This window comes from Drosophila yakuba, chromosome X (genome assembly GCF_016746365.2).
Source record: "Drosophila yakuba strain Tai18E2 chromosome X, Prin_Dyak_Tai18E2_2.1, whole genome shotgun sequence".
NCBI lineage: Eukaryota > Metazoa > Arthropoda > Insecta > Diptera > Drosophilidae > Drosophila > Drosophila yakuba.
Genome location: NC_052526.2, coordinates 14109268 through 14177805, shown reverse-complemented (window position 1 = coordinate 14177805; position 68538 = coordinate 14109268). Strand labels below are relative to the sequence as shown.

Below are 68538 nucleotides of genomic sequence, written 5' to 3'. Positions count from 1 at the left end.
AGCCAACTGGCTTGGTTTCCATTTTGGCATAGCCATAGGTTGCTATGGCTTTATTGGTCAGCTCCAGCGGCTTCTCTGGAACCAATTGTTGCTGATGTTGCTGCTGCAGTTGCTGCTGATGTTGCTGCTGCTGTTGCTGCTGCTGCTGTTGCTGCTGATGTTGCTGTTGCTGCTTCTCCTCGGCATCGCGTCGCTCCCGCAATTGCTCGTAGTATGGACGATGCGACCAGGAGCGTTTTCTTGGCCGCCGCACCAAGGCAGCCTGATGTTGCTGCTGCTGCTGCTGCTGTTGTTGCTGCTGCGCCTGCTGCTGTTGCTGCTGCTGCAGCTGCAAGACACGCGCCGTCTCATTATTACGCGCTTGCACCAGGGAACGCAGCATGTCGCTGAAAAAGAAATTATTTGGTCCCACGGGCGCGGAATACAAGTACGGCGGTGTGGCTGCCATTAGACGACTGACGTAGTCCTGATTTCTCAGCTCATGGATGTTGCTCTTGCTGCGTTGCTGCGGATTTTGTGAATGCGTTGCGGTTGGGTCTGCAGCAGATGCTGCCGCCGCTGCTGCTGTTGTGGGCGTACTGGGCGCACTGGGCGTGGCAGTGCTGGTGGTTACACCCACTGAAGCTACTGCTCCACCCGTGGAGCATGGCATCCCTGCTGCGTTGCTCGACGAGATGTTGCTGCTGCTGCTGTTGCTGCTGTCCTTCATTGCTGCGGTTGCTGCTGTTGTTGCTGTTGCTGCTGTTGCTGCTGTTGCTGTTGCTGTTGCTGTTGCTGCTGTTGCTGTTGCTGCTGTTGCTGTTGCTGCTGTTGCTTCAGCTGCTGTAGAAAAAAAGTGAAGAACACACAAAAGACGTTTGGCTAAGTTCTGTGGCTGAAGTCGCTTGAGATTTATATTTGTATAGGGATATAATACATATACATTTGCATTGTCTTGGACTGGCACTCCACCGCCTTTTCCATGCTACCCCCATTACCCATTACCCACGGGACAATTAAATCGGAATTTTCTGTTTGCTCCAAGTGAATCTGTCTTCTGTGTCGTCTCAGTGTGTGTGAGTTCTCTTGGTTTTCAAGGAAGTCTATGTTAAATAATGGCTGCAGGACCTGTTTGTAGAACTTAAAAGCTACCTAAGAGTGTCTGAAAAGCTAAGAAATCAGCAAATGGAATATAAACGTTAAAGGATAAAGAATAAGCAGCAAACCAACGACCTCCACTTGCATAATTGTAGTAGCCCAACTGGCATGTGCAACAACTCCATGCTGCCACATCTGCCGTCAGCTAAGCTACCTTTATTATAACTTTATTAAGCCAACAGCTGTGTGTGAAATTTGCATAGAAAAACAGGCAATGAAGTTTTCCCCACACTCTTTGTTATACCCTAAAAAATTCCTATGATCCAACCTCCCCCTACCGCGAATCCAACAAAAGCTGTTAATAAGCTTACACACATTGCGCCAAATTCCAGTAAATTAAATGTTTCAACAGCAGTGACACCCACACCCACACCCACACCCACCCGATTGCCGCCTCCATTTCCGCGAACGTTGGAGGACAAACTCAATTGTTGTGTTGCCAAACTGTTGAGGCACTTGACGCCGTGTCCTGGCTGCTTGTATCCTGCTCCTGCCGCCTGTCAATTCTAACCGGGTACCGTGCAGAGGCGCTCATTGGAGAGCACCACAGCCCCCTTTCATTGCCACAACTCCATTGCCTTGTTGCTCTTTCATTTTCGCATTTAAAAACTTTTTAACAAGCCGCAGACACGACGCCTGCCACCGCATACCCTGTAATAAAGCGAGGGTAGCATCAACTACTACACCAATTGAACTATTTTCTTGAAACTTGAATATGTCCCTCATGATTTCAACGCATTTCTAGATTTTTTAGAAACCCAATTGAAATGAAAACCCATTATTGAAATGAATATATAGCATTTTTAGGTATCCTCATCTTCTATATTATTTTTTTGTAAAGCTTTCATTGGCATTTCTTGTGTTTTTTTCTGGAATTCCGTGTTGGATTTGTGGAATTTTGTACTTTTATTGTTTTTTCATTTCGCTGTAAAAATATATAAAGTTTTCCAGCCGTCGCAAAAGGAATATATGATATGATTTCGTTGCAGGAGTTTTTCAAAAGGCACCGCTGTTGATTTGCATTTTTTGGCAGTGGGAAAAAATGTTGGTTGGGGCGACATTTTTGCGACAAAGTTAAAATTAGATTATGCTAATTAAGGCGCGGTGGATGTGGGCGGTGGGTGGATGGGCGTGGCTATCCTGCCATCTGCTGCTCGGTGGAAATGTTGAAATTGCGTTGATTTTCCTGCGGCACTGATTGATGCTGGGCAGAGCTTTAATTGCCAGTTTCTCTTCGTTGGCTGTGGAGCAACTGGCAGCATTTTAATATTCAATCAGCAGCTGTCGGCCAACTTTCTTTTATGGCCCATGCCCAAGTTTGTGCATAAGTTTTTGCATTTTTGCAGCTGAGCATAAGTCCGGGAAGTAAAAATATGGAGCTGAGATTAATGCGCAAAGTGCATCCGACTTTTGTTTGTCTTTCGTCTGCGGATAAGCTGAGTAGTAACTTTAGCGTAGTTCTTGATTTTTCTCTTCCCAAACAGCGTGGCAATTAAAACCGGAGTGAAAAGTAATCCCTCACTGGGTTTCCCCTTGGCTGGTGATCCCACCGAACTTAAGGCTGCCCAGCTGATTGATGTCGCATCAGCGAAGCTAAAATTCAACCCACCACCGGTGGAAAATAGAAGAGAAGAACTGGGATTGCGGGCAACCCCTGTATGCATACACTTAACTGGCACTTGGGCTGGGCAACCTTATAACATAATTACAGCATATCAAACAGCGATAAGTTGCCCACGCCACGCTACTTCCCACCCATGGAGTTGGGCTGATGGAGTTAGCAACCCTCCTCACCAGGCTCACCTGGTTTCGGTTGTGCAACCCCGACTGAAGTCTAGCTTCGCATTTCGTGGCATTCAGGCGCGGTTGTAATTCTTGCAAAGCCCGATGTATCATGTAATTGGCGCCCAATGTGGGGCTTTATAAGCAGGGCAATGAAATCATCATGTTTAAATGTTTCAAATGGTAAAGGTAATTGCAAATGGAAATGCAATGTACAAAAGTTACTGGCATTACTGATCGCTTATGATTATTCGCATGAAATGATTTATGAGCAAAACTAGATCGCTCAGTGGAGAAATAAATAACATTTTTAACCCTTGCTCGTTAAGTGTCCTGTTCCTGCCCTGTAGTTAAGCCAACACGCTCATGTGCACGCACATATGGGGACAAATGAACTTGTTCGTTTTTGTTGGTGACATGGCGTTGTGGTGTTAACGTTACAGCGTTTGACTGCGAATTAAAATAATGTGCCACTTGTGGCTTTCCGTCCATGTGTGTCGGCTACATCAGACATTTACCCCCTGCCCCGCACCGCCCCGCCACGCATCCGGAACTCTGTACGTTGTCCGTTGTCCGCTGTCCGTATACATGTCCGTTTGGGTTGCCTGAAAATTTGACAAAATTTCATTTGCAACTTTGCCCGCTGCCAGAGATACGCAAATCGAATTTGAGTTGAACCCTTTCTGACAGGTTCCTCGTGTGGCTGTGGATTGATCTGGCGTTTTGGAAGGGTTGCGATGGGTGTGAGTAAAGTGCAACCCTTGGATGCGTATGAATTATGGGTAAATAATTCTACCAACGACACTTTGAAGTATAGCTTGAATTGTTTGGGGTAATAGATTGATGTAAGTGCACATGGTATTTTCGCTTTTGTTCTAATCATTTGTTACAGAGCAAAGTTTTTGTATTTGTAATCGAACTTTAGATAAAAGGGCTATTACAACTGGTTTATATTTTGATTACCTGTTAGTTTATATTCTTATTAAAAGTATTTTTTTTTTGGCTAAAGATTTGCTTTTATAAATCATAAAATATTTGCAAATCATGCAAAAGATCAGGTTTAATTATAAAAAACTTCAACATTGTATTTAATCAAAAAAATGTTTTGAAAATGAAAAATAAAACTTAAAAATTGTATTTAAGCAAAAAATGGTTTTCAAATTGAAAAATAAAACTTCAAAATTGTATTTAATCAAAAAAATGTTTTCAAATTGCAAAATAAAACTTCAAAATTGTATTTAATCACAAAAATGTTTTTAAATTGAAAAATAAAACTTCAAAATTGTATTTAATCAAAAAAATGTTTTCAAATTGCGAAATAACCGTTGATTGCAGTTTCACAGGAATATTTTTTTAACACGCATTGTTTTAACACAATTTAATTCCAATATCAGATAGCAGATCAAATTGCTCACCTTTGTTAACAAAATTGATAATTATATTTTTGTATAACTCGTTTCACTTAAAAAAATATTTAAAATAATGTAAGCACAGCTTGGGTAACGCGTTGCCAGCGGTCGTAACTGCCGTCGATGGCAGTTAAAAATCAAATGAAATGACTGCCAGCAGCGGCGGCAGCAGGAAAGCAGCGCAGCATCCAACGAGTCCTGATTCCGAGACAGGAGCAGAAAAACAGAGACCGAGAACCAGTAGCAGTAGCAGTAGCAGTGGCAGTGGCAGTAGCAGAACGAGGCGAGTTCGGTGCGATTTTAAAATTATGAATTGTTGTAAATGAAACGAGGCGTAAGCAGAGCGGCAGTGGCAGCAACAGCGGCAGAGCCACTAGGTGGGTGGTTGTGCGCCACAGTCGCTGTGGCATTGGTGGTGCGCATCAGCAGCAGCAGCAGCAGCAGCAACATCTGTAGCAGTGGCAGTGGCAACATCACCAGCGGCAACAGTGCCAAAGTGTTAATGCAAACCACCCTCGAAGAAAGGTAAAAACTTTTCAAATGGAGCACCAAAACTAGAGCGAGACGTAAGCTTATTGGTCTATGGTTTGATCGCTTGCGGTTGGTGTGCACGCTAAAGATCGACTGGAAATGTGGCGCCCAACGTGGGGCAGGTGTGCTTGGGGAAACTAACTTGGTTGCTGTTCATTACTGTAAATCAATTTACAAGGATTTAAGATGCGAGTAACTTAAATTATGAGATGTGTATTACTGTAATGGTTGTGAGGAATTTTTTGCATGTCGAGCAACGTTGCCCGGTTTCAATTACCATTCTCTGGCGGATGTTGCCATTGGAACAATGGATGCAGTCCTTGGCTATGGGCAACGTGTTGCTAAAACGACAGCTCAACTGGGGAAGTGGGTGGGTGGTAATGGTTGGCGATGGGTGGGTGATGGGCTGGCTGGAGCTGGATAAGCTTATAATTTCTATTACAATGAAGGCATGCGGATGCGGTTGGATATGTAGAGCGTTGCGTTGCGTTGCGTTGCTTTCTTTGCTTAATTTTTTGCTGGCAGCGACTGTTTGCGACTTCATTAGCGACACCTCCCCACAAGCTGTTGCCAAGCAATTGCATCGTGTGTCTGTGTAGGAAGAGCACTGAAAAAAATACCTTACATGTTCTATAATTCTATGTAGTTACCGGTTTTGGAGGACATTTGGCTTTGGAGGACATGTTGCTTAAGAGTTTTTCCCGTGCATTTTCGCAACTTGCCATCGGCAATGAAATCTGAATCCGAATCCGCAGCAATAGCTTTGGAAAACTCGTGTTGCTTTTTTTTGCTTGTTTGAAATAAATACCGCATGTTTTGACTCGTCCTTTTTTTGCAGTAGCTGTTAGCTGTTGGCACACGTTGCTTGCGTGTTTGCCGCCCACTCGCAGTATTTAAAAGGAGAAAAAAAAAAAAAGAAATCACTGAGCTTCCATGGCTGCACATCAAACGTCAGCACGGAAGGAAGCTGTTGCTGTCCAGGGAGTTTGGTTGTGGGTTTGGTTGTGGATGCGGGCGTTTGGCATTCGGCATTGTCTAGCATTCCCCGCAAGCACCCAGCAAAAAGGCACAGCAAACCCACAGCCATTTCCCTCACCCAACGGAGGCTGTGAATGTTTACACTTTGGATTTGGTTCTGGTCGTCGCATTTCCCTTCCAACTTTTTACTTTTTTTTTTTTTTGTTTTTTTTTTTTGGTTTAATTTTTGGTTGGACCGAGAGTCCAACTCTGCTCGAGATTTTAAATACATCTCGGTGGTCGGTTGTTATGGCAATCCGTGCGGGAAAAAGGGACCTGGTTTTACGGCGTGTAACAGCGGCTGTTGCAGTGGGGAATCCCCTCGCAAAACTTGCAACTTTGGGCGGCCAGAAGAAAGCATTCAGCATTTTAGAACATAGAAACACTGATCTTGGTTAGCAAATGAATTTAGGCACTGAAGCCTTGTAACAGATGTATAATTGTATTAGTAGAAAAATCATAATATGTTCTCATGTCGATGAATAAATAAATTCTAGAATTATATTTTGACATAGTAGTGATCCATCGAAGTTTGAAAGCAGTTTGAAAGTAAATTTATAGTTGTAGTTGCGTGCTTTTTAACAATTTAAAGACGAGCAAGATACTCGTACACCGCTTGCAACGTCTCACACACATGCCACAATGCCACACAATTTGTGCCACTTTTGTGATGCGCATCCATTTCCGCTTGGGCGGCGGCACCACTTCCTCCGCACCACCCACTCACCCACCACCCAGCCGCCAAACCACTCGCTTGCCATATTATCCTTGCTTTTATTATGATTTTTTTTTAACATTTCACTCGAGCGTTGATTGAAATGTTGAGCGAACATGCACCCATACACATGCACATACACATACAGACGGTGAGACAGACAGAAGGTTTGAGGTGGTTTGGTGGTTGGGTGGTTGGGGTGGTTGGGTGGTTGGGGTGGTGAATGCAAACAAAGCGGTGCGAAAGGGAAGGCCATACGTTGAGTGGTGGTGGGTGGTTGACTGGGCTGGCTGGGCTTATTTGTTTGTTTGCATGTAAATTGCAATATACCACCGTTCTTAGACCCCCCCCCCCTCTTCCCCTCCCCTTTAGCCCGTTTCAATTTCAATTTTTTTTTTTAGATTTTAAACTTTGTTTCTTGTCGTTTTGCTAAATGTTTGCCGCTCCCTTCGCCGATTGTCATTTGCTTTTAGCGCCGCATTGCCACCCTCCACTCTCCACTCTCCATTCACCACTCTGCATTATGAGTGGTGTTCCTGCGGTTGGTGGAACGTCCATCATCCATCCATTTCATCCATCCATCAAGGACAATCAAGGCAAACGCGCGCGAGCTTTTTGTTGTTGGTTTGATTTTGGGCTCAGGCCCAGAAAAGATTTCCTTTTTCTTTCCCTTTTATTTTTTTTGGGCCAAAAACCGGAATAAAAATCTGCGGCTAATGAATTAGTGGGCGGGATATTTGAAACTTTTCTTTCGCTGGACTTTTGCATTAATTAAATTAAAAATGTATTTTCTGTTTGGGTGTTGGTGCTTTTATTGCAAAATGTTTTAGAATTTATGCATGTGGCTGTCATTCATAAAAATTATCCTGTAAAGTAAATAATTTATTTAATATATTTTAGATTTTGTATGCTTTTGTTGAATTTATCTGCATTTTCTCTGGCCTGCGTGAAAACCCAGCCTGCAATCCCGACAATGCGAACAATCTTGAGCAGCTTAAGTGCCGCTGGCGTCGGATTTGGCAAATATCCGTCAGATACACACAGTGTATCACAAAAGATATCCATGGACTAGGAATCCCAGGAGCAGGATCCATTGCCACACACCCATTTCCACATCCACATCCATTTCCACATCCACATCCATTTCCACATCCACATCCATTTCCATGTCCCTGCACTCACGCAGACTGTAATCGCTTTACGTGCGCTTTGTTGACAATTGTCAAGTGGCATTCCAGCAATGGGGTGGGAAAAATCGGTGGGAAAACTCAGTGAAAGGGGAAGGGGACCGTTAGAGGGACATCATTGGCGCCACATGTTGCCGGCGACAGATGCGTTGGATTGCAAATTGTCCCAGGTAAAGTGATTTCGCTTTTCACTTTATTGAGACAGTTTGGATTGCCAGTCAATTGGCGGCTTGAGATTTGCATTGTATGAATTGAATACACCCCTCCCCAAACTGACAAGGCAAACAAACAATTGGGCAAACAACATATTTTGAATGACAATTGCCACGCATGCAAATTAAGCAAATGAGTGAACATTTTGCAAAAGCAATTTCGCAGCTAAATCGCTGGATAAACTTGGCGTTCGTCTTCTCAAAATATTAGTCTTGTTTTGATTCATTTGCTGCCCACCAGCTCAACACCCCCATTCCATTTTCCCCAGCCACGCCCACGAAACAGAAGGAGACCAATGGCAGTCGAGCGCTTAGGAAAACTTTCGGCATTATTGCCGTTGTTCGTTTCCTTTCGTTAGTTTCACTCCACCCACCGAGTTATGAAAAAAATAAACTAGAAAAAGTGGGTCCTATAGCGTGCGAGGTGCCTTAAAAAGGAGGAGCTATAATTTAAATATAAAAAATGATAACTTTTACAAGGTCTGAACAAAGAAATGCTGCCAATGTTTGATATTTGTAATTTAGGCACAAGAATTTATAACAAATGGCGGTCTTTTCTAATAAGCATGATGCAGAATTGAAATTGCATAAATTGAAACAACATATGTGTTGTTTTTAGAGAACTAACATTTCTTAGTGACATGCAAAGTACTTAAAACTGCAAGCCATAAATATACCATTTCAATATATTTGAAAATTTCCCGCCCTTTTCAGTGTGACCATTTGATGACCAGCACGTTATCGAAACAAATAGCTCGGCAACGATAACAGTGCCTCTCGATGCCGATAAGTTTGAAGTGACGGGTATCGGTATCGATACCGATATAGCGGTAGTTTATCAACAATTTTAGTCATAAAATAAACTTAACTTCATCTCAACTTTATTGCACTCTAAAGCTAACATTTAGAAGTAAATCGTAAATGCGGCTCCTTAAGCCGGCTTGGGTGCATCACGATGGTAAGTGCGCTAAATGCGGCAAAACCGTAAAAGCCGGCTTTTCCAATTGGTGAGTTCAGATTTAATCCAACCCCATGTTTTGACCGGCAGACAAACAGATATTCTCGGTGGATATCCATCAGGATTGCACGAAATTCGCCACTGGCGGCCAGGGCAGCGATTGCGGACGAGTGGTCATCTGGAATCTGCTGCCGGTGCTCTCCGACAAGGCGGAATGCGATGCGGACGTACCGAAGATGTTGTGCCAAATGGACCAGCATTTGGCCTGTGTCAACTGCGTGCGCTGGTCGCAGAATGGTCAGAATCTGGCCTCGGGATCCGACGATAAGCTCATCATGATCTGGCGCAAGTCTGCCGGTTCGAGTGGTGTTTTCGGCACCGGCGGCATGCAAAAGAATCACGAATCGTGGAAATGCTTCTACACACTGCGCGGTCATGATGGCGATGTTCTCGATTTGGCCTGGTCACCCAACGATGTCTATTTGGCCAGCTGCAGCATTGACAACACGGTGATCATCTGGGATGCCCAGGCATTTCCACATTCGGTGGCCACCCTAAAAGGACACACGGGTCTGGTGAAGGGCGTCTCCTGGGATCCGTTGGGTCGCTTTTTGGCCTCACAATCGGATGATCGGAGCATCAAGATCTGGAACACCATGGACTGGAATCTGTCGCACACGATAACCGAACCGTTCGAGGAGTGCGGCGGTACAACGCATATCTTGAGACTGTCCTGGTCACCGGATGGCCAGTATTTGGTGTCCGCACATGCGATGAATGGCGGCGGACCCACCGCGCAGATTATTGAGCGTGAGGGCTGGAAGTGCGATAAGGATTTCGTGGGTCATCGCAAGGCGGTTACGTGCGTTAGGTTTCACAATTCGATACTGAGGCGGCAGGATAACGATGGCAGTCCCAGCAAACCCTTGCAATACTGCTGCCTGGCTGTGGGCTCGCGCGATCGTTCGCTATCCGTTTGGATGACCGCCCTGCAGCGACCCATGATTGTCATCCATGAGCTGTTCAACGATAGCATACTCGATTTGTCGTGGGGCCCCAAGGAATGCCTGCTGATGGCCTGCAGTGGAGATGGCAGCATAGCCTGCCTAAAGTTCACCGAAGAGGAACTTGGCAAGGCCATTTCCGAGGATGAAAAGAATGCCATTATACGCAAGATGTATGGCCAGAACTATGTCAATGGTCTGGGCAAGCATGCACCGCTCTTGGAGCATCCGCAGAGATTGCTGCTGCCTCAGGGCGACAAGCCCACTAAATTCCCGCTCAATAACAACAGCGAGGCCAACCAGCGACCCATAAGCAAGCAAACGGAAACGAGGACAAAGGATGGCAAACGCAGAATCACTCCCATGTTTATACCTCTCCACGAAGATGGACCCACATCGCTGAGCATGAACATAGTGTCTAGCAGTGGATCGGCCGCAACAGCTTTAACTTCTTGCTCGGCAGCAGCCGGAGCGGTCTCGTCTGCTGCTCCAACGGAGAGCGCTGCCACGCCGTTGATGCCACTGGAGCCATTGGTTAGTAAATCGGATCTGGGTCGCTTGGATTCCAGATTGAAAACCCAACCTGCCAGCCAGCGCCGTCAATCACTGCCCTTTGATCCCGGCCAGACCAATGAGTTGCCACGCTCTCCACGGCTTGAGGAGCACCAAAGTAGCACCAGTGGTCCCAGCAATCTCAATGTAACGGCCACCGGAAAGAGTGAGTTCGTTAAGGCCGCTCTGGACTATCGTCTGCATGTCTCGAATGGCCATCTAAAGACACAACACGGTATGCTGGCCAAGGTGACTGCATCGGATTCGAAGGAAATGCTTTGGGAATTCTACGTTGGATCTCCGCTGGTCAATCTGAATCTGTGTGGAAAGTACGCCATGCTGTGCTCTCTGGATGGGAGCATGCGACTAATTTCCATGGAGACAGGCTGTCCAGTCTTTCCCGCCATCTCGCTGACCAGTTCGGCAGTGCATTGCGCCTTTGTGAGTCTGGATAACTAGCATTTTTATAAAGCAGCCTATATATCACGACTTGATTGTTGACTTGAGAAAGCCACACAATCCAGTCGCAATAATTGGAATCTTAAGCTACTTTTACTAACTGCCATTCATTCCAGAGTCCGGACAACAGTTTGGTGGGTGTGCTGACCGAGTGCGGATTGCTGCGGATATGGGATATCGCCAAGAAGGTCATCAGCCTGGCGGCCGGCTGCCTGGAGCTGCTAAACAAGCATGGCACGGCCGTGCAGTTCTCGGTTACGAATCAGGGAATGCCCTTGATTGGTTTTCCCAGTGGCAACTCGTATTCGTACTCAACGAGCCTGCAATCGTGGCTGGTGCTGGCCACCAAGGATGCGATCATGTACCATGGAATTAGGGGCACTCTGCCCAGGGACATGGACCAAATGCAGCAGAAGTTTCCGCTCCTCAGCATGCAGGCGAGCAGTCAGAATTACTTTAGTTTCACTGGTAGCATGGAGTTGTAAGTGCTAACCATTCATCCCCATGTAAACCAAAGATTCTAAACGAAATACTTTGTATATATTTTAGGAGGCATTCGGAGAGCTGGCAGCAGAGCGCAAAAATCAGGTTCATCGAAAACCAGATCAAGTTGTGCGAGGCGCTCCAGTCGCTGGATGAACTGCAGCACTGGCACAAGATGCTCACGTTCCAGCTGGCCACCCACGGCTCCGAGAAGCGGATGCGTGTGTTCCTGGACGATCTGCTCAGCATGCCGGAGCCGGGATTATCACAGGTGAGTGGTCTATCTATATGTAATCACGTTGTTTATAACATCAGTACTTTTCTCTCTCTCTTTCTAGTTCGTGCCAAAGTTGGAGTTAATGCAGTGCGTTCTGGATACGCTGAAGCCACATTCCGAATGGAATCGCCTGCACTCGGAGTACGCAGAGCTGCTAAGGGAGTGCAAGTCGGAGAGGCAAAAGGATATCTTTGCCACACCCGCTCCGCCACAGCCGAAAGCGGCCTCTTCAGCGGGCTCATCTCCCAGATCAGGCGCCATCGGAGATGAGGCAACCGGTGAGGAGGTCGCAGAAAAAGATGGTGCAACAGCAGTAGCTGCTGCTGGTGGATCGGGATCACCAGCGGCTGTGACAACCGGCACAAGCACTACGACGACCACCAGAACCAGCAGCTCACTTTCTTCATCAGGTTCATCATCGTCAACCTCCGGTTCCGGTTCGTCCTCATCGTCATCGTCCTCGTCATCGCTGTCTGTGCCACAGCCTGCACCTAGTCTCTCGCCAGAGATACAAACTCTAGACTCGCCCACCGTCTGCATAGATGATGAGCTTCTGTCGGCCTCATCTTCACTACCTCCGTTGGATACCTCTCCCGTGGAAGTATCGCCAGCGTCCACGTCCGGTGGGGCTGCTTCCACATCTCCTGCCGCCTCCGTAGCGGGATCTGCTCCAGTTTCCAGTGCCAAAGCCGCTGAAACAGAGCAGACATGAGACGAAAGACTCCTATCCCTAATAAAACTCCTTAATTGTGTGTATTTCCCTAAGCTATAAGCGTTAATTGTAAAACCTTTTATACCGAATTACATTAGGTCCTTTATACTCTTCCTGTCCGAAAGAAACGTCAGTTATGCAAATCATTAAAGTTGAGTAAAAATTGAAACCAATAATCCTTCTAAAAACCTAGAAACCGAAAGAAAACATTGCCTTAGATTTGTACTCTATATTGTGTACTAGAATCGATCGTTACACTAGCGTAACAGTAATATATAATATATATAATAGCCAGCGACAACCGATTGTTGCCTGCCAACAAAGCCATACATCTGTAAATATGTAAACTATATCCGATTGCTCGGTCGCAGTGCCTTCTGCTTAATCTAAACAGTAGAATTATGATTTGCGCATGCATGCTAATTGGGGATTGCCATCCCGCCGGCCGCTCAAAAAAGTATAGAAGGTGGCCACATAAATGAACCCCGCTCATCATCATCATCATCATCATGATCACTAATAACCATCATCATCCGACGACAGCCGCTGGTGGTGCGACTGCCGGTGCCTCTAGCTATTGGACATTATAGTGCGGTCCTGGCGTGGGCACGCTCTTAAGCGGCGAATCGAATTCCATGGGCGGCGCCTCAATAACCGGCGTCTCCGCCGCCCCGGTTCCGATCCTCTCCTGCAGCGTTTCGTACAACTTGTGAATGTGCTCGTTGTGGGCCGTCGTCGGCTGCATGGCCTTCATCAATGTGGCCAAACGACCGGCGGGCAGCTTATTGTGCACATACCACAGCAGTTTCAGCATGTGACGCGAGGTCACATTCTCGCGCGTCAGTCCGGCAAATATGAACTCGTCGAAGAGCGTGGTGCAGAAGTCCTCCGTGGCAAACTCCTCGCTCATGGGTATGAGTAGGGCAATCTGTAGAGGCAAGTAATTAAGTAAGAAATGTAAATAGTAGAAGCGCTAATATAACTGCTTACCAGAGAATGCAGGAAGGGATCCTCGTACGCGCGGTCGTCCTTACAGGCGGACAGAATGGCCAGAACGCGCAGCACACCAACGCGATCCTTCAGGCGTGCCGTGTGCAGCGTATAGTACATGGCCAATATGCTGGCCACGGAACTCTCCTGAATGTACGCCTCCACGGCATCCGGCGCTGGTCCCGAATGCTCAATGGTGGTCAGCGCAGACTCACGCTCGTCCGGCGGTAGTTTGGCGTGCAAGCTGCGGCACTGGTCGTCTACCATTAGGGACATGAGGGCGGGCAAAAACTTGGTGACCACCTGGCAGTCCAGTTTGGGCTCCTTAAAGTCCTGCGAATCGATCATCACCCAGGCACTTAAACCCAAGGCCAACATCCTCAGCAGCAGGATGAGTATCTGATTGTCACGCGGCATGCCCTCGTTGTTGATCAAGTGATGCAATATCTTGATGGCCGACGTGGCCAGAAAGTTGATGGCATACGGATCGCACAAAGTCATGGATAGATCACCCAAAACCTGCTCCTGGCCGCGCTTGATGTTGTCCAGAAATCCCTGGAGCTCCCGCGAACGTTTAATGTCCACATTCTTCTCCCTTATACAGGCGTCCAAGCACCAGGTGAACTTGTGACAGGGATCTATAGAGATGATCTCCTGCACCTCGAGATCGTGTAAGGCCATCAGTAGCTCTGCACGCAGTGTGCAATAGTGGACATTGCGGGTGCGCAGGAATAGAGTGCGCAGGAACTGCAGCACCATATCGTACAGCTTGACACTTGTGCCAATCATGTTGGCCAACTTTTGGACCACTTCACCCTGCCTTCGCACCTTGGGCGTTGGCTGGAAGAACAGATTATTCAGGTTGGTGTGATCGAACAGGATGTGCTCCTTCTCGCGAATATATTGTGAGAGCAGAGGTGACACCTCGTCACCAAATAGCGATTGATTATCACGCCATATCTGCCGCTTAACTTCCGTATCCGTGTCCGCATACAGTTCACGATCCCTCACGAGGATTTTTAGGTACTTGTCATCGATGTGCTGGGTATTCCTAAGTATGGCCATGACCACGGGACGCAGTGACTTGACCCGAACGACGGGGAAGCTCTTAACGAGCAGCTCCTTCAGCTTCTTGTCCCGCTCCCGGGGCTCCTTTTGGCCCATCTCGTTGATGTGAGCTATCAGCTTGTCGCGCAGCTCCTCCATCAGCGAGGTATGGAAGTCCAGGCGGCGCACACCGTGCAAATCGAGTAAAGGCAACATGGGGCGCAATGAAGGCAACAGTACACCATTCTCAAGCTAAAAATGCAGGTGGTATTTGGATAAATAAACGCACCGGAACTTTTGGCGCCCATTTTGCGGTGCAACGTAAACAAACCTGGAAACTCTCGATGGCCTTCAAGGGATCAGTGCAGGAGGTCAGGGCTTCGCGCAAGTAGGCCTGACCTGGTATATTCACGTCCTCCAGTCCAGTTCCATTGTTATTTTTCGCCGGTGTGCTCATTATCATACAATTCGTCGGCAAATTGAGCAAGACAAGACAAGAAACTACACAATTGTGTTGTTTTTCATTTCTGGTGAGGAGAGAGAAAATTAAGTGCAGGCTTGCATGTGTGCGGCATTATCGATAGTTGTTATCGATTGGGCACGGAGCAGCACGGCTCTTAATCGTCAATTTTATATTGTAATTCATATACATGTTATTGATATTATTATTATTTTGTTGTTAATTTATGGGCCATACCAAAAAGATAAATATTATTTAAAAACTGTGATGACTGTTGTGATGCTCCATAGATTATAAAAAAAAATCTGTAATAAGTTTGCCTTGAGAAATTACTTCTATAATATTAAAACTAATCAGAACGTAACTTTAAATGGAGGATTATATCTACTGAGAAAGGGACTTTCGCATTTCAGTGACTCGTGATTTCGGCGAAACTCGTGACTGGCAAAGGGAACGCCAATTCTGCGATGTGTCATCACTAGCGCGAAATAAGCAACAGCAAAAACAGGCAAAAGCAAAGCAAGAGCATCAAGTGCAGTCAAATTCGCACAATTGGAGCTGAGCGCCAAGGACAAGGAGTCTGGTTTCTTGAGGAGATTGGCGCCCCGTAGCGATTACAAAGGATATCCTGCCGCACACACTCGCTATCCTTTGCATCGAGTGTGCGAGAGTGTGTGCGTGCGTGTTCCTTCACCTACATAAGTGGGTGTTTGGCTCCGTTTGCGTGTGTGTGCGTGTGTGTGCGTGTGTTTGTGCGTGCATCTCGACGAGAACGAAAGCCTCTCTTTTCCTGGGTAAACAAAAACAAAACATTTGAATGTGAGCAGCAGTATTGGAATCGGGATAAGGATCATCAGGATTTAGGCGAGCACACTCAGCACTAAGCACTCAGCACTGGAAACGCACAGAAGCAGAAGCAACATGTCCTCGTCGACGTCAGAGCGCAAGCGCTACCACAAGGACAACGCGCCCACGGATGACATCCTTACGCTGATCAATCTGGTGCGCCAGAATCCGGCCCTCTACAACTACAAACTGCAGCCGAACCAGCGACGTCGCTCAGATGTCCTCAACGGTTGGCAGGAGGTCGCCCAGCAGATAGGAAGTGAGTGCCTGCTCCTTGTCCCTCCGCCTGTAAAGATTCTTCCAGAATTGCAATCATTCAACACTAGCTGCACTGTAGCTGGAGTTGGTTTTAGATACCACTAAGATTACACGCCTGCTACTATTAAGACCACTCACAATTTGATCATTATGTTCACCACCTGTTACTGCTCGTATTTCAAATCTACTATTTATAAACACTTTCATGTATGTGATGCCTTTAGCGGTTTTAGTTTGTATCAATTATTTGTAAACAAAGTCGATTCTTTTGAAACCCCTTCTAACATTTCTCTTTGCAGACAAGTACACGGTGCAGGAGGTGCGTCGCAAGTGGAAGAATCTGCGGGACACGTTCCACCAGTACCGTCTCCGCACGCCCAAGTACATCGAGGGCCGGCTGTCCAAGTGGCGGTACGCCAAAGAGCTGGACTTCCTGTCGACGGTGTACCAGCCCAAGCTCAAATCGCACCGCAACACGCAGAGCAGCTATGAGACGAGTGGTGGAGGCGGCGGCGGTGGAGGCGTTGGTGGCGCTAATAGCACCAGTTTGCCCATTGGAGCGATGCTGCATTTGAAACAGCACGTGGACGATGATGACGACGAGGTGGTGGACGATGATGGACAGTCGGATCACGATACCGCCACACTTTCCTCGCATCACGGCGCCTCGCAGATCACGCTGGTCAGCGATGAGGCGGAGACCTTCATCCTGACCGCCTACGAGGAGGGCGTTTCGGATGACACTGTATCGCAGCACCACCATCACCATCATCATGGCCATCACCAGCAGCAGCATCACCACCAGCCGCATCACCATCACCACCATCATCATCAGTCGCAGCACGACGGCAGCATCTCCAGCATTGAGCTCTCCCAGATTGCCCACGACGACGATGTGGTCGATGATGTCGATGACGACGATGATGTCGTCGACCACGACGGTCAGATGGACATTGTGAAGCACGAACTGGACGAGGATGGCGCCACCGGCGCCGAGGTCGATTACGAGGAGGTGTGCCTGTACGAGGAGGCTAGCGGTGCACATGTGGATTGCGAAATGGGTGTGGGCGACGCCGTGGACGGCGGTAGCGATGTTACCCACGGCAAGGGTTTCCACTACATCGATGCCCACGAGTTTTGCATATCGGACATTGAGTCGCAGACAGTTCGCTCCAGCCAGCATCAGTTCACGACCAGCGGTGGCTCGGGCAATGCCTCGAATAGTGTCCTGGCCGGTGGAACTGTGGTGGCCGATGGCAAGCTAAAGAATCTCACACTGGTCACCACCACATCTACAGCGGCTGGGGGCGGTGGATCAACAAATCGTCATGATTCTTCGGTGTCAACGCAGCAGATTTCCCTGGTGGATGTAACCGAGGCGACCAGTACCAGTGTGACGATTTCCAGCACGCCGGCCATTTCTCTAAATGCTGCCACCGTGACCACAACGCCAGCAGCAGCGCTGTGCAACACCACATCCTTCACATCCACGCCGACGGCCACGATCCTTCAGTTGCCCTCCCTGAGCTGCGGATCTGGCCAGCCATTGGCCGTTAGTGCGGCGGCCAGCAGCTCTAACAATCTCATCAAGGAGGACGAGCTGCACCAACAGCAGCAGGTGGCACAGGCACTGGCCAAGCGTGATGAGCTTGATCTGTTCTTTGACTTTCTCAAAAAGAAGATGCAGTGCTTCAGCAAGACACAGATCACGCAAATTCAGATGGAGTTCCTCAACTGTGTCAGTCGGCAGGAGGCGGCCGAGCAGGATGGCAAGGATTAGGTGTCCACACGTTTTTAGTTCTGTTTCCCAGAAACCAACCACCACGATCCCTAGTTGCTTAGTTTTTTCCATGTATAGGATTAGGATTCGTACCGTTTACCAGTTTGCAAGTTCGTGGCTTCCGCGTTCTTCAATTAGCTTTATCCTCCTCCACCCACGAAATCCCGGATCCTTGAATCCCCTTTCACCACTCTGCACCAGCCATTCGAGTATGCATATATAGTATACACATATGCGAGTATATAACCCAGCGTTACAATCAATTGTAATTGGAAATAAATGTAAAATAAATCGATTCTCGAAAACTATACAATTCGGAATTCTTGAAGTTGAATAGCTTGGTTACAATAGAAAATCTATTCCTATTCCTAGGATTATCCTGGTTTTAACCCCCGTTTTTATAACCCAAACTACAATTTTATACACTTGAAAACAAGAAAAATTGGCATAAATTATAGAATAAGAAGTTTTAAAGTGAATTAGATTATATACATTACAAATTGTTTGCATAATTTTAAACAAAATTAAGATAAGTACTTGCTTTAAAAAAACAAAAAAGATAGTATCTACTTTACAAAATCACGAATTATTTGAAAATAAATACATGAAGAAACCTTCTTGATGACTTATAATCATTGATATATTCGTTGGGACTTCACTAGGTCAGAGCTTTTATTTTATTAACAACAACGGACGGCCGATCATCGCTCATCATAAATAACAAGACAATTTGCATATGTGATTATTTTTGCTTTCCGCGTGGGATTTATTTGGCGCGGCAGTCGTCCGAGGTCCAATGGCGAATGAAACAAACTTAAACGCAACACTTAGGCTAGTTAGGCTGAAGGTTAGCTCGTTAAATATACACATAGTATGCATTCTCGCAGAGATCACGCTACCGGCGCAGTGACCCCCGTTTGATCCACCTCGGTGTGCAGCTGGGCAATGTGCTCCGAGTTAAAGTAGATGACAGTGATTGTGATGTCGTCGCGATACAGACGCACCACGTCCTTGGGCAGCGTCAAATAGTACGAGATCTTGGAGTGCTCAATCCCATAGTCGGTGGCGCCCAATGCATGCCGAATGAGATGCGTGGCCGCGTTCTGATCCACGGGTTTGCGGGTGAGACCAGCCCTGCAGCAATGCAATAAATTCGTTATCAATCAAATCACAAGTTTAAACAAGCTTAAAGGTATACTGACTTCCTCTCGGCCAGCTGATCGGAGATTTGCTGCAGCGTTGTGTCGCCTTCCGGCAGGCGCATCGGTTCGAGGATCTTTTTGGAGTTGATGTGCTCCCCCACCAAGCTGACCACCTCGCTGGGCGATAGGAAATCCCACAGGCCGTCGCTGGCGATGACTAGAAACTTATCGTTGGGCCCCAATTCGTGTTGCTGGACATCGGGGCGGGCGGTTAGGTACGGTGGCGTGTAGTAATTCGGCGCCATTGCCTGCTCGCCGAACATCGGCAGCACCTTCTGCTGCATTACGTCCAGGGACCACTTGTAGCGAAAGTCCCCAAAGGCACGCAACGGCGCCAGCTGGCTGAGCAGTCTGCCATTTCGGATCACCGTCTCCTGCTCCTCCTTGGGATGCTCGCCCAGAATGCGACGCACCTCAGACATATTTTCGGCATTGTGCTCGATGTTGAGCTTCTTTGGCTGCCACTGCTGCGTCTGGGGATCGAGGACGCCCAACACGGCGCCACAGTCACCAGTGCTGGCCACGTGCATCTGCAGTCCCTCAATGTGAACCAAACAGGCAACGGCACCTGGAAAATAGACACATACACCGTCGTTTAGAAATGAAGCCCATATAAGCCGGAAAGTATGAAACGGATGATAACTTATACGTATATTGATGAGTAAATGGATACATCACCCACCAGAAAGTGCAACGCTCATGGTGCGCACATCGCTGCTGGCCAGAGCCTCCTGGGAAAGCCCGTCGTCCAGCTGGAGGAAGGCGTCGACCAGTTCACTGGACACATCACGCTGCGGTGTCTCCGTCAATTGCTTGATGTACTTGAGGAAACTGGCCTCGTAAATGGGCTTGATCTCGCTAACGAAGTCCACGTTGTCGTTGTGGCATTTAAGGAACGACTGGCTATCGGCACCCTGCTTCATCTGCTCCCGAAGCACCTGGCGTGGCAAGGTGGCCGCCGAAACATAGCGCAGCAGTCGCTTGGACACCACTTGGCCACAGGATGCTCCCGCATGGCCGTCGAAGATGCCACAAATGAAGCCATTGCGGTGCAGCAAACTGGCCTCCGTGCGGGAATCCTCGCAGGGCGAGTTGGATCCCAGCTGATTTGTTTCATAGCTGCGGATGACTCCGTCCACGGGGAAGTTGTAAACGAACTCGTTCTCCCTTAGAACTAGGTTAACCTGTAAAAATGATTCTAATTAACATAGTTTCTTACTCATTTTGCCGCGATTACCACGGCTCCCATGATATAATAGTTATCAATCAGATAATTCTAACTTGAGTTCTTATAAAAACCCTTTTTTATATGGACTCGTGTGAGGTGCAATTGCTCAAAAGAATTGAATGAAAGTGACTGGTGACTGATTGGTCAAGGGTTTTATAAGCGATTGCTGCAGTTGAAATATGAATATTGAAAATCGAGTGCGTATTATTCGCTGCAGTTCATGTTGTTTATTGGGAAGTACTTGGGAATTTCCTGCAAGCCCTTGTTAGGTAGTTATTGGATCTGCAGCCACTTAGGCAAGCTTAGTAGTAGGATTATTACAAGGGTATAGAGTTCTCCCTATAGGATAAATTCTGCCTAATTCACAAATGAAGAAGTACTATTGATTTAAGATCTACATGCTGATACTACATCTAATAAACTCTGAAGAGCTGCTTGCCAATGGATGCTGACTTATCCCAGGGGCACTAAATCTATGGCATTTTCTACGGATCCGGGATCTTACATCGTATGGACTCAATTGAGGCAGTTGCGGCAGCAGGCGCAGTGCATTCAGACTGAACTCCCGCACATTGGATCGCACGTAGGTGGCGGCGTCGTTCAGCACGAACTTGAACATCTATATGGCGATTTCTGTACGCTCTCGCCCCGCTGTGGCTATAATTAACGGTAATGATATTGGTTCCGTAACCGAATCGGGGGAGGAGTAGGCGTAGGAGAGAGAGAAGGAGGAGAACGTGGTGGATTCCGTATCCCGGAGCCTCCGCCTGTTTTTACGGACTCCGGTTGCCAGCTGCTGACAATGGGCTTTTAATTTCCGCTGCTGCTTTTGAGTGGCCGGCGGATTGTTTGTACATTTGTGTGCTGTGCGAAATACGAAGCGGATAATTTCCACGGAAAACAAACGTAAAAAGAAAATACAGTGCGTACTAGAGATGGGTTTCTCACGGCACGACACAACCTGGCACGAAAATGAACACGCACGTCTAAAGTTACATTTCAAAACACTGTACAAAATCTTTTAGTTCTATTATTGTAAATTTATTGAAATCTCTTTTCGAATGAGAAAAAAATATTTTATATTTTATTATATTATACAAGGATTATTATGAACAAACTACATTTATAAGCATTCATCGTATCACTTTAACCACCTCTAGCGAACAGCTGTCAGAGTGACAGTTGGGTGGCGGTGCCAGACTGCCATTAGCCGGTTACCGTTTTCAAGCCAAATCTAGCTGGCTTAAAAAAAAAATAACAAACTGACCAATTGACCTAAGATTTTCACCAAGGTTATTTTAAAAAAATATATCTTATATAACGTACAATATATAACTTTTTAATAATGGTCATGAAGTAATTTCACCTTGGCTACTTCTTATTTTATCGATAGTATTTGCAGGTGTGGCAACACTGCCATTATCACACACACGCGCACGCACACTAAGGCACTGGCTTGATGAGAAAAAAACACAAAACAAAACAAAATTCAGAGGAATATTTGAATGCTCGAATATTTATAATTGAACAACCACCAGCGACGGCCGGGAATAACTCATTGCAAAGCCAGTAATCGTGTGGTGAACATAAAACTTCGATTTGAAGAAAAACTCCAGGAAATAAGGACAAATACGACCAGTATAATCGAATCAACGAACGATTTGCGTATCAAACTTTACAAAGGGAAGGCAGACTTTTTGTTGCGGATTCACTTCCAAGAGACAAATCCGTCAAATTCGCCTTCGAAATGGTGGAGCCCATTTTCGAGTATCAATTTCGACTGATTTTAATCGGCGACAGCACCGTGGGCAAGAGTTCGCTGCTCAAATTCTTCACAGACGGCAAATTTGCCGAGGTGCGTATGTCCAGCGATTTCGACCACTGTACTTGGCCGTTGGACCCACTGTGCGATCGCTGTGTGATGCAGTTAATGCGTTCATTACATAATTAAGTGATTTCAACGGGCAAGCAACGACAAAAAATAGACAAAGGGAGTGGATTTTAAAAAGATGCTGTCTTAGTCACCTTGTCAATGTGTGTGTGTTTGTGCGCGCTGGAGTGTATGTGTGTGTGTGCTCGCCTGATAATGCAGGCGAAAAAAACAACACACAAGGCCGAAAAAGGACCAGGGATACTCAAAAAACTGAGCGGGAAATTCAAATTACATGGCGATATCAAGAGTCAACCAAAAATGTTGTTTTAAAACTATGTCTAAGAAATCAGTTTTGTTTGTTTGCTTATTAAGAATATTACCTAGTTCCAAGTATCAATCTAATAATAAATTATTATCATCTTGCAGTTATCCGATCCCACAGTTGGCGTCGACTTCTTCGCCCGCCTCATCGAGATGAAGGACGGCACACAGATCAAGCTCCAGCTGTGGGACACCGCCGGGCAGGAGCGCTTTCGTTCGATCACCAAGTCCTACTACCGCAACTCGGTGGGCGTGCTGCTGGTCTACGACATATCGAATCACGCCAGCTTTGAGCACATACCGCTGTGGATGATGGAGGCACAGCGTCACATTGAGCCACACCGACCCGTTTTCGCATTGGTCGGCTGCAAACTAGACCTCATCAATGCGGGCGGACACCGTGAGGTGACCACCGAGGAGGCACAAAAGTTTGCCAAACAGCACGGTCTGCATTTCGTTGAGACATCGGCTAGATCTGGTGCCAATGTGGAGGAGGCCTTTCGCATGGTCACCCAGGAGGTGTACGCCCGCATTCGATCCGGCGAATACAAGGCGGAGGACGGATGGGATGGCATCAAGTCTGGTTTCTCGCGACCCAATAGTCTGGACTTTAATCTCGTCGTTGCCGAGCCGGAAAAGTCATCCTGTTGTTGATTCACCGCGACCTCTACGACTTTTATTTTCACTACTGTTTGTGTACATTGATTTGTATCGTATGACCCACCCACCCACCACCCTCTTCCCCCCAAAAAATCCTAATTTGTTGACTCTTTTATTCTTGTTTAATCGTCTAGTTTAGCTGAAAAACCAAAACAGTTACGTATATTTGTACAATGCGTTTTTTTTCTAATTACTTTTAGTTTTGCTCTTAAGTTAACAATTAGTTAAGTGACTCACGGTAATTAGTAATTAGATTGAGTTTGGCCACCTCTTTCCAAATTAAGTTTATTTCGACCCTTATTATTGAAAACGAGTCACACGAGATATACGTAGCCAAGATTCTGCGCTCCTAAAACTCATACAACACATAACTTCACATACACAAGTATGAATGGAAAAGCTATACATATACTTAAAACTTGAAATATAAACGTTTTTATTAATACGAACGGCCTGCATTTGGTTAATCAAGGTTTAGCTTGGGCTTGTATTCTGTCTAATCTAATCGGCTTATAGATAATACTTTTTGTACAAGTCGTTGTAAGGGTGAATCTTAATTGAATTTAGTTTCTATGCTTTGTTTCATCACGGGGAGTCTTGAAACAATTGTCAAAAAAGTACCTGTGTGATAAATATTCGTTCGTAGCTGTGTTTATAGAACGGCTTTTAAAATTTCAAATAATTGCCCATTTTGCAACTGCGGCATTCTGAAAAATCCCACTTCGCGGCATATCTGGTCTCTATTTCATTTATTTAATTGTTTGCATAGTTCGGTTTAAGTGGAACGTATAAGTCTTAATACACAATACGATTCCTATATTTTTTCTACACATTTGTAGTCGCGTTCAATTTAGATTTTGTTTGAAATTTCCGCAAGTATTGGAAGTCTGGCAACTACGTGAACATTGCCTTGCAACAGGTAACTCTCTTAATCCTTCAGTCATTTCGTGTAAGTGTAATTTAATGTTAAAAATCAATTAAAGAAGCAAGGCTTCGTAATTTATAAAGAAGTTCAAAAATCTTTTTCAAATTTGCACGCGCATGTCAGTGCTGCCAGATGAACTTACTCCCAGGCTATTTGGTATTTTTTAGACATAGAACGTATTGACAACTTTTGTTGAAGGCGAAAGACTATCCGACCATCTGGTAGCACTGGCCGAGACATAATAACCTCCGATATAGAAGTCCGATATCAAAACGTGTTGGCTTTGAAATTACATAGATTACATCGGGACATTCGAAATGGGCAACGTGCTAGCGGCTTCCTCCGGCGCCCCAGCCAGTGGCGCCTCAAATTTGGGCCTCGGCCTCCCGGAACCGGCTCCCTTGCCCTCCGATTCCGGCTCCCCGTCCGGATCCTCTTCGTCTGCCGGAGGCTCGGATTCGCTTGCCGCCGCCAAGGATGCTCCGCTGGAGAATCCCGGCACCGTTGAGGAGCTACACAAAAAGTGCAAAGGTATGTGGCCTTCAGTCAGTACATCTCAGTCATTCCGGCCGAAAAAAGAGCCCGCAAAAAGGCCTCCGCACCTCTGATGACATAACCTACAACATGCGAGAGCGAGATGGGGCATAAACGGGGGGGCAGGCATCGCGCGGGGTGTTATTATATATTATATGTTATCAACGCACTTTTCATTCCTCGCCACAGACATTCAGGCCATCACCTTCGAGGGCGCCAAGATCATGCTGAACAAAGGGCTGAGCAACCACTTCCAGGTGTCGCACACCATCAACATGAGCAATGTGGTGCCCAGTGGATATCGCTTCGGTGCCACCTATGTGGGCACCAAGCAGTACAGCCCCACAGAGGCCTTCCCTGTGCTCCTGGGCGACATCGATCCGTCGGGCAACCTCAACGCCAACGTTATCCATCAGTTCTCCGCCCGTCTGCGCTGCAAATTCGCCTCGCAGGTGAGTTCTAGCCGGGATTAGGCTGGGTAGATGCTATTGCATGCACTTAGTAACTTATTTCATGTGACCATTGAGCATCGAGCCAATGTACTTAAGTTGGACCATCGATAGAGCTCAAAATGGAGTAGATAGTTAGAAGCTAAGATTCTGATGCTGATTCTTGGGATCTATCACCTAAGCTATATCGTATATAACGTATATCCCATTCTACTGAGTTATTAGCTTTACTAAAGATGCACTTTTCTATAATCCACAGATCCAGGACTCCAAGATGGTGGCCACACAGCTGACGACCGACTATCGCGGTAATGATTACACCGCCTCGCTGACAGTGGCCAATCCCAGTATATTCACCAACTCCGGCGTGGTCGTTGGCCAGTATCTGCAGTCAGTCACTCCAGCCCTCGCCCTGGGCGCCGAACTGGCCTACCAGTTCGGTCCGAATGTCCCCGGCCGTCAGATAGCCATTGTGTCCGCCGTGGGCCGCTATACGGCTGGTAATTCGGTGTGGTCGGGTACACTGGGACAGAGCGGTCTGCACGTGTGCTACTACCAGAAGGCCAGCGACCAGCTGCAGATTGGTGCCGAGGTGGAGACGAGCCTGCGCATGCAGGAGTCGGTGGCCACGCTTGCCTATCAGATCGATCTGCCCAAGGCGGATCTGGTCTTCAGAGGTGAGTGGTGTATATACTAATTGTATTCCATTTAGCAACAAGACTATAACATTCTTACCACTTCGAATCCAATAACTAAACCGTTTGGTCTTTTAGGCGGTATTGATTCCAACTGGCAAATCTTTGGAGTTTTGGAGAAGCGTCTGGCTCCATTGCCATTCACACTAGCCCTGAGCGGACGCATGAACCACGTCAAGAACAACTTTAGACTCGGATGCGGGCTGATGATCGGCTAAGCCGGATCCTTGGACAGCCATATCCTACTTCAGCCTCAGACCCCAAGCACACACCCATCCATCCATTGTAACTTTTTTCACATCATCCGCTAACAACAGCAACAACTACAACAAAAAAAAAAAAAAAAAACAGCAAGAACAACAACTAAACAATGAGATATAAATCAGCTAACAAACCTTTTTTATGATGATCTGTCGCTTGTGTGTATAAAAAATGCCTTGCATCCCAATAGAGGCGGCCAGCAGGGATCTGGGATCCTATGGAATGGCTTTTATTCTTTAATCCATTATGTACCAGTGTGCCACTGTTTGTCGTCCGTTGTTAATCGACCGATTTTCCCCACTGACAGAGTCATAAACGCGGAGTTCAAAATACAATAATGAGAAATATTCCACAATTATACATTTCTTCACTCAGTACACACACACACACACACACACATCAAAAACAACAACAAGAAACCGTCACTGTACATTTTAAGTTGCTTCCTAAACGTACGCATTTATTTAGAACAACCAGCTATTTTCCTCCAAACATACAAATCAATTAAAAAAGAAAAACAGTAAGCAGAGATGAGAAATAATAAATGCGTATGAATTGTATGTAACAAGCTATCAAAATCTTAACAAACTGCTTTAAGTTTATAATTTATAAATTTACAATTAGTTTTAATAACAAAAATACTTTGTTAAAACAACCTTTATTACCTTATGGCGTGGAAGAATTAGGCAGAATTCAAATAGAGTCGGCGCCGAAATGTTGTGAGGGGAAAGAAAACCAAACAAATCAAACTCCTTAAAAAAAAAATATATAAAGTATAAAATGTAAAACCCAAACAATATGTTAAACATGTGAAAGAATTAAATTACATTGTAATTTACCCGTTCCAAAACAAGAACCATAAAACCAACAAAGAAAACCAGATGATAAAATAGGTTTTAGAAAAATAAACAATTTAAATAAATCTCCGCTAGTTTTATTCTCTTTAAGGTTTTTTATTTTCATTCATTTTCTCTGTTATATTTATGAAATCATATGGGCCACGTTAAGTGTTGAAGTTGTTTAAGAAGATAAGATAACCAGTCACAACTTAATGTGCTGCTAATGAGATAATTTGATTTCAAAGATAAGTACATTATTGATCTATTTGTGTATGTTTACTTCAATATTTAACAAAATTTCTGTTACTTTTATCTATGCAAGCAAATTGACCATAATTTCTTTCTTTTAGGAAATGTATCAATACTAAGGTTTTAGATCTTATTGTATATTTGTTGTGTCCTTACGGGATATTTTATAAAACTTTACCAGCTTTTTGCTTAGAATTTCCAGTAAAAGGCGATCAGAGTCTTTGGCATCACATGTTGTTGACAAAATAACAGAAACAAGTACATTGTGTTGTCATTTTCCCATTTGCAGCGCCAAACTCAAAAAGTTGGCGCAAAACTGTGCAAATGCGCGGTGTTTGTAACGACGCTTTGATACCTATTAATTTGAAATATACCTTAAAAAAAATAAGTATAAATTAGTTAAGAGGTGTTGTATGTATATCTATTTTTTGACTAGTTTGTTCTTGTTGAAAATGTTTGATTTTCGATTTTTGGGACAACCCATTGATACCCTATTGTTATGACAACAACACACAAACTTTGTTCAATCAGCCATAGAAGCGATTCGGTTGTTGTTGTTGTCGCTTTGCAAGTGCAGTAGTCGCAATATTGTTTAGATAAGAAAATGTTGCCACACTCACACTGACACACACACAGACACACACATGTGGTGCTTTTCCGCTTTTCCTGCTTGCCCCGCTGTCTATCAAAATGGTTTTTGCTATGCACATTTTCTTTTCGCCCGTGTCCTTCCTTTTTGCCAAATGCAATTTGAACTTTGGCAAAAAGCGGCCGCTTTAGCAGACTTTTCCCCCCTGCTACCCCTGTTCCCCCCTGTTCCCTTCCCCCCTAACATCATTTCCGCACCCCCACCCCCCCGACGCCAACCCTTTGACTTTTCCTGGCCATGCCATTTGTACGATAAGCAGGACAGCGACTTTCATATTTTGTGAAATTTTCAGCGTTTTCTTTTTCCGCCAGAGAAGCTGCCATGTTGGGCAGTACACATAGAGAAAATACATGAATTATTGTTTTTAAGTGCTGCCAAAAATGAATTAGAAGCTCAAAAGTAAACAATAAGCTCATAAGCATTTTTGTAGATTTTTAATATTTTTTTTTCAATTTAGGATAAGTGACTTAAGGCATTTTATTGACTTCTTTTAGAAGTTAGATTTTGTTTCAGTGCTCGCGTTATGTAAGCCGCGAAAGCTGTTTTCCAATTCAATTGTCGCAAAGCACAGACTCCACTCATGGGCCAAGACAAAGGAAATTTTGTGAAAAATGTCAAAAGAAGAGCGAACTTGGCCAAGTGGGTTCAGCAGCCGGCAGAAACTCATTAACATATAAAGTAGCCGAGCGAATTGTGTGCAGACAAATCTGGTATAACTAATTACGCAACAGACGTCCATTGCCAGGCCACCAAATCCCGACATGGCTCATAAGGCAGGACCTCGAGTGCCAGGACTTAAGCCAAGAGTGCTGGCCAAACTGCAGCGCTAAAGTGCTAAAGTGTTTATTCGCCTTTTCTTCTCTGGCTGCTGAAAAATGTGAAGCTTAGCGTGTAATTAGCAGCTCATACCCAATTTTCCAAGCTTCAGTCTGCTGGTTGGAGATTTTAAAGTTATCATTAACTATTCGCTAATAGTTAGTAATCTTAAAGTGTTTATTTGAAAAGATTTCTCAATAGTGAAGCTGTATAAGCATTATAAGTTCTTTGCAAGCAAACGCCCATTTCAACCACATTTGTGTGCGAAAGTGCAGTATCCATTGCATACTTTTCGGCGTGTATGAGCATGCCAAGCCGGAAGTCCTTGATGCAAATGTAAGCCCCGTTGAGAGCCGGCAGCATTCTCGTCAGTTGTTTGCTTAAAACAAATTACAAGCAGAGTGAGAGAAATTAATGAACTTTAAGCCGGTCGCAACAACAAGTAAGTGCGTGAGCAATTGTCTTTTGCCAGTAGAAGTAGTACTATAGTAGTAGTATGTAGTAGTAGTAGTAACTCAACTCCATTCGAGTGGGTGTGTGTTTGTGTGTATGCTCGGCATATTTACGCCAACTTTAGTTATTTGAATTACGTGACTTCAGCAACAGTTCCACGACTGACTCGGCAGCCCCCCCCCTCCCTTTTTTTTCACCACGCCCATGCACACGTGCATACAAAGCTTAAACTTTGTGCAATTTTTTAAGCACACACAGGGAGCAGCATGCGTACTACTTACATACTTTACTCATCCGTACAATCTACGTCTGCTGATTACAAATGCATGTTCAAAAAATATTGAGAGCAATGCCATGGCAAAGGGATTCGTTAGGTGGCCCATGTTTATGCCTGTGCATCAATGGAGCAATGGCTTGCGATAGGCCCCAAAAATCTCAAAAAGTCTAAATATAGGCAAGAAAATATGTAACTTACATATATTGATTTGCTGTTCTTGCATTACCAAACGATTTCCGTTTAGCTTTTCATTGTATTAATATATGTATTCCAGGTAAATATACCTTTAATCCTATATAGTGCATTAAGCTGCTGGCTTTTACTATTGTACGTTTTTCACCTCCAGACTTTTCCTGCTGGCTGCTTCTAGTTGTTATTGCTATTTTCGGCTTTGAGTTTTTAGCCTTAAGCCAAATAAGTGTTTTAGCCGTCATGCAGGAGATAGAGAGCTGTATGGCAGGGTGGGGTGGGGGGTTTTGGCCTGAGACATGGACTTTGGCGTCGACATAAACGTTGTTGCAAAAGCAGTTGTAGAAGTAGAAGTAGGAGTAGAAGAAGAAGAAGAGGAACCGGAAGTTGCCACGACAGCTGCAGGAAACTCTAACTCACTTACACAAACAGCCAAAGCGCGCACCTTTCAAATATGTGTGCGTGGGTGTGTGTTGGTGTTTTTCTGGCTATGTGGCTGTGTGTGTGCCTGGCCACGTTTGTGTCTGTGAATTGTTGAAAGTTAGCAATAGATTTTTAACGGAAGTTGCACATGTGCGCACGTGTTCTCCCAAAAATTTCTTGGCCCCTTCAGTACCACGCCCCCTATATCTTCCGCCGCCCCTGTCGGCCCCTGCCCCCCCCTGCCACCCTTTTTTGGCCACACCACAGCAATTCATTCGTCTTCGCCAGCGAAAACCAAAAAATATTCGGCTTAACTCTTGGCACGTTGTAATTAAGGCTGCGTCCGTGTGTGCATGCGTGTGTGTGTGCAGCGGGCGGAAGGCTGTGGGCGTGGCACATCATCATCATTCAAGCGCAGCAAGATTAGACCAACCGATTATTGCCTACTACACTGAAATCAAAAATGCATAAATGAAGAGGTAAAACGGTAATTTCTTACATTACTATATCAACATTTTAAAATATCTAGAAATTCTAATTGCGCGCATAAAAAATCTAGAAAAATAGATAAAAATCTTAAGCATATTTTCGTTTCTTTCGATGCACCATGTGCACCCACTCCACTGCGAAAAACACATCTTCATCTGGCCAACTTGAATTCTAGGCGAAGTGATTCTTCTACTTTCTGGCAGCGATTGCGTGTGCGCGTCTACTTAACGAAAATTTATATCTTCACTGCCGCTGACATATTTACCACTTTAACACAGCTACTCCACGGGATGCTCCCCCCATTTCCTGCGGTTAAGCCAATTATGAGGTTTCGCCATATTTAACCCCTCACACCCAGCATAAGAACAAAAAAAAAAAAAAGAAGAAAAAGAAAAAGAAAGGGAAAATCGCAGAGAACTATAATGGGAGCATTTTCTTTTCGCCGAATTACCATTTCCCATTAAGATACTTGGCGCGGTGGCAGGGGAAGTTCGGATTTCTGGTGGTGTCAGGGCAGCGAGTTTCGGTGTAATTTAATGGAAAAATCGCTCAAGATCTGCCAACTCGCCGACTCGCCGATTAAGCAGCTTGTAATGCATAATAAATGCGAACTGATGCCATCGCAGAAACAGCAGCAGCAGCAGCCACATTGCTCATACGCCTATTTGTCACTCTCGTTATGGGGGTTCCATATGGGTAGAATAAGGGGCAGAGGTGGGCGGGGTGGGGGCGTGACTGTCTGCTGTTTGTGAAATGTGCGACAGCGTGAGCAGACAGAAATCCGGACTCAAGTCGTCTGCCATTTTCGCCTCAATTAGTTCATAAGCCCGACAGTGGCATGCGCCACCTGGCGGTTGGCAGCAGCACTACGCCTTATAGGCATTTTATGACTTTATTTAAATGAGTATATAATTATTTCTAAATCCTATGCCTTCTTATTTAAAACATGTTAATAAAATTCGGATTTTATTTTGCCTTCCCTACAGTGCATAAAAATCAAACATTTTTTATTTGTGGTTTCGTTTCTTTTAAAGTAAGAAAGCAGCAAGTTGATGAGCTGAACTGCCAGGCATTGTTTATTCAAAGGATTTATTGGTATTTTGCACAGTTCTTGGCTTAGGCAGTGTAATTGCAACTGCAACTGCAGCAGTCAGGTAATAAAACAAATTGCCCAACTATTCGACTGAAGCCATTCTCCAGCAGCTGTGGACAGGCAGCCAGTTCATAAATAAATGCCCATTGTGCACATTTGATTCATGGATTAGGTCAGCAGATAGCTAAATTCAAGGCAGCAGCTTGTGAAGTGCTCTCAAATAATCCAATTTCTTTTATTTTTTAGTATGACAATTAAAACTATATACTCTTCTGATGAATAACTCAAATTTTCTAGCTAATTTGGTTGTTTTTATAATTTTCTAATATATGCATGAGCAATCAAAAGTACAATCACTTTAAGTTCAATGGTAACCCATCAATTTAGTAATTTTCTATAGCTTCAAGTACTTTTTCCTTACCAAACAAAACGAAATAATAATTAAATGAGCTCGCATCGAATGGTCGCACAAAGGATCATCATATAGATGCTGGTGAAATGGAATAAAAATTTCTGCTGCATCATAAATAAATGTTTATTGTGTTCAAACATTGATTCATGGAATGATGTCGTAATGGATTCAACGTCTGTCTGCTCCTAGGACGCCATCCTGGCCATCTTGGTCATCCTTTTGCTGGAGGAGGGTGCGGTGGAAATTAAGATTCAATTGTCTGCATTCAAAGTTGTCAATGTTCATTATCAATGGAACAAACGTTTAAGGCTTAGACGTGGATATCGATGCATCCTTCGTCCTTCGTCCTTAGCCTTTGTCCTTTGTCTGTGTCGAATTTTAGGTGGTGTGCGTTCTTATTTGGGCGAACAGTATCCCTAGCCTATAGCAATAAAATATATGCTTTTTAAATACAGATATATATATATTTGTAAGAAATGAATCCTTTGTTACTTCTCTTGTCATTGGAAATCGTCCTTTTCCTTTGAATATTTTTTTTTAACACTACGCTTTTGTTTTAGCGCTTTCTGTAGCCTTGATTATATTTAGTTGACCATCTTGTATTATCAAAAAATAAGTTGTCAGAAATATACAAGTTAATTTTACTTGTCTGCCTTAGGGACTCTTCACTGTGTCTTTCAGTTGATTAAGATAATTTGGGTTGCAGGACCCAAACTGGCCATTCCAGACCCAGAGCCGTGCCTTTGCCGCTTAGGAATCCCTTGGATGTCCGAAATGGAGTAACGATGCAGCTGCAGGACGCAGGTCGAAGGATGCGGTCCTGCCGGCAATTGTTGTGCCGCATTCGCTGCACATTTGTGCGCTTAATGGACTTCGTATGTCATTTTCAAATTGCAATAGACTTTGAACTGGGGTCAATGCAGAAAAAATGTCACCGCCAGACGAAGGACGAAAAGGATCTGCAGCTGGAACTGGAGCTGGTGCTGGGAACCCAACATTTATCTGTCCATCCATCTCGTTCTCACCCACTTCGACTTGGCAAGGATAACTGTCAACAGACTGCGTGTGTATGTGTGTGTGTGTGTGTGTGTGGGTGGGAGTATCTGTGGGTGTGAGTATCTGTGCGAGAGCTTCGAATAGCGCTAAATGACCGCAAAGTGTTTTCATTATTTGTGGCTGCCAACAATTTATATCGTTCATTTAGGAATTTCTCTTTTTACACTCTCCATTTCGCCACTCCGCAGCTGTGTCAGTGTGTGTGTGTCACAAAAAAGGGATGCCAGTTAGTACACTGCAAAAAGAAGTTCTTTAATTACAAGTTATATTCAAGCATTGAAAACTAATGTAACTTGTAGTCAAATAATAATAATAGTATTAATAAAATCTGTATAAAGTAAAGTATAAAAAGAACTGATTTTAGAAATCAGTAGCACTTCTTTTCGCTCTGTGTCGTATGAAATAGCTGCAAAAAGGCATAAAGGAGTGACCAGGATGGTGGACAAGCTGAGAGGTCCGGCGAGTGGCGGACATTGGTCCTGTGGCCGTGACTGTGGCCATGGTTGTGTCTCCTTAACGCTCCTCCCATCCCACCATCCCATCATCCTTCCATTGCCGCATCCTGCAATCCACTCATCTTCCTTCGAGTTTGGACCGCATGTGCATGGCTTCATTATCGTTCATCGGGTGGAGCAGCAAACCCATTCCAATACCCACTACCCAGTACCCAGTACCCAATACCCCATCATCATCATCAGCATTATCGTCTTCACTTACAGTCGCATTGAAATGGTCGTTAGAGCAACAAAAATGCCGTCTCAACTTTTATTCGATTTGCGCGATTCGCTTCACAAGCGATTTATTGAAAGGAACTAGCTTCGAAAAAGGAGCATTATGAATTTTTCGAAAAAATGTAATCATTACTGCAGCTTAATACGCAGTTATTTGTAGTTAAAAGTAAAATCATTTGAATGTGTCACTGAATATCTGTAGCCAGTTATACATTATTCATAATTGAAGTAATTACCATTTATGGTCTAAAAGTACAGTAGTAATATTAGCTATTAGTATGTTATTGCCATAATAATTTTGAATTTTTTCCAACGTTAGAAGGGAACAATATAGGTTATTTATGGGAGGAACTGGTTCCCCTGCTCAGATTACCAACCCAAAAAACAAAAAAAAAAGAACGGAGTAAAACCAGTCATGGGAAATCGAAGCAACAGCCCAAACAACTGCAAAGTTTCCACGGGCAACTGTGCGGGACAGTTGGACAGTGTTTTGTGTGTGTGTTTGTGTGTGTGTGTGTGTGTGTGTGTGAGTGCAGTTTATAAATGTCGATGACGATGCGGTAAGGACATGGGTGGCGGAGTCCTTTTGCGAACGGGGGAAGGGGGGCGAAAAGTTAGCTGGTTGTTAAATGGCAGTGGAGGCTGAGGTTGTCGATAATGGTCATGGCGTTGACTGTGGCGGTGTTGGCGGTGACTTTCTATGGCTCCACTGGAGTGCCGTTTTCCTACCTCCTTGGAAATCCTTCCCCCGCCCCCCTGCACATACACCCACACACACACACACATAGCCGGGCTTTCGTGTCGAAGTGTTGGCGCATCCTGTGCGTCGATGCAAGGAATTTTAGTTGATAACGACAACATCAGCCGTAGTTGTTGTTTCACCCCCCGCTTTTGTGGTTGTTGTAGTTGATGATGGTGTCGTCCTGGCACCGCACACTGAGAGAAATGCATATGCATGTACAACTTCCAAAAAAAAGTTTTTCTCTTCTATTTTATCACTCACAACGTATTTAAACTGAATAAAATAATTATAAACATATGTATAAAGTAATAACTTCATATAATAGTTTTACAATACCTTAGAAGCTGCAACATAATTTTTGAAAAAAACCATTTATGTCATTTGTTTATAGTGTTTTGTGTCGCTGTTTTTGCAATTCTCGTTGTTGCAGCTGCTGGTATTAGTGTTGGTGTCGCTGGCATTGCAGCAATTGAGTGTTTGGTTTTGAATCGCAAGTGTCAATTTGGAAAATGTTTATTTTATGCGACACTTGGGCGTTGCTGCCACGCCCATGCCCACGTCCACGCCCGATATGGGCGTGCGCTGGATGCCTCTTAACCCTCGATTGCCACCTTGGGGTTATTATTGTGTGCATTTAATGCGACCCGCTGATAAGCCGACCGGCAATCGTCATCGCAATCGGAATGCAATTGCAATTGCCATTGTCAGCAATTCAATTGCGACTTTATTGAGCCGTTTGTCTTCCAAGAAGTCCACAATCTCCAGTTTATCCGGCCATTTTCGTTGCAGCTCTTGGCCCAGCCCAACGATCAAGGACTTGCCTCCTTTCGCGGACAGTCATAAATTTGCGGCGAATAGGAAATCGGCATCTATAAGTTTATTCCACTCAATTGAATTGCAATTTCGTTTATATGGCAGCGAATGCATTGCATCTTGTGGATTATACTTATGAAGTAGGTTCTCCCTCAAGTGCGGGATTAGCGATTTAAACTTCACATATATACTTAAAGGATGCCTCAGTTTCTTATCTTCTTCCAGATTTTAACCAAATTATTATAGGGTTTCTCCACAAATGACTTAAGTAAACCTTCTTCTATTTCCATTACTCATTTGCCCCACTCCTTTTTTAATGGGAATCATTATCCTGCACCCACACCACTTTCGAGTCTAATCAGATAATTACATTAGTCGCGCTGAAAAGTGTGCTACATAAAATGTTGGCCTAGTCTCATTAACGCGGCTTTTCCACCCGCTTTTCCACTCATTGCTCGCGTAAGCAAATCTTGGCCAAGAAAAAAAAAAACAAAATAAGTAACATAAAATCTTTATGCCACCGGGGGACTTAAGCCATGTTCCGCCTGCTTATTGATGAAGCCATTTAAACGCACGGAGGCAATTTATTATGCCATGAAACGGATGCCGAGCCACTCGAAGCAGCAGGATTGGGATGCGAATCAGAGAACTGCAGTAAGCCAATGGCACTCTATGTGTCTCAGCACCCGGGTGATTGTTAACACTCTATTTCAATAACAAACATCCGGGTTTTTACACATTTAACTTAACAAAAAACAATCTTATATATAATATTATTAAATAATATTAATACTTAATTAAGGCTATTATATTTCTATTGTTCTAGCTGGCATTCAAAGTGAAATTATAAAATTATAAGTAAAATAGCTGAAAGTATTACGTTACACTAAAAGGAAATAATGAATAACACTAAATATTAAATAATACTAGGTACTAAATACTAAATACAAAAAAATACTAAATACTTAATACCAAATAATACTAAATAATACCAAAAAATTAGTGCTCTTCTCTGCGCTTCTCAAAAGTTCTACATAAGCAAACCACTTTTTCGATGTTTTTCACAAAAAAAATACTAAAAGTGAGTGAGTGGTGCAGTGATTTTAAGTGGCAGCAGTGGATACCAATAATGTGATTTCGACCTACTGGAGGAAGTGCCTGAGCTGGCTATTTCCCAGGAGCTACACCAGCTATCTGCTCTGACGTGGAAGAGAGGAGAGCTTGAGGAAAGCGGTGAGTACCTGGGGATTAACGGAGAGGGACTCTTAACTTTCTCACTTTTGGCTGCGGCTTCTTTGGCTGCTCGTTTATTTTTATTATTATAAAAGTAAAAATTATACATTTATAAAGTTAAATGTAGTAAGCAAATATTACAAATTTCAACAAAGCAAATAATATAATATATATTAAAAAGAAATGTCTAATTCGTGTTGTTTAAATTTCTGTAAAAAGATTTAAAAAAAAAGGAGGCTATCTACAGATTTTGGGCATAATCTATTTCGTTTTCCAGTAATTATGTTACCACAGACACCCGGGTGTTTACGAGAAATAAATGAAAGTTGTTACCACTCATCCCCTTTTGGGTACTTGCCTTTTTGCCACTTTGGCAGTTCTCTGATGGGAATAAGGTCGAGGATCTGGTATCCGCATTCGCATATCTGCTGCAGTCACAATAATTGCTGGCAGCAAGTAAATCCAGGAGCTTCATTAGTATCGATTATGCGTTTAACGACCCATCGAGCGGCGATGGTGGCTGCTGCACATAATGATTGTCGCCATAAATGTCAAAATATCCAGCGGTTCGAACATTTATTGAATAAGTTTATTGATTTACGAGTATACGATTTCTTTACGATAGCCGTGCACTAGACCTATGTATATGTACGAAATATATGAATATACTTTACTTCTGTCGACTTCTAAATGTGTATTTATGCCCCATGACTATGTGTGCATGCAATTTGCAAAAACTTTTACCAATGCCAGCAATAAAACAAATGGTATTTTACAAAAGAAACTTTTGCCAGATCCTGCCGCTTAGTCGTCTTCCCTCCTTTTTCTATACTTTTTCCCAGCTAGTTTCCATAATCAAACTTTATACATTTACAGCAAGTGCAAATGGTTTTGAGAGCTGTCGAAAACGATGCATTGAATTCCATTTAAACAGCAGAAGTTGTCGCAGAGACTGGTCTTAATTGAGGTAGATTTATGAATATGTTAGAACTTCAAGTTGGTAGTAATCGTAGTAAGTGTTTGGCCTCAAATTTAAAGCTTTGCTTCGACTTTAAACTATCGTTGTTAATGCAATTATTTGAAACTATTTGCGGCAAAAGATATATTGATTTTATCTTAAGCAAACTAACAAAAACTTTGAATATCATAAACCAGTTGAGCTTCACATGAAGGACTTTACCTTATGTTAAACCATCTGCCGTAAAGGATTCCCTCACTTTTGGCCAACTTGTCTGGCACTCCACACGGTCATCCCATGTCAGAATGGTTTTTCATAAATTTTTAAGTGAAATTTCATTTGTGAGCAGAGCAAGTTGTTGGCCTAAAGCCCGTGACCAGGCCCAAAGCCAAGGACTCAACTAAAAGCGACTTACGCATACACCGGAAAATGATTTCGATATTTTATAGCAATATTAAACAGCTGTATCATTAAACTTATGTAGTATATAATTTGTACTATGGTCTGTATCTCTTTGTATTATAAATTAAATGGAGCTTAGTTCGATTAAAACTATAATTAATTTTTCGCTGTGCATCTGTGTGGGTAAAGTTCGGTTGGCTAAACTTTGGAAAACGTACTAGTATCAGTGGCAACAGCAACTTGCAATTTGAAGTGGCTCAAAGCGACTCCAGAAATTTGTTCTCAAGTCGTCCTGGTTTTTGGGCACTTGCCTTGGCTCTGGTCTCCTTGCAACTAGTTGCAATTTGTTTGCTAAAGTTTTAACACCATTTAGTCGGTTTCACATGAAGACAATTAGGCGAACGATTAAATTTATATTATCAAGGGATAAACTTGGCCATGCTATCCGGCCATACTCTCAACTCCTCTGTCTGCATGTCTGGCCAAATATCTTCATATCTCCGGGTCGGTTTCAACTTGTTGGCCTTGTAAACATGCCGGGCTGTTAAAAAAAAGAAAGGGTTAAAACCCGTATACAAATGGGAGTCAGCCGTAGTAACAGAGACAAAAAACGCAGTTTGCTTTTCATATTCATATTCAGATTCGCAATTTAAATATTCAGCTTGCGTTATTTTTTCAAGGCCCCCGCTAACGGCCATGCCCCCAAGCTCATTAAATACACATTAAAGTTTAATTATAAACATTTTGCTCTTGCACTTGGCAGCAAAATGGCCCAAAGGGAGAAATGGCTGAAATGGCGTACGGCCGGGGGGAGAGAGGGGATGCCAAAAAGTGGCGAAAAGCGCAAGCGAAAGTCAAAGCAATTTAACCTCTTTGCACTCTGTTAGCCAAAAGTGCGGGCATTTTGACTGCCGATTACATTCTATATTACTTATAATTATAAAAAATACTAAACAAAACGCCAATTTAATTATATGTTTATTGGGGCAAAAATGTAGACAGTACTCGTTCATATTCTTAAGGCACAAGTTGTTCAAGGACAGCGTGATACCCTGCAGTTTGCAGGGCACTCCAATCGTAATGGCCGTACTTTGCATGCACCTTACCATCCCCTTCGCCAATTGGGTCCACTCCAAATGACTTTTATAAATGCAATGAATATATATGTACATATTTTCCTTGTTGTTGTTTTTCTGGCACGGGCGTAGGGGCGTAAAGGGGGCGTGGTGTTGGCTGGGCAAACATAATTTTTAACGCAGCATTTCCTCCGGACGGGCGGACTTTTCCATTGGGGTCCAGTGAAGGTCCTTTGGCCACATTTCGCTGGCCCTCTCAGTTGGCCATTTAACATTTTTACATTTTACATTTCGCACTTTGCACTCGTGCAGCTAATTTGGTCTTAGTTCCCACTTCTCCACCAGCAAATTACACTGCGACAATTTTCTAAATTAAATTTAATATATTTAATACATGATTTCTTCGTATTTAATAAATGAGACATTCAAAAGCTGGCAAACCGCATGGTGAAATCAATGAGAAATCATATTTTGTGGCATTTATTTATCAAAAGAGCTTACTTTTTTTTAACTGTGCACTTTCCTTTTTCACCTTTTTTTTGCTGCTGGGAAATTCTTAAAGTTTTTGGTCTTGGGTCGCCAAAAACGAAGTGCTAATAAGCTTTAAACAAAGACAGTCCGAATGCACAGACATCGCATGGAATATCCTTGCTTCGATTCCAGGACAAAGCCGATGCTTATCGGCATTTAATGCGGTGGCTTCTGCCACCCCCCCGCCAGCACCCCCCCGCTGATCCCCCTTTTGATTTTTCGCCGGCAAAGGGATATACACATTCAATATCGTTTTACTTATCGTTTGGTCATAAAAACAGCCAGCCCAGAAAATTGTTTAGTCCTTTTGGCATGTCTGGCACTTTGAGAGATTGGCCAAACTTGAAGGAGGAAATAGAGATAGGGGTTTAGTGGATTGCTTTCCAGTTGAAGCCAACCGCTATCTGTTGTCCTTATCGCGGCAAAGGGGGAGGTGGGGGCGCCCCCCAAGGATATTCCAAATTCGCAATTGGGGGGCGAAGCATTTGGGTGCCTCTCATTTGGGGCTTGTCTATTTTTATGGCGGCCGGTTTCGGCAAATGTTTCGATTTATTTGCGGCCAAATCTGCACATCGTCGTCGCTTGTCCAATGTGGATGATGATGATGATGATGGGGCGGGTATTTTCTAAATGAAGGGGGTTAAGGCTGGAACGAACTTAACTTGCAGCTTTGGGCCATTTTGCAATTTTAGTTTATTGCCAGGCATTTGCCGCCATTGAAAGTCTCGACATTGAACTTGATGAGTGCCAAAAAAAGAAAAGAACAATCTTCAATGGGTAAAAAGGTCAGCAATGCGGCAGTGGCGCTTAAAGCTGTAACTTTCATTTTTTGGTATGTCTAAAAGGCTTGGCCGTTTAAAATGCAAGCTTACGTCCTGCTGATGAATGCCCAAAAGTCTTGGATCTCTATGCATTTACCACCTTGCCGAAAAATATGTAGCAACTTCCGTTTCCGTTTTCCCATTACCATTCCACCTTCGTTTCCGTTTCCGTATTCGCTTCTGTTTCTGTTTCTGTTGCGGTTGTCACTGCCAGCGGTTGGCTGGCAATTAAAAACTTTGGAAAATGCTGTTGCCTTTGGCTGTACGTTTTTTGTTTTTTCCTGATTTTTGGAAATATTTTCGCATGAAAGAGTTTCTAGTTCCACATGCCAAAATGCCCCGTTGCCCTGGGGGGGGGGAATTTTCGAATTTTGCGGGTCATTTCAATCAGCGTCGCTGTAATTCGCTTGCAAATTGCAAAACTTAAATTAAATGTCTCCAAATAAAAGCAAACAAGTTAGCACCCAAACAAATAAACTAAACGGGGCGGTAGGGCGGGGCAGCTTTTGTCAGCCAGCATAATGAAATAATTAATTGCTCGCAGGCAACGGACAACGGACAACGGACAGCGGGCAACGGACAACGGACAGCCCCGCTTTTGCTCCAGCGGCAAGCCAATTAAATGGGCTGCACTTGATTATTAAGTGATTTATGCTGAGCACCTGGCTTAGCTGGAATCAGGCTTCCCCGCGCCCCTGGCCCTGCCACGCCTCCTGCAGGACATGCCCTTTGGCACGGCACTTTGTCCTCTGCCTTGCAGCTCAATTTGTAATTTGTGCTAATGAGTGCGTTAATTTAACGCCTGATTAACGTTGCGGTCAGTTTGGGGGAGGTGAGGGCTTCGCCAGGTCACAAGTACACTGAAAACAATAAATGTGGCTTACATGTCTTACGAAAGTTGTGCTGAAAGTTGAGTGTTTTTGTGATTGTAACTTAGCTAAGAATGTCCTACTGTTTTCTTATTATTATTGGATTACTTGACTAGAATGTTCTCTCTTGATTAAGTTAGCAATTTCTGTTATGAAACATAACTGCATCGCTTAGTTAGACTTAGACTTAGTTTTTTCTCAGTGTGCTTACTTGGCGTGCGCCACCAGTCGACAGTCAATGGGTCAGTTGGCTAAAGTCGGCCAATGGCTAAGGATTTTCCACTCACAAGGAGCTTTGGGCCAGACCTTACGCCACTTTTCCCACTCCCCCCAAAAGCCCATTTTCGCTCGCATTAAATTTGTATCATTCGGAGCTTTAATTATGATTAATTGTTATTATGTGGCCAATGTTTACTTTTCAATGACTTGTTCAATGGCCTGAATATAATTCGTGGTGAGTCGCAATGAGGCGCAGTAATCAAATGAATCGGGAAAGTCGAGAGGAAGGAACGAAGCCGAGATTAACGGGTAGTGTAATAACTTAATAGTAACTTATTAGTAATTTAATAGTAATTTAATAGTAACTTGATAGTATTTTAATAGTAACTTAATAGTAACTAAACAGTAACTTAATAGTAACTTGATAGTAATTTAATAGTAATTTAATAGTAACTTGATAGTATTTTAATAGTAACTTAATAGTAACTTGATAGTAATTTAATAGTAATTTAATAGTAACTTAATAGTAACTTAATAGTAATTTAATAGTAACTAAACAGTAACTTAATAGTAACTAAACAGTAACTTAATAGTAACTTGATAGTAATTTAATAGTAATTTAATAGTAACTTGATAGTATTTTAATAGTAACTTAATAGTAACTTGATAGTAATTTAATAGTAATTTAATAGTAACTTAATAGTAACTTGATAGTAATTTAATAGTAACTAAACAGTAACTTAATAGTAAATAAACAGTAACTTAATAGTAACTCAATGAATTAAGACACAGTGCTTGTTTGTTTATGCAGAGAAGTATCGCATGTTTTAAATCTCAAAAAAAGTTCAATTTCGTATCTGTATTTTCGGTTTTTCTCCCCACATTAAAGTGCATTCAAGTAGACACATTAGTCGTCACTTCATAATCACATTGATAGCCTGCCGTTGACTCACAAAAGTAAAAATCGAATGGGAAATGCCCTAACACACACCACACACTCACACACACACACATACACAATCGCACGTGAAAAAGTTTATCAGCCTTGGATTCTCTTCTGCTGCTTAGCCATTTCCCATTCTTTTCCGAAACTTTGGCTAGTTACTTTTACAGTTATTATTGAAAGCTGCAAAAACTTTGGCTTATTTCATTACGCCAAAAACTTTTCATTACGCCGAAGAGAAGGCAATGGAAAGTGCGTGGGAATGCTGGAAAGCAAGTTACACAGATCTATTCCATTCGTGCACTGAGCGAAACTATTGCCCATTTAATCAGCATATATACGATATACGATAAGTTTCTAAACAAAATATCCGTAAAATGTGTATGTATGGCCTTGCCACTTTTAGTTAAACTTTACAAAGTTATTAACTAGTTTTTTTCTGCAAGTGTACTCGCTATATGTTCACTTATCAATGCGAAAGTTTTGCTAAGCCAACACACAAAGTAAGCGGGAAACAAAGCGAGACGCAAACGGTAGTAAAACTTGATCCGAACTAGACGACATATCATGTGACCCTTCAAACAAAAAGTGCCCAAGTGGGAAAGCCAAAGGAAAAGCCAAAGGAAAAGCCAATGGGAAAGCCAAAGTCAAAGCCATTTAGGACGTCAAGCAAATTAAATTGTTGTTGCTGGCCTGATAGATGGGTAGATGGATTCGACCCACTTCCAGTTGGCTTTTAGAGGCCCAGTAAATAGGCCCAGATAATTGTCATTCAGTTATGGTTATGAAATGCTTTTCTCTGTATTTTCCGACCCCCCTGAAATCGAATTGCCTGTGACGTGTGAGTGAGGCTTTTAAGGTTTTTTATTACATTTATGAAACGAATATCGCTTTTCGTTTCGTGCAGTCTAGATATATATGAACGTATGTATATAGTAGAAGTATACTGGATAGATTGATAGCACTTGAGCCTGAGTGCCGCGGCCATCTGATATGAAAATTGATTTGTATTTGATTAATGTCCAGTGTCGCCGGACATGTAAGCAAGGCATTATTAATTGCCCTCTAATTGCCGACGGTCACGCAATGGGAAAACTCTGTTCGTTGTGCTACGCTAATTGAAAAAGTCGCCGTATCAAAGTTGTTTATACAAACATTTGTATATATGTACATATATACGTAGCTGGAGTGAAAATGCAAATTAATTTGCACCACAAACTTCATCAAAATGCGGGCAAAACACAACAAAACACAAATTAAAAAAAAAAAAAAGAAGAAACGGTAGAAAGATGGAGAAAACAAACATTTTCACACCATAACCAAATTAAAAGTTGTGCCAACTAAAAAACAATTTGTAAGCCAAAGTTGCAGCAGTCAACAACTGAGAGAGTGAGATGCCTGCAGCACCCACAGTGTATTTTAATAAATATATATATAACAGTACATATTTTCTTTTTGTTCAACTATGTTTGTTATTTTATTTTTCGTGATTTGCTTTGTTTTGTTTTTACTCGTTTTTGCTTATCTAATCAGCGCAGTTGGCGCCACACTTCAAAGCTCTGTGGGCCAAATGCAATTTCTACTCCCATTTTTTCCATGCTCACAATATTTTCCATTTTTTTCTTTTTTTAGTGGGTAGCAAATGAAATCAGTGAGAAAGCCAATTGCATTTTCATATGGCAATTTATAGGCAGCAGCCGTCAAAAGGCCAAAGAAAGGCATCAAATTTGATTGAAGGCAAAGAGCGGCAAAAATAGCAAGTCAAAGTGAAGTATTAGTAGCGGGCTTGAATCGAAAAATTGAAATGTATATTATAATATAATATTAAGTCTTGGATCTTTGAGCTTTAATTGTTTGGCAAATTGAAAATACATGTGCAGCACTTTGCATGCTGAGCTACAGAAAATGCCAATGTATTTGGTAACGATTTTCCCTTTTTGCCATTTTTTCAGTTCTCATAGTGCCAAATTCACAACCTAACCACCAGGCGATTACACAAGCCATTTAAATCCATAAAACCCTAATAATTGTCTTTGACATCATGTTTATGCTTATTGCTATGCTTTTCTTCCGTTTTTCCCTTCTAATTGTTCGGTGATAAGAAAGCCAAAGTGTAAAAGGACACAACTGAACAGAATAGCGAACAGCGAACAGAGAACAGAGTTGGGATAAGGATAATGCTTAAAGTTAAACCCTTTTTGTGGGTTTTAACCGTTTCCGGCACCCGTTTAACGTCGTTTACATGACACTTGAGGCTTAACCCCGAGAAAAGCCTGGGAAATGTGTTAAACCATTAAATGAAATTGAAATTCTTGCCGAGTTTACTTGATTATACTGTCACCAATAATTAAATGTCGCAACAAGTTGCCAAACTCCGGCAAAAAAACAAAAAAAAAAATAAAGAAAGGGCAAAAGGGAAGCCGAAGGATGAAGGACGAAGGCTGGAGGACGAAGGACAAAGCCACCGGGAAACACTTTAAACTGCGCTGCCAAAGCCGCTGGCGCGTGATAAATTGTACTCATTAAAATATTTTAATTTACTTGCCAAAGCGCCACCCGCAAAATGTCGCGACGCCCCTGACAAAAAGGGGGGCGGTAAAATTGGGATCCCCCGTTTAAATGTGACATTAAATTAATGCTCAACACATTTTCTGGCGACGAGGGAGGTGCAAACGCAGTTGTTTGCTTCTATTTTCGAAATAATTGGTTGGGCTCATTTCCACTTTTTCAGCTAATTAGCTATTAACACTTTTATTACACCAAATTCACTTGCAATAAATTTAAAAAAAAAGAAAACAATAGAGCACATCTTATACGCATATTCTATTCTTTTTTGGTAAAATCGCAGCTCGTTAATAGAGCGCTTATGCTTCAGATAAACGATTAAGATTCGATGGCCTCGGGAAGTTGCCAAAAAAAAAATCCAAAAAAAAAGAGAAAATAAAATCCACAATAAAGAAAAGGTCGCTTTTGGGTAAACGGATAAGCAGAATTGTGTAAATTACCCGAAAATGTCATCAAGTCAATTTGCAAAATGAGAAAAGTAATCAGTAAGAGAGAAACATGGAATGATGGAAGCCTTTTGTGCGGGGAAAGCGCTGGTAAATACTCAACAAAACACAAATGCAAAAAGTACTTAAAATTTAAATCACTTCACAGCAAATCCTCTTCGCTGTCTCTATCGCTCTTTTTTTTGTAGTCTCTCTCCCTCTCTCTCTCTCTGTCTGTACACACACACTCACACATATCGCAGCCACAATATAAATTATATTTTGAGGGTAAATAAAACACTTAACGCCCTTTTAGCGGTTGACACCCTGGCCCCTTTTTGGCCAAAATCCCCACCGAAAGCAAAGCCACGACATGCTCTGTTAACGGCGCGTCCTCGCGAAGGACGCTCCTCCATTTCCAACCATTGCCAACCATTGCCACCCACTGAGTTTCCACTCCACGATTTTCCACGCTTTTCCAGTGCCACGCTAAAAACAAACACATTGTCGCAGCGGGCGTCCTTTAAGCCATCATTACCAAAATGGCATGCGGGCTAAGGACGAAGGACGAAGGACGAAAGACGAAATGTGGGCGAAAAGTTGGGCGGCAAAGCGACTAAGACTAAACAAATTTGCCCCGCTGATGTCTTCGTCAGCTTTACTTTTTCTCATAACTGTCAGTTGACGGCTTCAGAGTCGCTTTTCCTTTCCCGCCAGCCAGAGTTTTTCCACTCCTCTGCCGTTGACGAAAAAAACTTTGCCGCTTTGTTTTTCTATGTGTGTGTGTGTTTTCATTATTTTTTTTTTTGTCATTTTCTTCACTTATCACCCGCCACCCTTTAGGTTTTGCTTACCCTGTAAAAAAAAGGCATTTTTGTGCATAAGTCATTAGGCATTTTTATTTCAAAAAACATTTAAATGGCATAATCATTCCAGCTGCCATAAAAAGGATTTGTCTCTGTGTAAAGAGTAAATGTGTAATTTTGCGCTTAATTTAATCATTTTTACTGGGTATTTAGAGTGTCGGTACTGGGGCACCTGCAGTGTTTTTGCTTAGTTGTTTTTTCTGTTGGCTTTTCGGTTTTGGCTGGGCGATTTGACATTAACCTGTCAGCGTTGTGCCTCCGACTGCCGCCCGCCGTCTTGCATTTTATTTATGTCTGACACTGTCTGACTTCAGCACACACACACACACACACACACACACACAGGGAAGGCAGACTGATGAACTGACAGACTGAGTAACTGAAAGTTTTCGTGAAGTTCTTTTTTGTTCGACGGCGATGATAGACTGCGATTATTCGGCGAGGCGGCAAAAGGTGCTAAATTGTTGCCATCAGCAATTGTTCCAAAAAAAAAACCAAAATAAAAATGTTTGGTATTTATAAACTAAACGTTGAATATGATTTAAATATTTACTTCGGGAGTAATCTTTTATTTATATTCCCAATTGTATTAACTATTTATATTCCAAATTGTATTAACTAATGATGTGCCGTAATAGATTGCCCCAAATGCACCTTTCCATCGATCAATAATCCACATGAACGCCAAGGACCTAACCGCGTTCTTAACCCTTTTGTGGCCACTCGTGAGTTGCGGCGCGCTGAAAAGTATGCTAAGAATTTTTGCATTCAATTTGCCAGCCCATGAATCAAGTGGCGCACTCACTTTCTCCTACACACACACTCACACACTTACAAAATAGTCTGCGGACAACCGCACACAGATACAGGTGCTCAAGGACATTTCGGCCTCACACTCACACTTAAACGCACACGCACACTCACACTCACACTACACGGCATTCTGGCAATGTAATTAGTTGCTCGAGGTGCTTTAATTAAAATGTATATCCTTATTGTCCTGCTCGCTGTCTCGCCCCGTAATTGTTCGTGCTACAATTAATTATGTCAAATGGACGAGGACCTTCGCCCATTGCCCAGCATCCAGCATTCAGCATCCAGCATAAATAAAACTACAAGGGAGTGTGGAGTGTGTTGTTAACTAGAGTGTTTTTGTCAATCAATTTGCATATCGATGACCTAAACATAAAACCCTTCGATCGGGGACCGCGTGGCGTTTTCAATAAATAAATTTAATAACACTAAAATGGCTCGCGGCCATAAAACTCAATGCAATTGCTGTTGCAGTTGCAGTTGCAGTTGCAGTTGCCGCCATGGCAAAAATGGAAACTGGCATACTAAATGAAATTGAAATGTGAACCGAGAAATCCAGAATGCCTCCCCCCCCCCAACCACAATTCACAACTCCCTGGCTCAATGCGAGCTCAAGCTGCGTTAATATATAATCAAGTCCGATGGAGTTCGTTTTGGAATCGATTGAAATTATTGCAAATATTCAGACCTGAAGCCCAAACAATTGCTAGATGCAAATGCTGGATGTTGTTAATGGAATATTGATCATTTTCGGAAGAGGAATTTCACTTTGATGAAGTGGTAATTTAACTAACAGTGTGGTCATTGTACATTCGCAACATTAATGAGGTTCAATATAAAATATTGTCATTTAATTTACTCGTAAAATCGTAAAGAAAATGTATTTTTATTTTGAACCTAAGTTACTTCAATTTATCAACTATAATCTGCATTCTAAAAAATTGTATAAAATTGTAGTAAATTTTATAAATATGATTTTAATATTGTTTTTTGGTTTCGTACTCTAATTTTCATGAAACATCGCATATTTTAAAATATTTTTAAAACAATACACAACCGGCAACTTTGAGTGCCAGCCAGCGACTGCTGGCATTTCCACGAAGGCAGCTCGTTTTTAAGCATTCCAAGTATAAGACTGAAAAATACTGGGAACAGCTTTGGGCATTTTATTAATAAGAAGAAGTATGAGTACATTGTTTACTTGGTTTTGAGCGGTTGGGCAAAAATTAGGTAAGTCATTTGAATTTATGAAATATACTCCTAAAGTTTAAGAACTATATTAAGATAATGAAGACTCCCATTAGGTTAGAGTGCATTTTTATTTGCAGATTCCTAATGAAAATAAAAATAAAAACAAATAATAAATAAAAAACACTCTTAAGCCCAGCATAGTCTAGTTTTCATTACATGTAATATTCTTTATATTCTTTGTTGCTAGCATATTCATTATATAAAATGTTTAATACTAATAAGTTGTAGAACAAGTTTTCTAGAATATATATACTATAATATGCTACTTAGTTACTTATTAGTAATAAGTTTTTTTTGTATAGCATTAGAGTTCAACTAAGGATTGCAAAGTAAAGCAACCACTTGTATTATCATCGCATGGTTTAAGTCAAAGTATCACTTGATTTGCAATTTTCACCAAAATTGAAATTGAAATTGAACTCAAATTGTGTTGAGCGGCTTCTTGAGCTCAGGCCTCGTTCTCTCAATATTTGTAAAGCATTTTTAATTTCTCCTCACTTTCGACATTGCCAAAATGCACAAGGAGCAGGCTTTCTTTGTCTTTGGTTTTTTTTTAAAGTTTTCTTTTTGGGTTTTTTTTTTTTTTTTTTTTTTGCGGCTGGTGGCTTTGGCGCTTTATTTGAGTTACGTGACCCTGCGCCATTGAGAGCTGGGAAATTTCTTGCGACATGAACATGGCACACACGATGGGCGTATGTGCCCCGAAAGCAACATGCAACATACGTATGTACTTACTAGCCAAATACCACCCAAAACCATCCAAAGCCACCCATTCTGCCACCCCTTTGTTTGACTTGTTCGTTTGTCTGTCTTTCTGTCTGGCTGTGGGTTACTGTGAGTGTGTGTGTGTGTGGGTGTGTGTCTGTGAGTGTGTGTGTGAGAGGGGGCTGTGGGCGGCACTCCTGTGTCCAACAGTCGTCGTCCTTCTGCCGCCTCGTCCTTCGTCCTTTTGGCCCGTCGCTGTGCGAGCTTGTTAAGTTCATTAAGGTTGAATAATAACAACAGTAACTACATTTTAAAGGAGTTGTCAGTTGTCAGGAGCGTGTCCGCCCGTGCCCTATCCGTACAGTGAAGCTTGCCTTAATGGGCTTTAGATGGTGGCGATGCATTGGCTCATAGCTTTATTTTATTATATATTTTCATTTTTTCTTGTATTAATTTAGCACGCTATGTTTGTAATGGACATGTATATAGTTAAATTTAATGCAAGTAATGTAAGGTAAATTGTGGCTAGTTTTTGGGCGGTTTGTTCATGTCGTGTGCCCACTGTAGTAGCCACGTTCATTCCGTGACGTTCAGGTGTCTTGGCTTTCTGCCCGCTGTGCGCTCGCCTTGACTTCACTCATGTTGTTAACTGCTCTTATTACAACTTATTCTACTTATGCGCTCCTTGTTTGTCAACAACAACGGCAGCAACAAATGTAAGGATGCAAAAACAACAAAAAAATGTACAAAAAAGGAACACAACCTGTAACCGAGTCCTTGTGGCCCCGTGTGCCGAGTTAAAGGTGCATTTACAGCGGCGAAAAAACTCTTCATTTTTAATATTTGGCCACATATACGTAGTACATACATCTTTCTATACTTATATATATATATTTTTTTCTTTCTTTTGGTTGGCTTGGAGTAGAGTGAAGCTAATCCCAGTTCGCTTCCTGGCCTTCCTGGTTGTCTGCCGCGGGCATCCAAAAAAAAAAAAAAAAACATCTTCCGAGTGGGAGCAACATGGGCCGGCGATTCCTCGACATGTGTGTTTGGCGTTGGCGAAAAAAAGCGAGATGAAAATAATCAAGTTTCCGACAAACATCAACATGACGCCAAGATAAAAAGCTTCCAGGATGCGCTGGCATCGCTCAGCCACTGCAGGACAAGATAAGACACATCATCAGGAGTAGCGGATGCACTGCGAGAAATGTACACTGCACTGGATTGTCGCAATTATTCTGGTAAGCTAATGATTCCATTAACTCAATTTCTATATTAGTTCATCAATTTATAAGCAATATTCATTCAGTTACATATTTTTCAACTTTCATATGCTTTGTGTGATTAAGCCTGTTTTTAAGTGCAGCTGCAGGACTACAAGTTGGTCCATTTCCAGGACTTGGCTTGAAATTGGCTGACTGCTGCTGTTGCAGAGGGGGGTGGTGGGTGGTGGTTAGATGGATGCTTATGTGGGTGGTGTTTTCCCGACTGTGGGTTCAAGTGTCAGCCCTTGCCATCTTCTTCAGCTGCCTCTACTTCTACTTCTACTTCCACTTCCATCGGCCTTGTGGCAGCCTCAAGTTGTGTTCGTGTTTGCTTTGAAAAGTATATTGGATTGCCCTAGCCACAAATACCCATATGTCTGCTCATCTATATCTATATCTTTATATACATATATATATATATTATATTATATATATCTGATGTACATATATATTAGCCTGCTAGCCAAAGGCCGCCTGCTGCTGACGTTGAAATGTTTCCACTTCTTTGGGAGGCTTCGTTTTTTCGGCTTTGTTTTTAATTTCGTGTCTATACAAATATTTTCAATCGTTTGCGGTGCACAATTCTCTGTTCTATTTTTTTGCATTTTTTCTTTGTTTGTATTTTAAGGTTCACAAACAAAGCCACTTTAAATGTTAAACAAAATTATAAGTGAGTAGGAAAAAGGTTAGTTGCACACACATGTCGAACACATGAAAGGAGCTGCTCTGGGTGAAGAATAGAGTGCGGCGCTGTTTGAATTTCTGCTGAAGTTAACATTTTTATAATTCCATTAAGCGAGCGGTCGTGTCTCTATCTCCCTCCCAACCATGTGTAACATGAGGATTTTCCCCACCCACACACACACACTCACACTCACACACACACACACACACACACACACACACACACAAAGGCAAAACGGCCGTATAAAGTTGGTCCGAAAAGTTTTTGCATTCATAAATCATTTCCCTCCATTTTTTTTTGTTGTTGCCCAGCACAGCCTCACCTTCACATCCACATCCACATTCATGTTTAAAGGTGGAAAATACTTTTCGCTGAATTCGTAGAATTTCTCAGGGGGGCGGGGGCGTGTGCTCATGTTTCATATGCCATGAAGGGGGTTGGGGGGGTGGGGTTTAAAGGGAGTGTGGCAAGATGTGGGCAACGTTAAGTTGCAACTTGTTGCCTTCTTGGCTGCGCGATGCCAATCCACCCACCTACGTATGCTGGCATATCCTTGTCATTTTTAATTTATGCGCAGACCAGGCTTGAACTTTCGCCAAACTTAAGGAAAGTGTAGGGCATGGAAAATGGGCTCTTGTGTCTTGTTTTTTGCCCCTGGGCCAGTAATTTAATTGGAGCCATGATTGGTCATTTTTGTCTTGCCCTAATCGTGTTGTATAGTTTTGAAACGGAACAATAGATATATAAATATATAAAAAGGTTAAGTTTAAATGAAATGAGTTATATGTAACTGCTAGCAAGCAGCATAATTACAGTTCGCTAAAGAGGCTCACAAATATACATATGTACATATGTACATATACATGTATGTGCAATTTTCCGCAGCTGCCTTACCACCACATTTCCCATTTCCCATTTTCCCATCCACTTCAGCACTCCTTTTCTCCAGTGACTTTTGCATACTTTTTGGAAAACTTTTAATTTTCGAACTTTTGTCGCTTGCCTGGCATATGGTTATGGTCCATGCTCTTTGCTCCTTGCACTTTGCACTTTGCTCTGTGCTCAGTACTCTGTACTCTGTGCTCCTTACTCTTTCTTCCAATGCCAAGTTTGGCGCACTTTCTCCTCGATTGGCCCAATCTGATGACGTCTTATTAGGCAAATGAAAAGCGGCAAAGTTTTTCCACGAGAGTCACTCGAGCCATGTGGCTTTTCCAGAAGGACTTCGCCAGCCGGGATTTTCTTAAATATCGTTTTGCATCTCATATTCCCTTCCCCTTCCCCTTCCCTTCTCTCTTTTCCCTTTTCCCCTTTTCCCCTTTCAGCTTCTTTATCGCTTTGTTTATAAAAGTCGCCCACTAATTGCATACATGCATAGGTAATGGGTGGGAAAGGGGGAAGGGGGAGTCGGGCGGAGATAAGCGAGCATGTGAAAAGTTGCCTGGATCTCCAGGGCACTGTGAGAAATAATCTATCTATTTGCAGAGCACTCTAAATTAAGCATCAATTTGTACTTTAATAAAATTGGGAAAAATACAAATAAATTAGTGTTATTTATAATTAAGTGTTAACTTAAATCATACCTACACATTTTTCTCCCAGTGTACTTGGATTGCACTTTTTATTAAAATATTAATTTATTCTAAAATAAAATTGGGAATAATAATAATAATAAATCCGTGATATTTTTAACTAAAGCTTAACTTCAATCATACTTGTACATTTTTCTTCCAGTGCACTGTGTGCATTCATGCATGCAGCTGGTGGTGGTTGGGGGGAGGGGGCGTGGCTCCGGCGTTGAGTGGGCGTTTCGGACATATCGCTTCGTTTTTACCCGGGCAACAGTACCGCATTTGCATTTATATGCACATCCTTTGTGCCCAAAGGATATTACATTTTTCCACTTCAAGCATTTTTGTGAATTTAATGAAATTTTTAATTTTTATGCGCGCCAGATGGGCGTGAAGTGTGGACAGCGGGATGGGGATGGGGATGGGGGGCGTGGCAGGGCCTCCTTTCGCTTGGACTAACAAGCCACAGAGAGATATGTATGCTGCATTTGCTTTGCATTCTCGGTGGATCCAGTGCGGTAACTACTTTCCACAAAGATAAATAAAAACTGCTCCTAGCCGAGGGGAATACCCCTTATCCTTGTCCTTATCCTTTGCCCAACTTGCCCGCACTTGTGGTCAAAAAAAAAAAAATACACACACAAAAAAAACACAAAAAAAAATGAAATGAAAAACAGTTGAATTGGCTTTTGGTTTGCACTTGCATGGCGTTTTACACAGTTCTCGGGATTGAGGCCACTCTGGTGATGGTGATGATTGCTGCTGCTTGATTACCAAGCACTCAATGCGTAGAATTGGAACGAACTCTGAAATATTACGTTTTAAAATATGACATACATTATCTCAAACATTAAACTAATTGGATTGCATGTGGCGATGGCATAAGATTAGATCGAGGCGAAAGTGGCTAACTTAGCATTAATGATGAAGTTGATTAATTAAGTTGAAGTGAAAAGTGCAGCGAGTTCATTAGGGAAATTGGACAAGCGCATTTACTTGTGAGCTCGCAACAGTTGCGTTTCAAATGCTTCAACATCTGTGGCTACTGCTGGCACTGCGCTGCCTGGCAATGGGTGCACTGCATCCGCCGCAACCGGAGGCGATGACACCGCTGGTGGCAGCTACGCTGCAAATCCTGGCCGAGCAGGTTAGCCCCTCGCAGAGCACATTGGCCGTGATGGATCTAACGCCGGATGCTGGCCACCGGGATCATCGGCAGGAGCAGCTAATGAGCACCATCCTCAGGACGATGGGTTCAGAGATGGCACTACGGACATTCCAGAAACCACCCGATGCCATACCCGCCAGCTATGTGGTATTTTTGGTCAATTCCGCCCAGGCCTTCAACACACTTAGTTTTCACTTTACGGATGTCCATTCCACGCGAGAATTCAGCTTTCTCATCCTGCTGACACGTCGCATGTCCTCGCGAGCCGAGCGGCTGCAGGTGCTCAGGGATATATCCAGAAACTGTGTGCGATTTCACACTGCTAATGTGGTGATGCTAACCGAGAAGTCGGATGGAGTGGTGCTGGTCTACGGCTATCGTATGTTCAACATGAACTGCGATCTCAGTGTGAATCTGGAGTTGATCGACGTCTATGAGAATGGATTATTTCGGCATGGCCACGAGGCCAGGTCCTTCAATCGCGGCCTGAGTTTGTCCGGCTGTCCACTGCGTGTCAGTTGGTATCCATTGGCGCCGTTCGTCTTCTTCAATGGCAACGCCAGTGATCCCGAGGAAAGGGCAGAGATCGAGCGACTGAGTGGCATCGATGGTGAGCTGATAAAGCTGCTGGCGCACATCTTTCACTTTCGCATTCTGCTCGATGAGCCGTGCGATAAGTGCTTGTCGCTGGACATCAAAGATGATTGCAGTGGCTGCTTCGACCAGGTGATATATAGCAATTCATCCATACTGATCGGCGCCATGAGTGGTTCGCATCAGCATCGTTCGCACTTCTCCTTCACGAGCTCCTACCACCAAAGCTCCCTGGTCTTCATCATGCACATGAGTTCGCAGTTTGGCGCAGTGGCCCAGTTGGTGGTGCCGTTTTCTCTACCCGTTTGGCTGGCACTGGTGGCATCCAGTTTGCTGTTGATTCTGGTCATCTGGTTGCGAAATCGTCTCGTTTGTCGGCAAACCGTTTCGACTTGCCATGCCCTACACGTGCTCACCACGCTGATGGGCAATCCGCTGGAGGCCAGGAGCCTGCCCAGAAGTGGACGCAGTCGCATCTTGTATGCCGGCTGGTTGCTATTGGTTCTCGTGCTGCGAGTCGTTTACCAGGGCAAGCTATTCGACTCCTTTCGACTGCCCTACCATAAGGCTCTGCCCACCGAAATATCGGAGTTAATCCGCGCTAACTATACGCTCATCAATCAGGAGTATCTCGATTATTATCCGCGCGAATTGACTGTGCTCACCAGAAATGGTTCCAAGGATCGCTTCGATTATATCCAGGGATCGGGTAAGGAGGGCAAATTCACGACTACCTCGCTGATCGCCACCATGGCGTCGTACAACATGATGCACTGGAGCACCAGTCGCTTGACCCACATCAAGGAGCACATCTTCCTCTACCAAATGGTCATCTATTTGCGTCGCTATTCGCTGCTAAAGTTCGCCTTCGATCGCAAAATCAAACAGCTCCTGTCCGCCGGCATTATTGGGTATTTTGTGCGCGAATTCGATGCCAGTCAGTATAGGAAACCGCTCGAGGAGGACTACGAGGTGTCACCCATTCCCCTGGACTCCTTCTGCGGTCTCTACTACGTCTCTGCCATTTGGCTATCCGCTGCAGTTTTGGCTTTCATCCTGGAGCTTCTCAGTCAACGGATAAGCTGGCTGAGGAGGTTCTTTGAGTAGTTGATTTCATATACTATATATCTTTACTTATGTGCTTTTTTTTATTAACTTAAATTTGTAATACGTATGGTCTCTTTTACGCGCTAATTAAATTATATACACAAGTGTAACTATTTACCTGATCTATTTACTTGCAAATTTCCATTTCCATTTGGTGCAACTGCCGCTGGCATTTTGCTTGTGGCATCGGAAGACAATGGAAAATCCTCGTTAGGCGGCATATAAAAAGCAACAACAGAAAAAGCAACAAGGCAACAAAATCAAAAAGTAGGAGTTTTTTGGGAGGTAAAAATAGGTAGGACATAATAGGACAAAAACAAGACACGGCCGACATAGCAACTCATTAGCCTACATGGCCGCATTTGCAGCCTTCCACATGTGGCAACATAAGAGGGGTAATAAATATGTACAAGTGTACATATGTGCATACTTACAGCAGCGGTACAGTAAATAGCACCTAAGCTGAAACATTCAACACTATTAAATGTATATGGTACTTTGTTAGATTAAGTTTAATTGTACAGATTTCTCCAAGAAGTATAATTGTTTCATATTTCAAGACATTTTACCACATTTTATTTATAATAAAAAGGCAAAATGTAACATTAATTAAAGCACACACTAAAATAAAATTTATTGAATATTACATTTATGAAATATTTAATTTATTAAATATTAATATTTATATTTTTTATGAAAGGTCTTGTTAAAGGAGGCAGCTTTTCCAAATGCAACACAAATGCGCTCTGGCTGGTTGCAGCCATGTGCTTTCCCTGTTGCTGCATACTTTGTTTGCTTAAATGCCGGAAGTGTTGCATGCCACATTGGGAGTGGGCGTGGTCGACGCCCAGCTTAACCCTTTGCGTACCTAAAAGTGGCTGCAAGCAACAAATGTTGTCAGCATGTAGAATTCAATTACAAGGTCATAAGTCACTGTCAGCATACTCCAAACCATTTGGCTTAAAATAATAAACACAATAGAAATACCAAAGTTTTGTAAAATTATTTTAGCCTCAAAGCATAGGTGTTTTTTTTGAATAAGCTTTTGAGGGGCTAACATTTTCTGGCTCTATTAAAAAAATGTCGCAAATAATTAGTAAAATTTGTTAGATATTTTTGGAAATATTTTCCTTGTGCAAAGAGCTTTGTATGTAAGGAGCAGTTCGTTACGCTGCCAATTTGAAATGGTTTTTCCTGTATTAATTTGGCTATAATTATGGCTTTTTTCGGGCTTAACAGACTTGTACTTGTCAATAGACAGACCAATTAATTGAATTTTTATTGTTAACTGTGGAGTGATGAGGCGTGTGGATAGAATTTGCCTTCTTAGAGGAATCCATAACCAGCCAATGGGCGGGCACTTGGCACCCAGTGGATACCGGTGAGACGGCGTGTGATAAGAGCTGATAACAAAGGTAAACAAAGCCGTCGCCAGATGGATGCCCTGATGCCCTCCGTCAACGAGTTTGGCGGGAAACGCTGTAATTCGTCAGCTATTCAAACGCCCACGGCGCATGCGTCTCAAAAAATCCGACATTCGATGGTCGGGCGATGCGTCGTTTTTTGTTCCCACATAGTATTTGGTTTGTGGGTATAAGAGCTATGGGTGCCACAAAAAACCAGTATCTACAAATATCGGGAAATTTATGCAAGATAACGAGCGAAACGAGCGAAGGTTTGGCTCGTCGCCGAAGATCAGGATCAGCATACGATTATGCCTAATGAAGAGTCAAAATGTGAATTTGAATTTTAAACAGTTTACAACTGCGGCTAATGAGCTGCCAAATATTTATTTCAGCACAAGGTCTGCTGACAGCTCATGAGTGAATATCCAAAAGTGCACTTCATTTGGCCTTGATATTCTTGCCATAAAAGACAACTGCAATTTGGGCAACAGCACAGTTGAAGCTCGCCGACAAAGACATTAAGATGCTGAAACATTCATTGATCCTGATTCTGATCCTTGTGGTTGCAGTCTGTTGCTTTGCCGCCGAATTGCCAGGAAATGCATACTTGCCACCATTGAGACACTATCATCAGCTTCCCGATGATATTCCACCAGCTGTCAATGGTTTTCCCGTCGACATGGACCGGGATTCGTTTGAGAGGTACGCACCCATCTTTCTGGACTATCCGGAAGTTCGTCCTTTGCTCAGGGAGCAGCAGGAATACGCATTGGATCTGCCGTTCGAGGAGAAACACCATTATCGGAAAACATCAGGTCTGGAAAATGCTGCTGCTGCCAATCGCAATTGGTAAACATCCTTCGACACAATAAGAAAATCATAAATAAAGGCAACGACAAATGTATACGAAGGATTTACAATTTATCACTCTGCTGGTTATAAAAGCATTTATTTTAGAATTATCACAACACAGCATTTTGGCAGCGACTTAAGCCACTTCGCAAAAGGGCTTGAATACACTAACTATTGTACGTTATTTGTGAGTGGCCTTTATTATACCCGTTACTCGTAGAGCAAAAGGGTATACCAGAGTCGTTGAACAGTATGTAACAGGCAGAAGCACCATATAAAGTATATATATTCTTGATCTGTTCGTTTGTCTGTCCGTATGAAGATCGAGATCTTAGGAACCATAGAGGCTAGATAGTTGAGATAGTTCCAGTAGCTGATTAACAGGTATCAGATAGTCGGGCAACTTGACCATAGCATTCTCTCTTGTTTTTGGCTGGAGTGCGGCATGAAATGTGTGCAACTTTGACTTTTCGTCAGTGGAGTGTATAACCGCAACTAAATCCCCGACCTGTCCTTAGCCGTATCACAAACTTTCAGCCTCATTCGGCTTTTTGGCTTGAAATCCCGCCCTACGCCCCTGGCTCCTACACTGTGTGTGTGTTTGTGTGTGTGTGTGTGTATGAGTGTGTTTGTGTGCGGTTTTAATCAAGTTTCGCCACTTAAGTTTGTGCTCAGGTGGAAAGCACTCAAAAGCCGCCTGACCGAACCGAACCAAACCAAACCAAACCAAACTAAAGCGAACCGAACTCCAGTGAGCTGAAGCCCCCTTGCCGCACGCCCCTGCAAAAGTTTCAAGAGCTTTGCGACGCGTTGTGTTGCTGCTGAGTTTCGTTTTTGTTATTAATTTTTTTTTTTTTTTTTGTTCAGCACTTGTGTTCTATGGCTGCTTCTTCTGTTTTTTTTTTTTTTTTTTTTGAGGGTAGCGGAAGGTTCTAAATGCGGTCTACTCGGCAGCGAGTGGATGGTTTTCGGCCAGGTGGGTCAACCTGTTACGCATTTGCTTCGCTGCAGATCCATTTTGGCCATTGTTTTCTGGTGTAGTAAAACTTTAAAATCAATTAAATTGAGTGCCAGCATGATTGGGCAAAATGATGGTGCAAATGTCCGGTGGCGCCATTAGCTAAACTCATTCAAGTTATTTATCAAAAAGGGTTAAAGTCAAGGGGGCAAGTTTGTATAGCACTCAGCAAGTACATTTCCATTTATGTGTCATGAAAAAAATATGTATTTACTGCAGTAAAAGGTATCATTTTCTAGTAAATTGCTGAAAAATTCGACATAAAACGCAGAAAACGATTTAATTAAAAGGATGAAAGTAATTAGTATAGTTTATGCACTTGTGAAAAATCTTCAGACCACGAAATCCAAATTGCTGCCCTCGTGAATGAAGCGTGAATGGATGTGTGTTAGTAAGCCGAAGTCAATTGTCAAATTGACACACACACACACATGCGCGCACATACGCACACATATGCTGGCAAGTGTGTGTGTGTGGCTGTTTTGTTGTTAGCTTCATTATTTGCCAAGTAAAAGTAATGAGACTTTTGTTGCCTTGTTGGGTTGCACATGAGTGCGCCTTCTATGAATTCTTTGTGCTTCCACACACATACACACACACATGGATACAAGCACAATGCGTTTGCAGAAAATAAGGTTTCACACACACAAACGCGCGCGCTGTATCTGTGTGAAAGTATGTGAGCGCTGGCCTTTTGTGTATTGGGCAAACAAAAGCGCAAACCGTTGACAGACAGTGGGTCGCACAGTGGGATGACACTCGAATAATAATTACTAATTAAATATTTAAACATTAGCAAAAGTTCTTAGAGATCTATGTCCAAAAAGATACAAGAATATTCGGATATCCGAGAGATGCAAGTTACTTGTATCTCAACTAATTGCTGTTCGAATTTGTTTCAGTGCAGCGGGTGGGGCAAGTAAACAAAGTAAAAGCATTTGGAAATGCAGGAAAGCAGTGAGCCTGGACTGCAATTTCGGTGGATAAGTGGCCAGCAGCCAGGGGGGATGTCTCTTTCACAGAGGGGGCAATCCTGGCTGCTGGCCAGTTTACGATAAGAACCAGCTCTCCAGGCTCCTCCACACCGAAAGGTAGCTGCCATTTGGGCTTTGGCCTCATATTGCCGATAGAAAATAAATTAATTTTCATAATAATTGGCTTACGTTTACGCCGCTTAACCCGCTCGTGCCCAGGCACCACAATTCACTGCATCGCCCCGGGGGCTTTCCATACGTTTAACCCCTCCACCCCCCTCCTTTCCCTCGCCATCCCTATTGCAAGCCTTTTTGTCGGAACTGGGCGCCAATAATAATAACAATGTTAACACAACGTGCGCATGTAATAAAATCGTTTATTGAATTGGCCATAAATTTTCGCAGCTACAACAGCCGCAAAAGGCGCACAAAGTCAAAAAGTTGCAGTCCACGGGGGCAGTAGGGGGTTAAGGGCACCCGGGGATATTGCCTTTTGTGCAAAAGTTTAGAGAGAGAGAGACTGTTGAAGTTTAGGAGGAAAGGAGAAATTCCTCGAAGGAAAAGCGGGAAGGGAAGTGCTCAGGGGGTTAAGCCTCGCCTTGTGGGTTAACCCACTTCGGCTTGAGTTGGCTTTTTATCTCCTTGCCTGCGTGTGTGTGTGATTGTGTGTGTGATTGTGTGTTTGTGTGTGTGTTTGTGTGTGTGTGAGTGTATCGTGCACCTGTAAGCTGCAGTTAATTCAACTCTACTGCTAAAATGCTTCAAGCAGTCGAACCTAATGAGCTTAAGTAATTAAATTGGCTCACGTTTAAATGGGTAAAGTGAACTCTGTTACGCTGTTTAGTTGCTTATCTTACTGAATACGATTTGAAATACTTCTTATATTTATTTACATTTAATTGCTAGTCATTTTGTGACTCAAACTGGCTTTTTGTGGCTCATCAATATTCGTCTTGCTATAAAGACTGCAGTTCGTCTTCGTAACTTGTAATTAGGCAGAGCTTTATCCCTTCAAGCGGATTTCCTTTGCGAGTGATGTGTGTGTGTGTGTGTGCGAGTCCTTTTGGAGGACATTGCGCATTACGTTCATTTATTTGCGCGGCATTTTAACTACCAACATAAATTGCATGTGGTGTCATTAATAAGCATAAAAGCGTCTTTGCCGGGTGGTGTGGAAAGTTGGTCGGAAAACGCGTCTCCTTGGTGGCCACTTCGGGGTGCCGAAGGACTCGCTTAAAATGTTTTCGATGCTGTTCAATAATTTCCCGGAGCAAAAGCAAAAGAAAAAAAAAAAGAATAAAAGGAACAAGGAACAAGGACGAAGATGCGACAGCGACTAATGAGCTTGATAAACGAGCCGAGACGAGACGATAAGATCCTCTTTCTTCCTTGTCACTTGTTTGCTTAAAAAATGGCGCGCTCAATGAAGTGATGTGTAAATAACGGTATTATATTTCAAAAGGCTCTCATCTCATTTAAGCTTAACTTTAACCCCTCCATTCCGTCCCCTCCCCCATCGTTAATTATTGAGTGGGGATATGCAACAGGAAGTGCAGACTGTGTGGATTGAACTGCACAGGAATGGCGACTTATCTCGCCAAGTGGCACAAAGGACATTCCACACAAGGACTTGCCAATGCTGAATAATGAATGGCAGCGGCAACAATAGAAGCGCCTTCACTCCTCCTTCGAAATCGCATTTTTCTGCTCCCTTTCTCCAGCTTATTGTGGATTTTTTGCCAGAAGTAGCCTAATGCACTTAAAGAAATCAAATAAGTTCATATATCTCATATTAATGGTGTGCTATTTTGAACTTTTATTCCTGTATCCATTGCCATCTTTTGTGTCCATTTTGTATTAATTCTTCTTCTTTAGTTTCATTACTTTGAAAAAGTGTAACTTTTTTCTGTCAGTGTGCCCACTTCACTTTACTTTTAATATGTTAAACTGCGAGAGTTGACGACGCACAAAAGTGCGGCATGCCAAGCATGTGGACCATTACCCCCCAACCCTTGGGCCACCCTTCACCCCCCCGGCGGCCAACCAACTAATGTGGAGTTCATAAAAAAATGGAAAGAAAGGAGAACAGTGGCAGAGGCAGAGGCGGGGGGCAGTGGGGGCAGATAGGACACAAAGCAAATGCACAAACTGTAAAACTGTAGCCAAGCACTTTTTGATTTATGGAGAGCCAAGCGGGACTAGGTTAGGCACATTGGGCTAAAAGGGGGCTAAAAAGGGGGCTAAAAAGGGGGGCTAAAAGGGGGTGGGGTGTAGAAAGGGGGGGGGGTGCTTTTCTATGGCAGAGAGCGCAGTTTGGTCGGAAGTGTAGACAATTTGTTAGAATTTATACAAAAAATGCAGGCCGCTTTGCCCGAGCTAAAAATGGGGTATGCTGTATGGAGTGTATATACATATAGATATACTTATAAATATACATATATATATATACATATATATATATACATATATATATAGATATACATATACATTTGAAGTGGCGAGGGAAAGCAGGTCCTTTTCGGGCATATAAAACATGAGAGGCATTTCATTTTAAAGCGGCTCAAACAAAACAAATGCCTCGGCTTTTGTGTGGACTTGAAACTAATGATTTTCACTTACCACAGCGACAGAGGAAAAGCTGGCCTTAAAATGTGGGGGGGAGGGGGGTGGAGGGGGGTGGATACACCACCCACAACCATGCGGAATCTCAGCACAGATTTACATGACATTATGTCATTGTTGTAGCTACTGCCGCTGCTGCTGCTGTCTGTTTTTATGACGTCAATTATGTTTATGAGTGTCTAAACAAAAAGTCGTATAAAGCCTCCGGCATTCCCGTTGTCCTATGTCCTGGCACATGAGCGGGTGGCTCCTGGCTGGCCCACATCCTTGCAGTTGGTAGTTTGAGTTTAAGTGAATTTATTACCATGAGCAAAATTTATTTAAGCAGTCAAATGCACGTGAAGTGCATCTCAAGAAAGCTGTCACACAGTCTCCCTCCTTCCTCCTTTCATCTTACTCCTTCCCTCTTTTCACATTCTACTCTCTAGTCAAAGGAAGGACGAAATGGTAGAGATTCGGGGGGAAGGGGGGTGGAAAACCGGGGCCAAACTGCAGACACATGGATGTGTAGCAAGATGCTGTTTTTTTTCCCGGCTCTTCTACTCGCAAACTCACATTAGGGGTGGTCGGTTTTGTAAAACTAAATAAGCCACCGAATTATCAACGAATTTTTGCTGTTGTTAAAGATTGACTAGACTTAAAAAAGGCTAAATAAATTGCCATATAATTATGATTCCTGTTTTATAAATAATATAAAATATACAGCTGCATTTAACTGAGACTTGTAAATATGTTTCTGCTCTATGATTAGTTTAATGCTTTTCTCACTTGCCCCATTTGTTGACTCACCTTCGTGTGGCGCACTTGTGCCAATGACTGACAACTCTCGCACACACACACACACTTACGCAGACACAGGACACCCGCTCACACACACACCTACTCACAGCCACTCACACACAGACACACACACACACACACACTAACACACGCGTGGCTCGGGGCAATGCAAATTCAACTTTGCCGCTGCTTGAAGCAGTTGTCAGTAATTTCAAGCGAATGGCAGGCCAGGACATCTCACAGAGCATCAGCAGAAGGACACGGGGCACATGGATCGGGATCAGAAACGGGAGCAAAAGCAGGAGCAGAAGGAGCAGAAGGAGCAGAAGGAGCAGCAGGAGCAAGGGCTGGAAATAGAGGTTGCAGTGCCAACATTGACGAGGACAACTCCTGCTGCAGTTGCAGTTCCTGGTTGCCTGAAATCAAATCAAATTCCCGACAAACATCAACAACAACCAGGACATGTCGGTAATGTCACGTGTGTGTGTGTGTGTGTGCGGGCATCAGGATAATCAGCGTGATGGGGGGAAATTGAACAACAAGTTCCCGATTGCCATGTCTTGGCCAGAAAATACAATTTTTAATGCCAAATAATTCGGCCTGGCTGACAGGCATTGCCTGCATTTTGCTTAACAATTTCCGGAGCTTTCACTCAGCCTGAAAATGCCAACCAAAAGGTAGATTCAATCAGTTCTCAATAAGTTTATTCTTCTATTTATTAAAACCCATATTGCATTAAATTCACTTTCTCCAGTTTTAGTTTTAGTGATTTAGTGATTGTGCCCATTTTTGTGGGCAACTTTTAATTCAATTTATTTATGCACGATTTGGTGTCCTTGAAGGGCGGTGGGCGGTGGGCGTGGGCACACCTACAATTTCCGCATGTCAACTGCACTTTGCATGAGTGCTCAGCGAAGGGGGCGGCCGTTGGGGGGCGTGGCGTGGCACACACAAACGCACTCACGCACACACTTGTGTGCCACATCAGCACTTCAACTCTTGACTCCTCGACTTGGTTGTGCTTTTCCACTGGATCGTCATCATCATCATCATCGTCATCGTCATCGGTGTGGTTCGCATTCCCAGTTCCATTTTCCTGCCCGGCTTTTCCGCTTTCACCGAACTCAGTGCTTTGTTTTTTTTTTTTCTTTCTCTGTGGCATTTCCACTTGATTTACAAAACTCAACGCAACAACGAGGATAAGGGGCAAGTGGAGCAACAACAAAGCCGCATTTGACTGACTGACTACTGACTGCCACGCCCCCCCTCCGCCCCGCCCATAGGCCCCACTATATACCGCCCACTCACTGTCTGTGTTTCTCTATGTGTGTGTGTGTGTGTGTCTCTGTATGTGTGTGTGTATGTGTGTGTGGCCTGTTATAGAGTTGATTTATATGCACGTCGATTCGACGTAATTGAAGACGTGATCGAAATTCAAATTTTTGATTTTTAGAGCCCGTGACTGGATTGGCATTTGTACAAGGACCTTCCGTTAGTTCCATCCACTGCTCCCCCCCCCCCCCCCCACCCCACTTGCCACACCTCTTTTTGCCGCCCACTTTACCCGTCTCTTTTTTGGCTTAATGTGAATTCGGTTTTCCATTCTCTTCTCGCCTTGTATATGCTATAAAATAATTTCCTTTTTTTTTTATTTTCGACTGCCGCCTTTGGCAACAAGTTGCGGATTGTCGGTTCCTAGAAATGACTTCTTTTCGAGGATGGCAAATATTCATCAATGAAAATACAGAAATAAAGGTAATCTTCTTTGATTACCTAACAAATATTCATTGCTAAAAACTTAAAGTAATTTAATATTAATCAATTATGTAATAAATACTTTAATTTACACAGTACTTATTTCTCTTAATTTTGAACTTAAAATATCTTTAACAGCAGGCTGATAGATGCAATTAACCATTGAGACTTGAGTAACATTTAATTCCAAGGGTATTTGCGGTCGTATCCTTGCAGATACAAAGTAACTCTTAACTTGTTTGTCGGTTCTCTGCTGAGACGAGTTCCATCCCATCGCCATCTCGATCTGTTTGCCATCCCAATCCGTAGCTCAGTTCCTGGATTTAACTTGGTTCTTCGCTTCTGTCGGGCCATTTCCATTTCCATTTCCAAATCCAAACCCAAACCCAAACCCAAACCCAAACTCAAACTCAAACTCGGTTAAATCAGCCATGAAAACGGATTGTCGTCTGTGCATTTTTGCATTTCTTTCTGCTCATTTCATTGACTGTTGGGCTTGCTGGAGTGACTAACTGAATGAATGAGCGAATGAGTGAGGGAATGAGTGAATGAGTGAGCCAGTGAATCAGTGAATGAGTGAATGAGGGATTGAGTGCATGAGTGAATGAGCGAATGACTGAGTGGCGTGGCCTGACAAAACGTGACCTGCTGTCATGTCTAACAGTTTTCAATAATAATGGCAACCAACTGTCGCCCCTGTCCGCCCACATTTTCCACTTTTCTCGCATTTTCCGCCGCCCCTTTTGCTTATTAACACCGCCTTCATCTTGGGGATTATTTCCCCTTCACACTCACACACTTACACACATTCACACACTCACACACACTCACACACACTCAGACACACTCGCACACACTCGCACACATTCGCACGCATTCGACTGACATTAACTTCAACACCTGGTGGGAAAAGTGGGCGGAGAAAGGCGGTGAAAGGCGGAGAAAGGCCGAGCAGAGTGGGCGGCACATCTCGCACTCATCCAGATGCTAATGGCTGTGTTGTCGACACTCCAGACATTTGTAGGCTTTATGTGTCACCCGTTTGTTGCTTCTGAGTTTTCTGAGTGCCAACTTTTCCACCTTGACGCTGTCGTTGCTGCCTTTGAAAGTTCATTCAGGCCCAGTGATGAGAAGTGATTTTGCCCATTAAAGTCACGCACAAAAACTGAACCAACTTGTAAGCCAAGCTTCGAAAATTTCCAAATGAAGTAGAGCTTAGTTATTTTGAAATCAAACTTTTGCTATTTCTTATGAAAAGTCGGAATATTGTTGCAGAATTTTGCAAGACCATTTTTTACGAGGGTGTGGAAATGTCTGTAGGTGAATGTGTTTTGCACGACTGTTGTGCCTTTGTCATGCGTTTCGTTTGTGTTAATATTTACATAATTGCGGTTAAAAGTAGCTTTTAAGATGTTTTTAACTGGCACATGGAGAGAGGAGTGCCATTTAGCCCTTAGTTTGCTCCCCTTTGTTGGCATATCCTGCATTTAATGGCCTCTCCTTCCTTTGGTAGACAAATGTTAGAATCCGTTTTATTGCTAAAATCCCCGCAACCCCTTGGTTAAATACTGCCCTCATCCTACAAATGCCAATGGCTTGACATTTTAATAAAGAGATGCCTGTAGTACGGTGGGCTGCGGCATAACGGACAACAACTTTAGATACAAGTACTTTGGTTTATTTTGGCCAACAAAGGCAGCAATTTTTCACTATTTACACACAGAGCAGCAGCAATGGTGAAAATATTTTTGGCAAACCTCAAACATTTCATTTCGAATTTTTCTTTCGATTCTTATTTTATTTTTTTTTTTCTGTTACTCATCTCGGCTTTGTTGTGCCTGCATTGCCAGATGAATTTGTTGGCAAAATTGTTTGGGTTTTAAAATATTGAAGAGGGGTGTGCGGTGTTGCTGATGGTTGGTGATGGAACTATCCACATATCCGTTTATGTTTGTTAGGGGTACCCACTTTTACCCCCCAACCCCCTACCACTTCACCACCTAAAAATGTTGGCTGGTTTCCTCTCAGAATCCGAATTTCCATTTTCCCCTCGCCTTTTTCCCCATAGTTTTCCCTTCAAACTTGTTGGTAAACGTTTACGCAAGTGGGCGGCACTATGTGTGTGTGTGTGCGGGCGTGGCACTTGATGGGTTGCAACTTTTGTTGTTGCCAGCCACGGAAACTTTAACTTTTTGGCAACTTCGTGTGGCCGGCGGGCAACGAGGGGTTAAAGGTGGTCAGCCGCATAAGGCAAAATTGTGGCCAAGAAAGCTGAAAAGCGCCACAAAGCGGAGAACAAGTGATAATGGCTAAATCTAAGCGGTAACGGATTAGCTGATTTTCCTAAGAGATTTTCCTTGCGAAAATATGCTCAAATATTTAACATGCGATTTAAAACACATTTTAATTGGGTCTTCTGTGTATAAATAGTAAATAAATAGTAATATAAAGATGTGGAAGAGAAACTAAGCAGGCCAATTTATATACTTTCACAGTTTCCACTTTTATTTCTCAGTTCGCTAGGTTTGTTCTCTGCTATCAAACTGATTATTCAAATATATATATATATTTTAAGAATTTATTTTAAAACCCAAAACCGAACCAAAAGCGAACATGAAGAAGAGGCCTTTTGGACTGCCCATTTGGACGCCACTGTTCATCCTTTTCTTGCTCCTCCTGGCCGGCGTTTGGGGTAAGCCTTCGTGTAAGCAGAAATCACATTGTATGTATATGGTTACTCTCTAAATTAATTGCACTTAATTAAAAAAATAGTTGGCGTGAATCGCCATGGGCTGCTGGACATGTACCATCAGCAGGTTCATGGCGCTCCTCTAACTAGAAAGGGCATCGAGTGTCCAGCGGATGGAATGATGAATTTGCAGCAAAGCCATTTTGATAGATCAATGAATCGTAAGTTTAACGCTTGTTATTTGTTTTTTATTCCTATGATCATGAATTTGGTTTAGCTTTCAAAGCCTTTCTCTCTTGGCCGAGTAAGCAACAAAAACTGGACAAGGTTGATAAGTACAAGCCAGTGGAGGATGATTTTGGTGGCCAAGAGGAGCTATCCAAGTACCAACACGATGAGCCTCGTTTCGATTTTAAAATGTCCAAGTACCAAGCCGGTGCACCGCTATGTGATACAAAAGTGGATAAATTTCAGGCCCAAGATGATGAGTCGGACTTTGAGCGCAAGCTGGGAGGGATGGATCATCACCAGGATGCGGATCACTTCAGTCACTTCAACCTAGATGCAGATCACTTAGATCTTGATGCAAATCACTTCACACAGGGCTCAGATCACTTCAATCAGGGGTCAGAGCACTTCAATCAGGGGGCAGACCGCTTCAATCAGGGATCAGAACACTTCAATCAGGGGTCAGATCACTACAATCCGATTGGAGATCATTACAGCCTGGATGCAGATCAATTAGGTCACGATGTGAATCAATTAAGTCACAATGTGAATCAATTAAGTCACGATGTGAATCAATTCAACGGGAATGCAGATAACGTTCATCTGAATCGCGACCTGGATATGTTTGACAACATTCAAGGTACCTAACCAAATTGGCTTAATCTTTTCGAAAATCTTAGAAATTTGATCAACTTTCAGCTAACAAGCCCGAATTGGTAAATAGTCCCATGATGGACTACAAACGCGAGTTCGCCAGCGATGATGCCAATCCTTATGTCGAGAGTCTTCAGCAGCGTTACGAGCCTTTGCCACATGCCTATAAGGATTAATCCATAATCTCCATACGAAACACACATTATATATTTTTCTATAAATTGTTTAAGTGTTTAAAGCTTACTATTTGTTTAAATACATATTTCGAGTTCTTAAAGTGAGTGTAAGTTCACAGCTC

General features: G+C 43.1%; 10 protein-coding genes across 13 annotated transcripts in view; 7 read left to right on the top strand and 3 right to left on the bottom strand.

Moving 5' to 3' along the window:
• LOC6525413 (general transcriptional corepressor CYC8) overlaps positions 1 to 4588 on the bottom strand; it is a 5634-nt gene extending 1046 nt beyond the window's left edge. Inside the window, exons 1-2 of one of the 2 annotated variants that reach the window (XM_039375484.2) lie at positions 4335 to 4588; positions 1 to 822 (exon numbers count right to left, since the gene is read on the bottom strand). The exon at positions 1 to 822 is cut by the window's left edge and continues 1046 nt beyond it. In XM_039375484.2, coding sequence (XP_039231418.1) covers positions 1 to 709 — 709 coding nt within the window. In that variant the 5' untranslated portion in view covers positions 710 to 822; positions 4335 to 4588. The remainder of the gene's footprint in view (positions 823 to 4334) is intronic. The other variant, XM_002101212.4, reaches the window with a different exon arrangement.
• A 4203-nt stretch (positions 4589 to 8791) lies between these two features.
• On the top strand, positions 8792 to 12604 carry LOC6525412 (protein HIRA homolog). The gene is made up of 5 exons (XM_002101211.4): positions 8792 to 8948; positions 9039 to 10945; positions 11080 to 11444; positions 11513 to 11717; positions 11785 to 12604. Exons 1-5 carry the CDS (start codon positions 8912 to 8914, stop codon positions 12433 to 12435), a joined length of 3165 nt encoding a protein of 1054 aa, XP_002101247.1. The 5' UTR covers positions 8792 to 8911; the 3' UTR covers positions 12436 to 12604.
• A 45-nt stretch (positions 12605 to 12649) lies between these two features.
• Positions 12650 to 15012, bottom strand: LOC6525411 (negative elongation factor B). Its single transcript, XM_039372901.1, has 3 exons — positions 14804 to 15012; positions 13426 to 14724; positions 12650 to 13363 (listed from the first exon to the last, which is right to left on the bottom strand). The coding sequence occupies exons 1-3, from the start codon at positions 14933 to 14935 to the stop codon at positions 13010 to 13012; spliced, it is 1785 nt and encodes a 594-aa protein (XP_039228835.1). The 5' UTR covers positions 14936 to 15012; the 3' UTR covers positions 12650 to 13009.
• A 382-nt stretch (positions 15013 to 15394) lies between these two features.
• LOC6525410 (lateral signaling target protein 2 homolog) lies at positions 15395 to 18448 on the top strand. Its single transcript, XM_002101209.3, has 2 exons — positions 15395 to 16037; positions 16336 to 18448. Exons 1-2 carry the CDS (start codon positions 15854 to 15856, stop codon positions 17814 to 17816), a joined length of 1665 nt encoding a protein of 554 aa, XP_002101245.1. The 5' UTR covers positions 15395 to 15853; the 3' UTR covers positions 17817 to 18448.
• A 103-nt stretch (positions 18449 to 18551) lies between these two features.
• LOC6525409 (pyruvate dehydrogenase [acetyl-transferring]-phosphatase 1, mitochondrial) lies at positions 18552 to 21270 on the bottom strand. Its single transcript, XM_002101208.3, has 4 exons — positions 20752 to 21270; positions 19701 to 20202; positions 19019 to 19586; positions 18552 to 18950 (listed from the first exon to the last, which is right to left on the bottom strand). Exons 1-4 carry the CDS (start codon positions 20863 to 20865, stop codon positions 18707 to 18709), a joined length of 1428 nt encoding a protein of 475 aa, XP_002101244.1. The 5' UTR covers positions 20866 to 21270; the 3' UTR covers positions 18552 to 18706.
• Positions 21271 to 21682: 412 nt separating this feature from the next.
• On the top strand, positions 21683 to 23549 carry LOC6525408 (ras-related protein Rab-39B). The gene is made up of 2 exons (XM_002101207.3): positions 21683 to 22101; positions 22546 to 23549. Exons 1-2 carry the CDS (start codon positions 21994 to 21996, stop codon positions 23092 to 23094), a joined length of 657 nt encoding a protein of 218 aa, XP_002101243.1. The 5' UTR covers positions 21683 to 21993; the 3' UTR covers positions 23095 to 23549.
• A 332-nt stretch (positions 23550 to 23881) lies between these two features.
• On the top strand, positions 23882 to 26093 carry LOC6525407 (mitochondrial import receptor subunit TOM40 homolog 1). 2 transcript variants are annotated; one of them, XM_002101206.4, is made up of 5 exons: positions 23882 to 24019; positions 24323 to 24556; positions 24749 to 25011; positions 25268 to 25685; positions 25782 to 26093. In XM_002101206.4, the coding sequence occupies exons 2-5, from the start codon at positions 24343 to 24345 to the stop codon at positions 25919 to 25921; spliced, it is 1035 nt and encodes a 344-aa protein (XP_002101242.1). In that variant the 5' UTR covers positions 23882 to 24019; positions 24323 to 24342; the 3' UTR covers positions 25922 to 26093. The 2 variants fall into 2 exon arrangements, with proteins under 2 accessions (XP_002101242.1, XP_015046280.1); XM_015190794.3 differs by lacking the exon at positions 23882 to 24019 and having other exon boundaries at positions 24233 to 24556.
• Positions 26094 to 53417: 27324 nt separating this feature from the next.
• Positions 53418 to 55262, top strand: LOC6525406. Its single transcript, XM_002101205.1, has one exon. It carries the CDS (start codon positions 53418 to 53420, stop codon positions 55260 to 55262), a length of 1845 nt encoding a protein of 614 aa, XP_002101241.1.
• A 1770-nt stretch (positions 55263 to 57032) lies between these two features.
• Positions 57033 to 57525, top strand: LOC6525405. The gene has a single exon (XM_002101204.2). It carries the CDS (start codon positions 57192 to 57194, stop codon positions 57519 to 57521), a length of 330 nt encoding a protein of 109 aa, XP_002101240.1. The 5' UTR covers positions 57033 to 57191; the 3' UTR covers positions 57522 to 57525.
• Positions 57526 to 67198: 9673 nt separating this feature from the next.
• LOC6525404 overlaps positions 67199 to 68538 on the top strand; it is a 1356-nt gene continuing 16 nt past the window's right edge. The window contains exons 1-4 of one of the 2 annotated variants that reach the window (XM_015190793.3): positions 67199 to 67361; positions 67442 to 67579; positions 67636 to 68226; positions 68286 to 68538. The exon at positions 68286 to 68538 is cut by the window's right edge and continues 16 nt beyond it. In XM_015190793.3, coding sequence (XP_015046279.1) covers positions 67283 to 67361; positions 67442 to 67579; positions 67636 to 68226; positions 68286 to 68416 — 939 coding nt within the window. In that variant the 5' untranslated portion in view covers positions 67199 to 67282 and the 3' untranslated portion in view covers positions 68417 to 68538. Of the gene's footprint in view, positions 67374 to 67441; positions 67580 to 67635; positions 68227 to 68285 lie in introns of both variants that reach the window. The other variant, XM_002101203.4, reaches the window with a different exon arrangement.

Excerpts from the sequence above, each read along its gene's own strand:
- LOC6525410 (XM_002101209.3), top strand. The coding sequence starts at position 15,854 with ATGTCCTCGTCGACGTCAGAGCGCAAGCGCTACCACAAGGACAACGCG. Across the intron at positions 16,038-16,335 it reads GGTCGCCCAGCAGATAGGAA|ACAAGTACACGGTGCAGGAG; the intron begins GTGAGTGCCTGC and ends TTCTCTTTGCAG.
- LOC6525411 (XM_039372901.1), bottom strand. The coding sequence starts at position 14,935 with ATGATAATGAGCACACCGGCGAAAAATAACAATGGAACTGGACTGGAG. Across the intron at positions 14,725-14,803 it reads AGGCCATCGAGAGTTTCCAG|CTTGAGAATGGTGTACTGTT; the intron begins GTTTGTTTACGT and ends CTGCATTTTTAG. Across the intron at positions 13,364-13,425 it reads ATCCCTTCCTGCATTCTCTG|ATTGCCCTACTCATACCCAT; the intron begins GTAAGCAGTTAT and ends TTGCCTCTACAG.
- LOC6525407 (XM_002101206.4), top strand. The coding sequence starts at position 24,343 with ATGGGCAACGTGCTAGCGGCTTCCTCCGGCGCCCCAGCCAGTGGCGCC. Across the intron at positions 25,012-25,267 it reads GCTGCAAATTCGCCTCGCAG|ATCCAGGACTCCAAGATGGT; the intron begins GTGAGTTCTAGC and ends TATAATCCACAG. Across the intron at positions 25,686-25,781 it reads GGCGGATCTGGTCTTCAGAG|GCGGTATTGATTCCAACTGG; the intron begins GTGAGTGGTGTA and ends TTGGTCTTTTAG.
- LOC6525409 (XM_002101208.3), bottom strand. The coding sequence starts at position 20,865 with ATGTTCAAGTTCGTGCTGAACGACGCCGCCACCTACGTGCGATCCAAT. Across the intron at positions 20,203-20,751 it reads CTCAATTGAGTCCATACGAT|GTTAACCTAGTTCTAAGGGA; the intron begins GTAAGATCCCGG and ends TCATTTTTACAG. Across the intron at positions 18,951-19,018 it reads GATCAGCTGGCCGAGAGGAA|GGCTGGTCTCACCCGCAAAC; the intron begins GTCAGTATACCT and ends GCATTGCTGCAG.
- LOC6525406 (XM_002101205.1), top strand. The coding sequence starts at position 53,418 with ATGCTTCAACATCTGTGGCTACTGCTGGCACTGCGCTGCCTGGCAATG.
- LOC6525412 (XM_002101211.4), top strand. The coding sequence starts at position 8,912 with ATGCGGCTCCTTAAGCCGGCTTGGGTGCATCACGATG. Across the intron at positions 8,949-9,038 it reads GGCTTGGGTGCATCACGATG|ACAAACAGATATTCTCGGTG; the intron begins GTAAGTGCGCTA and ends TTTGACCGGCAG. Across the intron at positions 11,718-11,784 it reads CGGAGCCGGGATTATCACAG|TTCGTGCCAAAGTTGGAGTT; the intron begins GTGAGTGGTCTA and ends CTCTCTTTCTAG.
- LOC6525408 (XM_002101207.3), top strand. The coding sequence starts at position 21,994 with ATGGTGGAGCCCATTTTCGAGTATCAATTTCGACTGATTTTAATCGGC. Across the intron at positions 22,102-22,545 it reads CAGACGGCAAATTTGCCGAG|TTATCCGATCCCACAGTTGG; the intron begins GTGCGTATGTCC and ends ATCATCTTGCAG.
- LOC6525405 (XM_002101204.2), top strand. The coding sequence starts at position 57,192 with ATGCTGAAACATTCATTGATCCTGATTCTGATCCTTGTGGTTGCAGTC.